Here is a 72,089-nt window from a genome sequence, read left to right as displayed (position 1 = left end):
TCAGTTTCGTATGGTAAGAGCCGAAGCTTGACGGTTGTTTCATTGATTGATAAAATCTTATCAGTTGGCAATCTATTTCTTGAATTCAAAGCCACTTGGTGTTTTGTTCCAAAAGACGCAATTTTGAAATTAAGATAAACGACGTTGAAATGTCCATCGACATCGTCGGTGCATTCAAATTTGTCCTGATCTAGCACGTATGCAAACGTCAGTGATGAACATAGATCGGAATAAAACTCATGTAAAATGTCCGAAATAGCTGCCTCAAGTTCCTGTTTTGATGACAGTGCCATGATGGTATCCAGGACCATTTTATAGATGAAATCAACTCTTATATATGCATCTGACATTACAGGTGATGGGGGCAAGCATGTGTTATGTAAAATATCTGTTATCATCGGGGATGAACAGTGAGTAATCATACATTTATTCTGAAATACAAAGAACAAAATATTCTAGTTTTAAAAACAAATATAAGATGTCAAAAAAGCCAATAACTCAAGTACATATATTTACTAAGCAAAAGATACTAAATATATATTGAAACATCTTTAATGTGCAATGAGAGTCGCATGAAACGTGTTTCTGTTTGCTCGTTTGCTTTGAAGTCACACCGACACTATGACGATAGTATGATGATTTCTTCAGAGCTTTACATTTCAATAGATGCCCCTTTGTATATATTGAAGGCCAGTAGAGACCATCGACTGCAAAAGCTAGTACCAAAGCTAAAAAATTGTCTCAACAAATGTAATGCTATAAGATATGGCCCCTAGCTTCAAATAAAGCTATTTTTACACTTAATGTAGTCTTACTGACACAAAAATCTAATAGCGTGCAATATAGTAGTGATATCGTTTATTTCCGGAACGTTATGTTTTTAATATCTTGGAATTAGATTATAATCTAAACTAATCTTTTATTCGAATTGTACTAAATCCGGTTAAAAACGGTTAAAATTATTGAATACCGATGATTGTGGAAAAAAACGTTCCGGAAAAGCAGCTGTTTTTGTCGTTTAAACTTTCAATTAACGTTTGTAACCGACTTCAGAAAGGCTTGCAAGGTGCTGGATGTTTAATAAACACAAATAGGACAATTATCTCGAAAAAGATTATAAGAAATATTCAACCTGTTTATTGGACAAAAAAGAACCACTTTAAATAGAATCGAATATGCTGTTTTTTGCATTTCTAAAAAGTAATTACATTGTTCTATATGCAAGAATGTTATTTAATTACAATTAAACATTCAAAACATACTCTTTTCAGATACGTGAGCAAAAGTAAGTCTGTACAATACACTTTAGAGTAATTGTTATTGTTTAATAAATATAAAGATATTGTTTTGTAAATATATTTGAGCCGTGTCATGCCAAACCAACATAGTGCGTTTGCGACCAGCATGGATCCAGACCAGCCTGTGCGGATCCGCAGGCTGGTCTGGATCCATGCTGGTCGCAAACTCATTATGTTTGTTTTGACATGACGCGGCTCATTTAATTTTCAGTCGTGCATTTCTGTCTGCATCACATCTCTAGGTCCATTATTAGTTCGTTGGTAATTTAACCGTTTATGTAGAAAAATATTTACTACATACTTACGATATTACGGCGAGAACGAGACATACCGTTGCACATAAACAACGGGGATTGTTCCGGTACAAATGCTTATACAAATGTATCATTGATAGATATCAAGGAATTTTTTTAAAATATTTCTCTTTTTCTCTCTCTCACCCACCCCGATCAAAGAATGTACAGGTTCGACAAATTTGCAAATTTTTTGACAATGCTCAAACATTTCAGCAGTCTTATTTAGGTATCTCACATTGTTGTGCGAGCGACATAGCATTCTCTATGCACTCTTCGTACTTAAATTGGTGAAAATCTGTCAATGATAGTTCTTGTTTGTTTGTAAGTAACGGAGTGATAAAAGTTTATGAGGATTGTCAATTATGTATTTTCACTCCTTTTGAAGCTTGATTTTAATATTCCTATATACGTATACGTCCGGCTTTTGATAGTAAATATTTACACATCAAGTCACGTGCTTACAAATAAGTCATGTCCTGATACTCACAATAAGGGGTATGAATATGTGTCGAAGTGGACAGAGATGTTCCTCAACGGTCTGATGTGACTTTTTTGCATTTAAAGATATGAGCATGGTAAAATCTGGAAGTAAAGAAGGGGGCTCTTGTGCAGTGATGCAGTCTTCAATTCCTATATTTGAAATACCATTACATAGCGCACAAAACACATTCTTGTACCTGGAAAACAAGAAAGTAAAATAAATTACTTTAACACACCCTTTAACCATTTACGAGTAAAAAAAACCTGGTAAAACAACTGGTTGCGGGTTGATCACCTGTGCGATACTTGTGACAGGGTTTGTAATTGGTAAATTCATCTAGCAATGTATTCTGCAAAATATATCATAAAAATTGTGTTATTTAAACAGAATACATCTTTTGAATATGGTTTAAAACCAACATTATTCTTAAAAATAATGGCAAGTTAAATGAGAACTTATTATTAAAACATACAATTAATAATATGTTATTAAATGTGGACGAAGAAATCACTTTATTTTATGATGTTCAGTGGATTACTGATTTATCCGTGAAAATTATATTTGATAATTTCACAGTGAAAATTATCAAAATATAATTTCATTTTTTTCAATGACGAAACTACTTTTTAAAGATTTTCCCCATGTGGTACCTCAATTTTATTTTTACTGACAATTCTGACAATGTCAGGCTGTTTAAAGAAATAGTAAAGCTGAAAAAGATAAATAACTTAAATGTCAAAAGTAATAAAGAGAGAAATCTTACTTCTATTTATTCAAATTCCAATCACCAAATTTCGTCTCTAAATGTTTTTGTTTCGTTTTTGCAGTCTGAAAAATACAATCCTTCCCCATGCAAAACTGCTCTTGATGACATTTGGGCATATTAAAGTATCCTACGAGCAATAACTGCCGTATGCTTTATGAAAAATTGAAAAGCATTGCCAGCCATCACTCGTAGAATAAGTAAAACAACCCAGCGTTCCTTAGCAAGCTTCCAAGTTTTCCATTTTCCTAGCTCCCTTTCTGAATGTTTTCATTTCTGTCGACACTTATTTTTTGTCTGTTATAATCCTCAAATAAGTTTTCTTTCTTTTAAAAAGGTGTATGACTAACAAATCCAAATTATATCCCTCTGAATCTTACACAATTATTTTCCTCCCATGAAATACACAACTTTAAAAAATGGCTGCCGCTTACATTTTACAAAGCCATGTCTAATATAAATTCGCAGTAAGTAACCGAAATATGGATGGATGGTTGGACTTTTTCTCCTACAAGAATTGTTTGTTTTTATTATTAAAACAAGCGATCATTCATATTCTTTTAATAAAATAAATAAATATCACCGTCATTTAACCTTGATTGGCGGACTTATTTTTCAGCTCAAGACTTCTTGTTTTTAATGAGAAATTCCGTCTAAAATTGGGTTCTCAATGGGGGTAATATATTTTTATATTAACGTTAAAATTATCGAAATTTCGTTTTAACTTGTTTTTAAGCATAAAATAAAAAGAAAATTTGTCTGTTTGTTGTGTAAGATGTAATTTTATTTCATCTCGTGAACTTTAAAAACATTATTCTCACTCGTGGCTACGCCACTCGTGAGAATACTGCTTTTAAAGCCCACTCGATGAAATAAAATTTCATCTTACACACAAACAAACAAATATCCTCTATATATTCAATGAAATATAAACAAATACCGATATGATATGGCTAAAAATACGTTGCTGCATTTACAGCTTGAAATTAATTGAGGAAGGGAAGGACAGCTGTCAATTTTAACTTGTTTTAACTGATAAAAGTTCAGCACATTTTTTTATAAAGCACACTACTTATTTGTGTCATAGTAGTTTGTTTTTTTCTCACTGAATATTATATCTATTATACGCACGTATACCTGTCTGTACATCTAGATATTAACGTGTCGCCTTATGTGTTATACACACAAAGCCTTAGTAAAGATAAATATGTGTACATCACACACTGAGAGGAAGATGTAAATTGGCTGCTAGTCACGGTATACTCTATATAATGTAGCTTCCAAACAAGTGTTGCTTGCCAACAATTTGAGTATGTGAATGCACATAAGTTCTGTGTTCATTGTATCTTTGCAATAAACAGTTATCTGTTTCTCATAAAAAAAACATTTTATTCTATTAACAAAAACAATTTAAATCTTCTACCCAACTCAGCTCTTTTTTTAAAGATTCAAATTTATAATTACAGAAAATTCTTTGTGTCTCATTTTTTCATCATTTATGCGAATTGAAACTTCTCTTGATTTTCACCATACTCTTAGATGGGCAAACATAATGTCACTTTTAACTAGCTGCCTATACATAATGGTATAATTAGCTCCTTATAGATAGGTCATTGTAATATATTCTATTGAATGTATGTTTTTGTGTTTAAGCTGCATGCCTCCAGATGAGCCAATAAATTCAAACTTGAGAAAAATGTAATTTTAATATATTTAAAAAAAGGGAAAAGATTCAAGAGTAAAGTTATAAAATCAAGTTTAAAGTGATAAAGGATTGATTTTACAGTATTCATGTATATACTTACTGCATGACTAACGCAGTAAGGGCAATTTTCGCACATTTTGACATCTTTTGTTTGGAAATTAACGTGGAATGCAAATGTCGTTTGATCACTTTACAATATTTTACTTTTAAACACTTTTTTAAATTGTCATTCAAATAAGGATGAATCTGGATAAATACTGTTTTAAGTTCAAATAAATGTCGCGATTACTAACTATAAGAATTGTGGTTTTAAACCAGAATCATTTATGTTACTGATTATATACATGATATTCTATGATATATTTTGCAGCAATCTATAGCCGGAGTGAAAATAACTTACGCTAGTGCAAATACAGTCCAACATACCAGTCAGCTGTTCTACCCGCAACCAGCTGTTTTACTTGCAACCGTTTACCAGGTGTGTTTATTTTCAGTTTAACTTTAACTGTAGAAAAAATGCATTCTATCATTATTGAATAAAAAATATATTAGCAATCTGTATAAATTCAATTAGATTTTTTCATTTGGTAATATTTTTATAGTGAGGTTGTCTTAATTAAGAAAAGCTTGTCGTATTTGTCAAAGTATTTACCTAATTTTCTTCCTGTCCGTCTGATCGTTATATACTCTTTCAATAAATGGGTCTAAGCACAGTTCTTCAATCGTCCTGTTGTAATTATTCCACGCTCCAGTTTCATTGCACGATCTTATAATTTGTAACTGACACTTTGGAATTGATGAAGGCTGTACAGGAGGTACACGTATTAGGTAACAGTCGTCTCTTTCCTTTATTACTCTATATAAACTATTTTGAGTAACATAAAGTTCTTTCAAATTATTGGTACAACTAAAAGAAAGAAGGACTGGGTATGAAAATTGTGAAAAGTACATATATCTACCGTAATAAACTGGCTATTTGAAATGAATTATAAAATTTGCTATCGATATTCTATTGTGTTTATTGAAATAATAAATTGGATACGATAACATAATATTTTTTAAAATAAAATATTCTAATTGATGATCACGGACCATTTTAATGAATTGAGCTATTGTATTCCCTAACAGTTTTTTTGAGAACATAACATATAAATTTATGATGGTTATGATAGCTCAAATCACCGTTTTTGATATGACCTCTTGTTTGTTTATTTATTTTCATAAAATCTTTTATTTACATAAATGACTGCTTTGAATTCATATATGTTCAAAATTTTATAACAAAAACAAATCATTGTATAGCTCAAATTCAATAAAAAAGATACACTTACTGTATTTGAAGATCCCAAAATACATAGTTATTTTTAACACCATGACATGACGCACAAAATCTATTAGCGAAATGGACATCTTGTGCTGTTACCGGAAGTGTATCTGCCAGGGTCTGTAACTCTTCGTTGAAAACATTTTCACATAACAAATGTTCAGAAGTACTGGCATTTTTCGGACAACTAGCAACTGTTAAATGTCCGAACAATCCAGGTGTTTTAATAGCAGATTTTATTGTCAGGTTTTTGTGATCCCGGTATTTATACGGGTCCATACATTTTAAATAGTCCAAATACTGCCTGGACAGTTGAAGACTTTGAAGGTGACCAGAGCAGTTGTTTGTTGGAACGTAAGGCTGAAAGCAATCAAACACCAAGCAACAAAATGACTCATTCCTTTGATCTGTTGGCTTTACAGAAAAATTCCCAGGAAGAATATCGGCACCAGAAGGAGATATCAGATTTGGACATAGGGAATATAATACAGTAATGTAAGTCTTCGTCCATTCTTCCTTCATTTCTTCTAAAATGTCAATAAAATAGATGTCGTCTTCACTACCTTTGGTATTTGGACAAATTAAAATAAATGAAGTCATTATGGCTATCAATTTTAACTCCATTTCACAATGTTTCAAATTCTAGCAAAAATTTGTTAGGGTTGCAACTAAATGATTGTCGAATAAATGTTTAAAAATCTCAAGAAAGAAATGTTTAACATGTAACTGAATTTATCAGTGTAAGACACTAGTGATATTACATAAGACTTATATAACATGACGTTGACATTTGATACAGTGGATGTAATTGTTGTTGCAAATATTACCATATTATCATTAACATATGATTAATTGTAGGATTTTCATGTGTTGCTCCTTTTGTTAGACCGAATCGTAAATTAAGCCCTAGTATTATGTCTTTGTAAAATGATAATCAAATAAAGTACTGTTTGAGTTTCTAATACAACATTTAAATGGTCTTTTAGAGATAACCACGAAATTTGCTTGAATAGAAGTAAAACACCGTAATCAGATTCTTTTTTTATTTGATTTTACTGAATAACGTCAATATTTCTTTTTTAATGAAATATCTCACAAAGAAAAATATTTTCAATGAAAAAGTGACATTTACAAAGAATTTCGATAATAAACTAGAGTTAAATAAGATTTATGTCCATTTTCTTCACAATTAATTTACATCTAACAATATAACTAAACACAATGAGGAGAATGTTATAGAGCGTCTTTTTACAAAAAGAAAATTTTATTTGTCAATAATTCAATCTTAACATAATTCACAAATATTTATTAACGTAATAAAAAATCTTCTCTAAATCATAGAATAGAATGATATTGTTAAATTTTCTATCAAAGCGAATAAATAGATTATTGTTGTTATTTATAGTTGTTGAGACGAACGCCGTCTATTTTAGCCATTGTCCTGTAATATCCAATGGAAATACGATAATGAAATAAAATATGTAGAACCAACGACATTTTGTAAGCTGCCACATGACACGATGTTCCTGGCAGTAAAGCCGACAGCTATGATAGGGTCAGTAACGTCTTAACCTTACAAAGCATCTTAAAAGAATTCCCGCTAAAGGTTTTGTAGAAACAACAGCTGACTTGTTAGATATTTTTTTATTTTCTTTAAGAATAATTCAAATGACTATGAAAAACAAAACAACCACTAAAATACATTATTAAAAAGAATACATCAGAGAGTCAGTTCTCTTTTTAAAGTAAGTTATTGCACGATTGCAGAGACCCTATTTTACTCTATTTCCATTTTGTGTAGTTTCTTGCTTAGAAAGGCAATATGAAAATATCTGCAAATTTCTAATATAAATTTCTTTTTCAATGTTGCAGTGAAATTAAAAACAGATTTTACCTTACTAACACACATTTCTTCAAATCGAAGCTCATTCAAGAATGTTTGTAATTTGAGCTTTGATTAAAGCTTTGCTTTGAAATAATGAAAAACAACTGACCAGTTTGATATAGGCCTAATGTAGAGTCTGCCCCACTCATTTTATCGGACAGATAGTATGTGAAGGATATTTATAGATATTAATGTGGTAACGGGGATTGTAGATAAGTTAATGTTCATACAAACATAAGACACAATATTAAGTTATTTAAATTTTACTTGAACATTCCTATATACTCCTAGATGTGCTGTCAGTAATCATGTTTAATGGGCGTAACGTTCTTTGTATCTGTTTGCAAACCTGTTAGAACCAATGAAAATTTTGAGGCGTGGTAGTACTCGTGGGATTATTTTTTTAATATGTAATGATATATACAGCCAATAATAAGATTTTCTGATTTGTTGTCCTTACTATGAACAAGCCTAGGATCAATCAACTTTATTCTTTTTGTGAATATCGAATAATAGCAAACCATAAATATAGATGTTAGCAATTATCAGTGATGTATTTTACCTTAGATATAACGCTTTGATGATAGTGTATCACATAGAGTAACTATATATTTTTGTAATCGGAGTTTTATCATTTAATCTAAATATTGATATAGTAAATGAAACCCACTTTTGTCATTAGGGTTAATATATAATATTAATCACAATTCTTATTGCATTATATTTATTGGTAATTTTATTTCTTAATTGATAAAGGCTAATTCAGAAAAAAAAGTTACAACTATTATTTATAAGAAAGAGCGTTTTTTTTTTTGAAAAAGTTGCTAACTTGATAGAAATGGGACCAATGATTTAGCAGCTGGACAACATAATTAAAATTACTGTAACAGCCTTCTTGAAATTTGGCACGAATATGTTGATAACACATATATCAAGTTAAATTCAATAACATAGTATTTAAAACAAATGTTTAACACTAAATCCGTTCGTCAGAACTGAATAAGTAGTCCAAATGCAGACATCAAACATGCCGGACAGTTCGCTGAATGTTAATTGTCGATCTTGTTGAAATGGCACTAGCGTGTCACATTGAAGGTTCGATCATAACCGCCATATTAACACATCTGCGGATGTTTCAAAATTCGAAAGTTCACCATTTTCGTGTAAAATATTGAATTCCGCTTAAGCCGATGCTAGGAGGCGTGGACGGTAACTTTTCCAATACCGTCCATGAACAGGCTCAATAAAACCGAGTCTGCATCATTTTCAATTTTGTTGTGTTGTATTAGTTTTTCTCTATATTATTTTGAAATTGACGCCAATTTGCCGCTATCATCTTGCCCTTTACTATTTGTGATTTTGTATTAATTTTCTTTGAATTGCTTGAGCAAGCTGTAAATACATGTAAATGTCCTGATGTCCGACTAACTGTACTTTGTTAATTTCATATGTTCGTGTATATCTGAAGGTGTATCACCAGTCTGATTGCATACATTTTTGACATCATGCCATTTAAATATAATAAAAATTGATGGCGGAATATCTAGTCAAATAGAAAATGAATTATGATTTCATTAGAGGAACGAAATTTTTGTTGATGTACTACATCGGATGCGTGTTGCAATGCATATGAAATTCAATATTACAAGGAACGAGCGTTAAGCGCAAGTATCTAAATAATTTACATTTGTATAGTACTTTGTACTTTATATTAATCAACATTTTTAATATGCAATATCAAGTGCAACTCAAAGAAATGTAATTTGTTTAGAAGTGTGTATAATATACTACTTTTTGACACATAAAACATCTTTTAAGTTATTTCCATACATAATGAAAACATTCACATTTTGTCTTTTTACTATCTGCTTAGAAGAGTATTAATAACAAAAAGAAATGCTATTATAATGCAATACAACATGTTATTCTATTTCACAAATGAATTTATTCCGGTTGGAACAAGGTTGGTCATCCCAAATTCCACTGCCGTATCCCATTACAACACACTTTCCATTTCCACTTGGCTGAAAATTTCCGAAGTCCTGTGCAATGGAACCAATAAATGCAGTTGAATGTACATACTTACATATAAGTATAAATCGCTAAGATTAACTATTAAAGTACATTAAAGGTCATTTTGCACAATCAAATGAGTATTTATGGAAAATGGGTGAGCAAATGAAAAAAACTGTACATACAAAGTTATTGGTAACGCCTACGTCAAACAGTATAAAAATCTCCTGAAGAAAAAGTTATTCCCGTTTAGTGGATTAGCTTATCACTTAATAAACTAAAATATTTATACAAATCTGTCTTTTACAAAAAAAATCCTTTAAAGTATGAAAGTATGCTACACATTATTAATAAATAATTCAGTTCATCATTTAAATTTATATCTTTAGGAGTGGAAATTTTACTTCAAAGCTGTCTGCTGTCTTGATACCATTTCCCCATCTCCATTTACCATTTTTAGAATCTAAGAACGCTCCGATCCAAAACTTTTTGTCTGTTACAGTTAAAAAAATGTAGAATGCAACCATTAAAACAATTAACGAGAATGAAATAGATAAGGAAACTAAATAAAAGAAAGAGGGGAAATAATCGATGCATAAAATATCAATTCCTTAAAAGGATAGTTCAAAATTTTATCACTATTAATGCTAATTCAAATTTCCAAATGTTCATTAAATTCGAATACTTAATTTGTTTTTTCATTTTTATCCTGCTATATGTGTTCTCCTCTTATCCAATTTTGCTATCTTATAAGTATTTAAATTACGTACTTATTACATAGAAAAATTTTTTTTGTCGTACTAAGTTAAACTATATAATAATGTACTTACTTGTTATTCCCGGAATAAGTGCGCTAATATTCTCAAGGAAACTATGTTCTAAAGCAGTCTCAACATAAACAAGATGGCCACCAGAACTGGAACATTTACTCTGCAAAAGTACATTTGAATTTTTTATAATTTATGTAGTATATCCAATTAGTAAGTGACTATGATATGAACATGACATTGAACAGGCCACGTTCCGTTGGTGATTGATGATTAATCACTTAAAGAAACAGGACAATTGTACACATATTTTCTTAGAAAACTATTAACAATTATGTTGGAAATTTTCACAGTGAAATTATATTTGATAATTTTCACTGTAGCCGGACTATATTTTCAAGAATGCAGATGAAAATTATGTTTAATAACTAATTAGAATTATCACCAGGAATAAATTCCGTCGTATGTAAACTTTTCTTCTTTTAACGAAAAGCAAGTAAATAACTGCATACATTGTGTTAGAATGTAACAATTTTCGATCAATTACAGAACTTAATTTCAACATTTGTACATTGACGTCATGATGTGATGACGTCATGAAGAAGAACGCATGATGTTACGCGGCTAAAAGGGCATGGAATGAATAGAAATTGTTTTTTGTTTTGCAAGTAATATTGGAATATATTTCACCAGCTATTTTACTTTCACCGGTGTCCACTCAGTGAAATATGTTTGATCTTAAAACAAACAAATATCCTCTATTTCCGGTAAATGAAGAGATATAGTAAGAAGTAGCATGTTTTGTATTTTTGATTAACACTTAAACTGCTAAATGCCTTAAATTAACTTGCCTATCTTACTATTTTCGGGAATTTCCGCTATATCAATTGAGGGAATATCAAGATGAAAATTAAAAAAGAAGTTGCTTGTTACATGTAGTATACAAGTAGTATACAGCCTGGTCGGACTGCACTGTAATACACGCTGGTTTAGCTCTTAATAGGTTGCAACGCTGATACGATGTTGGTTCGAGCAGAGTAGGGTTAACATATTTTCAAAAACTTGTATCTTTATTTTAACTGTGTTACTCGTTGATTATAAAAGTCTACCTCTGCTTCCTCTACTGTCAGGAGGTCTGTGTTAAAACTATAATAGTGACTGTTGTACTGAAAATATCCACACATGTTGCCGTTCTTTCCTGAAATTACCTTTATGAAGTTAGAATATGGCATTAGGCATGCATAAGGGATGGTATCAACATGAATATTAATGTCGCCTTTGAAGTCTATGGCAACATGGAATGACACAATTAAAAGTATTGTTTGAATGTGCATTTTTATGAAAACAGAAGAACAGGGGAATTTGGATAATACTTTGGAGTATAATTTCTTATCTTTGTCTAATATAAACACATCAAGAAATCTAGAAAGCAATACAAATTTCTTAATAATAACATAAAAAGTCTTGCTGATAACAAGTAAAATATTTCAAATAGGCCAACATGTATAATAAAATGGACTTCATTAGTTAAAAATAATGACAAAATACATCTATTCTATTTGATCTCTCTATTAATAAGGCATTTGTACAGAGATAAGCTAAAATTTTAGTTAGGACATTTTTATCATATTCATATTTTATTTTACAATTTGATTAGAATCTGCTTAAACATAACCATACATCACATTTTATCATACATGTAAACATATTTGGTAAATAAATTTGATGTTGTTCAAATTCTGATTCGAATTTTTTACAAATGCAAATTGCAATGGCTGGTTTAACAGGACTGAAATTTCATAAAGCTCGAACGTGTCGTCATGTGACATTTTTGAAGTGTAATTATTTTCTTCTACTGAATGTTTATTTAGCCTTTAATATGCCATATGGAATATACACCCAAATGTGCATTTAATATACGAATCTTGCAATATTCGGTAATTGTCGCACTTTTCCATTTGTCACATATTGAAATTTTATGTTAATGGCAGCTTTTTTAAGTTTTATTTAAGCGGAAACATCGTGCACGCGCGTTTTTATTCGGTTGCGTTTAGTTTTTATCGTGTATGTTTAACCTCCGGTATTGAATCGGTGAAACTTTACAATTTCCGTCACCGATGTACATTGTCGATCTCACCCGTTCAATATCGTGAACACTGGCCACTCGTTCTGTGTTGTATTTGTCCGATTATTTTTTTTTTGTTTCTATGTGAGAAAGATATGCATTGGTTCTTTTAAATATTCTAAATTTTGCGCACTGTTTGCTTTTCCTGTCTCGTGCCAGACGTTTAGTTAATTCATTTACTATAATTTAGTTTTACATTTACTTTATTTCAAATCATATTTAAATATTCTATAAGTAAATATCTTCATATAGACGCTGTATAGACGTCTTATTTATAGACGTCTTATTTAAAGGGAGACACAGGCAAATTTTCATTTCTTAGTTTTGAATTTTTCATTTACTATTCTGTAAATGCCCTCAAAGTGAATATGTTAGACAGTCAAAGGAACAAAACTTTTCTCAATATAAAGAATAAAATGATGGTTTCCTAACTTGACCCGCGTGAGTCAGGTTAGGGCATTAGGATGTCACAATAGTTGTCAAAGCGAACTCTGGAAACGTTAAAGAACATGTTAAATGAATGACTTAGACTTGTTTCAATCATATAATATCCACAATATGTGTTTTTGTAACTCAAGTCACCTGACTTGTTAAAAATTCTTCGGTGATTCTATTTGCGTATAAATTTTGTTCAACATATATAGATATATATTTTACGCTTTAAACCCAAAATATATCGAATTTAAACAGAAGTTCATGCTGAAACTTTAAGAAATGTCATTTTACCATGATTAATGTACATAAGATCATTTAAATATTTTTGTCATTATTTTGCCTGAATATCCCTTTAAGTTTTTTTTTTCATTTTCCTATTCCACGTCGTTTGTGTATATATTGATTATTTTATTGTGTTACAGGGTGAGAAAAATGTGCAGCCTGACCGGGACTTGAACCCGGGACCCTTGGAATACCGTACCGCAGCTTTTCCGACTGAGCTATTTGGCCGCTTATACATTTTTTTTAAATAACATATTTTGTTAAATAGTGAACAGTTTTGAACCGTGATATACTTTTTTGCTATACTGAAATTTATTTTAGAATTTTTCAGAGTAACAGAGCAATGTAAATAAAACTTTGAGCTATATTAGTCACGGTTCCCCCGTTGGACGCCAACTGTTACAGGGTAAACAGTACTGGAAGTAATATGTTTACCAGCATATTTTCCAGAACGTTTAATTTGTTTAAAACAATACTTTGATTTTTTTTAAATGTGAGTAAGAGTATGAGTAAACTCCATTTCTGCTGACACATTAACTAAACACCAAACAAATTACTTTAAACTAGTAAAATTAAGTAGATTAGATATGGTATGTACTATAATTACTTTTTTATAGCAAGTTAAGATTCATGCAATTTTTATACTAAAAATAGAAATAAAACAATTGTGTTTTTTACACTGCACCGCATAAAAAGTAAATATATGCAATTATTAAAATGCACTGAACTTTAGTTAGCTTAAATGTACTTTAATATGGCAATTTTTTAAATTAATTTTATTTTGTGAAACAATTTATAAGTTATGAAATATGTTACCAATTGCCCACCATACTTTCATTTAAAAGAATGATTAATGGTGCAATTTATTTTAGTACACCTTACACTTTTTTATTTAGTGAAATAGTACAGCTGGTGTCGTGAATATCCTTTTTATCCCTTTTAGTTTAATTATTCAGACAATGAACAAACACACCTTGATAATTAGCTTATTTTATTTTGCTTCCAATTTTTAACTTATTTCAAATAAAAAATAGCATTTTATTTTTTACTCACAAGATATATCCAACACAAACTTACATATTACGTAGACCTATACAATTCACTTTTTATCAATATATATTTTCTCCAAAGTTTCGTTTATTTATATAGCACAAATAGAACAAAAGAACAAGAGTATAATATACTTAAGGCCAATGAAAACGCACGCCCTCACTATATGTATTTTATTACATGAAAACAAAACACTAACGACTCAATTAGATATATATCATTACTTTAATACAAAACACACATTTAACAACTGCAAATAATTTAAAATGTTTGCAATCAAATGGACACCAGTAAATCGAAAAACCTAAGGTGAAAATCCCAAAATCACACTTTTTCATCAGAGAAATGGCAAAAACCAAAATGAAAATCCAATACAAATTCACTCATAAATGTCTATTCGTAATGTCACCGTCGGGATCTTGAGATACGACAATGTCCTCTATCAGCGTCTCTTACAGATGTACATCGTCGCCTCATAGATCTTACGCTGCGGATAGTCACCTGTGGAATCTTACGCCATTCGGCCTGTAGTGTAGTGCAAAAACGCTGGTGAAGCCGATAAATTGTAGGCCGATGGACACCAAAACGGTTGGCGCTTTGTTTGTAAGATAGACCATACTGAATATGTCCTAAATAAACCCAGCTGTAATGGTTTCTTTGTAGAACCATTGCATATAATTTGCTAGCAAGTCTTCAGTAGTGTTTGAAATTTATCACCTTTTATAGAGGAAAAGTGAGAATATGCAATTTCCATGTGAGCTTTTACGATTTCTAAAACTGACCATTGGAATAGTTTAATATTAATTAGTTTAACAAGTTTATAATTAACAGTTTAAAACATTAATAATTTCATTTCAAAAAGTAACCATGAATTTGTTCAATCTGTTTTTCTGTTGTCATCTTATCACAATTAGCCAAAAGTGTTACTTTTGATTCTCCGGGTACCGTCTTTATTATGCAATAATTTCATTAAAATGCAATCATTTTTCATAACGTGGGTATCTAAATGACCGGAATGCATTCGGTTTTATGAAGCTGTGAAAAAATATTTAAAAGAAATATATTTTCCTTGTTAAAATGCAATTATCCCGACCGTGCGTTTTCACTGTCCTTAAGTATACAAAATTACGTGGAAATGCGTCGCCGTCGGGGAGGCAGAACAATAGGGATTAAAATATTTGATTGAGGCTCTAGAAAATATCGTGAACTGTGGCACTGTCGGGAAACTTTAACAATAGAACTTTTGTATACGTGAATACAACTTCAGTAGAAGCAAAGAATAACTCATGCAATGAAGCCGACGGTGAAACTATACATTTGAACTAAATTATAGGCACAAAACATAAATAGAAATGTAAAAAATATCGCTAAATTAGCGACACTCCCCACGGAGAAAATACTAACCAGAATTTTAAACAACCAAAAAGTAAACCACATTTTAAATTCAAATCATAATGATATAAGCATTTCCTTAACACAATCAATATACGAATAAGCTTTAACTACGTTGACTGTTAATATATAGAAGTATTTATATAAGTTCAAAATTCAAAGTCATGAATTAAATAATTTCCTCACTATATACACATGATTTATCTAAATTTAAAAGGCACACATTCAACTATATTATTTACAGTCAACACAATTTCTCTTCACTATACACATATAAATCATATATTCCCATGTCTTTTAAAACCAGTTTAATTTCTCCAATTTGAACACAGTGTTTGTGAATAGCACTAATGCAAAATATCCAAAGTTCATATGACCGTCAGTACAACAAACCACAGGGTTTCCTCATGTATCACTTCGTCATTTCTATAAGTATATTCTGTTTCTCGAGTCAAGCTTTCTCCGACCACTACTCTACGTATATCATCTGTTGTATCCGGGGTCTCAAATGTAGACTCATATGTTTCACTGTCATTAGTGTTAACGTTGTCTGGACATCCTCGGGGATCCGTGGTGCTGCCGTCCTTGGCGTCTTCTCCATCATCGCTGGTCGTAACGTTGATCACTTCGACGTCATCCGTGTCCGAGTTATTTCAATGAAAATGATCATATATGGCATCATCATTGCATTGGTCATTTTAAACATAATCCAGCTCACTATCGTTTGCGCTATCATTGACGTATTTTTTACGTTAACATGGTGTTATTGACGATTGTAGTTTGCCTGCTTTTAACCTAGATTGCGTTCTTTCTCTTAGGCTCAAAAGATAGTCATTACGCCAAATTCGCCAAAATGAGTTTAGAAGCTTGTGTCCTTTTTCCATAATTTCAAAATCTCAGTCTCAGAGTTTTTAAATGGCACGTAATCATCATCATTTTTGTTGCAGGTCTGGACTTCCGGAAGACTTAGATTCCGGTTAAATGACAGGAAATGATTTGGCGTGATAGTTATATTTGAGTTTATATCATCCTCCAAGTATACGAGACGTCTAGAAATAAGAACTGCTTCATATTCTTTCAATAGGGTTTGAAGCTGCATTCTTGCTAATAAGTTCCTTCCGACATTTTTTCGGAGTGTTCGTTTTACTAACCCAACTAACCGCTCATAAAACCCTCCAATCCAAGGTGAGAGCTCAACTATGAAGTGCCATTTTATTTTTGCGTTCGATGCATAGCTCTGACGTCGTCTGCTTGCACAATCTTTTTCAACATATTCTCTAATGTTTTATTAGCTGCCTTGAAATGCAAAGAATTGTCAGCTATTATAATCTCGGGTGATCCACGTTGAGAGATAAATCTTCTAAATCCATTAGAAATTTTTCAGTGGTCATATCGTCTACCATCTCTAAATGCACGGCTCTTGTAACCAAACAAGTAAACAGACACACCCACACTTTCTTAGAACCGTTTCTGTTTTGATGAATATTGGACCCAAGTAATCGAGACCGGTTCTCGAGAACGGTATAGATTCTGAAACTCGGGTTTTCGGTAACGGTGGCATTTGCGGCATTTTGTATGGACCACCTTCTGTGCGTTGACACACTAAACATTTCTTTAGTACAGATTTAACAGATGCACGACCTCTGATTATCCAGTATGTCTGTCTTAATTTACTCAGGGTCTGTGACTAGCCACTGTGTAGTAATTCAGTATGTGCTTTCTGTATCACAAGCTCGGAGAGGTAATCTCCCTTTGGTAGTAATATAGGACGTTTGGCAGCAAATGTTGAATCTGAATTTTCGAGGCGTCCATGACCTCTCAGTATCCCTTCACCGTCAATATACAAACCTAACTGACGTTGTATAGTACTAGATTTTCCACTTTATATCGAACTGATAGTATCTGTGTAGTGTTTTGCTTGCAGATGACTCGGCCATAATGTCTTTGCATTTCTAAGTTCTTCGGACGTGATAACACCAAAGTTACGCTTTGTTCTACCACGTATATTACTTATAAATCTTGAAACATATGCTGTCACTCTTATAAGTTTTGAAACAGATGAGAACCGTTCGGCATTGATTCCGTACGGTCTTATTTCTGATTTTACACAAATACTGCTTACATCATAAATTTTAGCTTCCACATCTGTAACTGTATCGTGTGTATTTTCCATCCTCTCTATAGTTATGTCATATGAAGGCCATTCTGATTTTGGCAAAGCAAGCCATATTGGTCTGTGCCACCACATATCATTATTCTGAAGATTGTGTATATCCATACCACGTGTAGCTATGTCGGCAGGATTTTCAAATGTTCTCACAAATCTAAATTCCACATTCTTGTGTGTTTTGATTTCAGACACTCTGTTTCCAAGTCTAGCCAATGCAACACACACTGTGAATCGGTCCACAGAAAACACCTGTTGATGTTTAATTTCAACTGATTCAGCACAAAATGTAAGCATCTAACCCCAAAAAGCACTGCCATGATCTCTAATTTAGGGATAGTTAATTGTTTTACTGGAGCAAGTCTAGATTTTAACATAACTAATTCAGCTTTGCTGTCGTTCCGTAGCTCTTGATGGAAATATATAGTGCATGCATAAGCTTTTGCTGATGCATCACTGAAACAGGCAAGAACACTTTCACCATCGGAGAAGTTGGGGACCGTTACACAGCGATGTAACTTGATATTGCTGATTTTACTCAAATCACATTTGATTTTTAACCATTCATAATTTTTTCTTTAGAAATTTCATCGTCCCAATCTAATTTTTGACTCCATAATTTCTGAATCATAAGCTTTCCTCTCAGCACTGTTGGCGAACACAGCCCAAGCGGATCAAATATCGAGGCAACAGTTTTCAAAACGCTACGTTTGGTTTCTTTCTTTTCTTCACTGTGTTCCTCATTACTTTGTTTGATTGAAATTGTGTCAGAAGTTGTATTACAATTATGTCCAAGTACCTTCATTCCACTTGAATCAGCTCTATCTTTACTTTGAATTGTAGCATTTACATGACCATTATTTGTTATCCATTCTCTCAAATTCATGGATATTTCATTGAATATAGATTTTGCACTTTGATAAAGCTGTAAAGCTTCAGTCTGCGAATTTGTTCCAGTTATAAGATTGTCTACATAGATGTCGTTTTTCAATTTGTTTGCGATTGGACTGTGTGTGACTCAAGATGGTACTCCACAGTAGCTCCGAGCAAAAACGGAGATGAAATCACACCAAATGGAACACGACAAAATCTGTATTCAATAAGGTTGTCTTTCTCAGTAATTGGTTTGTCACTACGTTTTATCCATAGAATAGATAAATACAGAATCCCTAAAGAAAGCCCAACACGGCAAAATTGAGAATGTTGCAGGCTCGGTTTGATTGAGCCTGTTCATGAACGGTACTGGAACGGTACAGTAACGTCCAAAAACGTGTTACATCTCTTTAACTTGGCTGAAGGCCAATCTGAAGGAAGGCCTTCTCTATATCAGCCACAATACAAATCTTATGTAATCGGAACCACATCAGTATACCACATAGGTCATATAACATCACCAGGCCTCTGTAAAGGTTCTCATTTAAACTTTCATGGCTTTGCTTTGATTTTGCAGATGCATCATAAACAATACGCAGCATTGTTGTTGATTTTGTTGGTGTCAAAACTGCATGATGAGGGATGTAGTGGACAGGACCCAAATGCTTCGACCCCACATTAACTTGTTCAATTATCCCTTTTTTTCAGTTGATCTTGTATAACCTCATTAAACTTGAACATCAGCTCAGGTTTCTTCTGCAGTTTGGTGACAACAGAATTAAGTCGACCATATGCTAATTTTCTGTTTACAAGGAGATCTGGTACGTCATATTTCCATGGCCATTTAACTTGATAGCGGCCTTCAGAAAATGAAATTGTATCTCTGAATATTGTCATAGCCTTTTCATCATTTGACAGGTCTGGATTGTCCATGATTCCTATGAATTCCATTTTCCAGAAATCCTCCAAGTTTGGAGTGATAGGTAACTCTTTATCAATACTGGCAAATGAATTACATTTGGTCAGGTTATCTCCATGAGTCAGAATCAACATGTTCATGTCTTGATTTTCTTGTTCATCTTTCTTTACACGTCCCGTTAGTATCCAACCAAATCTTGAACTTAGTATATAAAGACCGGGTTGTATTTCGAGTTTCTGACACAGTGCAATGTCTGGGTAATAATCATTACCTAATAACATTTCAATTTCGCACGTTTCATGCTGTTTTGTTATTGTATCAGCCAGTGCAATGGTGTTGAGAATCTCACTGGCATTTTCATAGAGATGCGTAACAGGTTTTCTATGAATTGTGCCACTGATAACAGGTAGTATATTCACAGAAACATCAATTTTTTCACCACTCTTTATCTTGATCTGCATTTATGATTTCTTTGTCTTGACATTTTTTTTGACTTGTCAGAACCAAAAGTCATAACATTAATGTTTTTACTACCCTCTGATTTCATGTCGAGCCGCTTTGCTAATGAATCGGATACATAAGATCTTTGTGAACCTGAATCGAGCAGAATTCTTATTTCTTCCTCTTCTGTGGATTATATACCTTTGTTTTAACTGTTTGCATCAATATCATTTCCGAAAAAGAGGCTAATCCATTTTCTGTAGTAGGACTCTGTATGTCTTTAACAGTTCCACAAGCACCGACATCATTTGTTGTATCATCAGCCACTTCACCTGATAGATGTGAGCTTGTATTTGAGTTATTAAACTTTGCTGGACATATACTTCTATGGTGATTATTTCTTTCACCACAATGTGTGCACAGCTTACCTTTTTTACAATAACAGGATTTATGTCCAAGTTTTAGACAGATGTAACTGCTACCTTTTAACACTTTTTTTCTTTCTTCAATTGTTCTTTACTTTAGATATTCGTCACTCCAATGTTGTTTTTCACAATATCTACAAAGTATAGAATAGTCTTTTTTGGAGTTGTTGTTTGTGGGTCTCCTCTGCACATAATTTGAAACGAGGGTTTCGCCTTAAGTTACTTGGCTTCTTTCAATTTGGGACATTCTCTTGGGACCAAACGTACATGAGCTTGTTTCTTAAACTCAGTATTGGGGTTTCCTTGTGTACCACCGGTGGTCGGTTTAATTTTATTTTTGTCCATGCTATTCTTTTTCTCACTTCTTTCTCTTGCAACAATATATGCATTCAATTTTTGACGAAATGCATTTAATGTCCAAGAGTTGTCGTCAGTATTACATAGTTCAATCTGTAGTAAGACAGGTTCCGGTAGTTTTTCCCGAATCATAGAGATAAAAACCTCTTGAGTGATATCTTTGTGTAGTACCTCTAAACTACTAAGAAGTTTCTTTACCGTATCAATGAAATATCGTAAACTTTGGACAATGTTAGATGCACTTTGTATATTGATCAACTTTCTACAGTGTAAATCAACCACTTCTTGTGTATTGCCGAACCGATCACATAATAATTTGATAGCTACGTGGTTATTAGCACCTGATACTTCTAAACCGGATATAGCATATCTTGCTTCTCCGTATAATTTACCACGTAAATAGTTGAATTTCTGGACATCTGGTATGTTCTTACTAGTGTTCACAGATGTATTGAATATGTCCCAAAAGTCTCACCATTTCAATTTGTCACCGTTAAATGGAATCACATCCAGTTTAGGCAATTTCGCAGTCATGGTTTTCTCTAACTCTTTCTTCTCTTGTCTATCAAAATACTCATGTTGCCTTGACATTTGCTCATTCTGTTGCTTGATTTGATTTACAACAATATTCTGAAATTCGTGTTGCATATCAATCATCTCTTTATAACCGGGAGACGGTGCGTGCACGTTTGATTTGTTTCAGACATAAATTTTTCCCTCAGACTTTCAAAGCGAAATTGCAAATCTGAGGCTTCAGAAATTTAATCTGTATCTTCCTCTGCAATAGCTAGTAATTGTTCTGAGTTCTCCGGATCATTCTCGGATAAAACCTCAGCTAACTTCGCTGTTTGCATTTCAAGCTTTTCTATATAACTTTGTATTTTATTAATGACTGTTTCAATGGAAAACAATGGATCATCCTTATCCATATGCTATATTGAATGAAATGTTTACCTTTCTGAACATCTTCCGTGAGTCTGTTCTTGTATCTAGTTCGCACGCCTTTTACATACGGAATTGAAGCCATCTTTGTTTTTTCCCGGGTTCCGGCGCCAATCAATGTCGTGAACATCCTTTTTATCCCTTTTAGTTTAATTATTCAGACAATGAACAAACACACCTTTTTGATAGTAATTTGCTTAGTTTATTTTACTTCCAATTTTTAACTTATTTCAAATAAATAATAGCATTTTATTTTTTACTCACAAGATATATCCAACACAAACTTACATATTACGTAGACCTATACAATTCACTTTTTATCAATACACATTTTCTCCAAAGTTTCGTTTATTTATATAGCACAAATAGAACAATAGAACAAGAGTATAATACAAAATTACGTGGAAATGCGTCGCCGTCGGGGAGGCAGAACAATAGGGATTAAGATATTTGAGTGAGGCTCTAGAAAATATCGTGAACAGTGGCACCGTCGGGAAACTTTAACAATAGAACTTTTGTTTACGTGAATACAACTTCAGTAGAAGCAAAGAATAACTCATGCAATGAAGCCGACGGTGAAACTATACAACTGAACTAAATTATAGGCACAAAAAATAAATAGAAATGTAAAAAATATCGCTAAATTCGCGACAGCTGGAATAAATTGTTTGTATATATAGTTACTAAAGTAATTTACCAAAGGTATGTTACTTTAGATATTATTATTTGAACGTGATGTTTAAAATATACAGCAACAGTTATTTTTTTATAAATTTGAATGTGCTAAGTAAAGTGTACTTTTTTAAATATACACTAACAGCATAAAGTTACAGCAGTGCATATATTAAAAGTGTATATAATATATTGATTGATCTGTAAACAAATATATAGAAAGTTATATTTTTTAAGGCATATAGATTTTACATGAGTTACATTTAATTTAACAGAAGAGAAAAATTAACGATTTGTTTTGATGTTAAGAGAAGCAATATAGTTTTTTTACCATTAAAGGCACTTTTACTAAATGTACTTTCAGCATGATTAGTTGAAGACTACACTTTAAACTACCTTAACTTACCAGTACCACTGACAAACTATACATGTTCAAGGTTTCTAAAAATATCTGTTCCAAGCTGGCTTTTAAACACATTACCATAATATAAACATAAATATATATGCTATTTTATCCAAATAGAGATAGGTACATCAAGGGAGGGCAATGCATATTGGAAATAGGAGAGGTCTTTACGTAAGGAAAAGCTATAATATCAAGGGCTTATGATGGGAAATGTAAGTAAGAATTTTACCAATTACCAGAAAATTACTGTTACCGAATGCATGCTAAGATTTTTTTTGCCATGATGAACAACCATTTAACTGTGATTTTTAAAGGTGACCAATGACACAATTTAACAACAAGTTTAATGACAAATTTGAAATTTAAATAAAATATTGAGAATTACAAAAAAAAAAAATAATAATAACATAACATGTACAATATACAATGTATTTAAAATAATCTATTTCGATTAAAAATTTTATTTTATATTTAAATAGCACTTAAATTTACTGAAGTTAACTTAAACAATTTTAGATTTTAAAATGTATTACTTTCTTATGAATAATTTAATGTTTCAATAGAAAATGTTATTTATGTTGTTAATTGCGAAATATGGTACCAATTACAAAACGAAAGTAGAAATTGATTTAGTTGCTAGCTAATAATTTACAAGAAAACAATTGTGCACACAAATATTTGGTTTAATTTATTTAAGAATATTACAATAAATTACTGCCGATGGTTAACTGACGTTGAAATAAGATAAAACTTATACATTTTACCATTGTTTACATTTTGCATTACATGTTGAAAATAAAAATGGTGTACCCGATGTTGTTCCAAGATGTTAAAATGAGTGTGAGTTTAAAATAAAACTGTCAAAAGACTTAACTCTCGCGCGTGAAAAGAATTACAAAACCGATTCCCTAAAAAATACTAACAACGAACATCGAAATCCTGATATACCGAATGAGACGTATATTTTAATTCAAGAACAGTAATAATGCCAGTTTCTACGTGCATTATCGGCTACAGGAACCTTCAGACTAGCTATTACCCTCTCCCTGCGGATTTAAAATGAATCTTAATGTGACAAAGTAAGATAACAAGGTAAAATTTCAATAATTATATAAGAGTATTTACCTTTGACCGGTATATAATAAGTGTAGCTATCTGTAGAATGTAGTAACGTATACTGCATTAAACATCCTATACAACGTTTGGTGATATCCGAGTAGTAAAACGAGAAACATCCTGTACTCAATGCGCACATGTTCGCACAATTTAAAACGTTACATTTAGTTTTCACAAAAGATATTTCTGCACAAGTTTCATTCACATTTTGTGAATGTTTCATATACATACATGGCATTGTCACAAACGTATTTGTGGTCGTTATACAGTGAAATGTAAGGAATAAAATGTGGTTCCATAGAAATCTTATTTTATATATTTCCATAGTTATTATATGTTTGACTAACAATGATTCCCAAATAAAGTCACATCAACAACAATTCACTATCAATTTCCATTCAGTATTTGGTTTAAAACAATGTACAAGTAACTGGAACACAGTTCAATTCTTCATTTATATACACGATATCTTTCAAGTCACGAGGTTGATCATCAATAACTACAATAGTTTTCTGAGTGTTTACATTTATTTTGAATGATTAAGGCTGAAAAAACAACGCAGTGCCGGAAGTTCATTTAATAACTAACCGGAAGTTATTGAATTGATAACTCATCGGATGTGCATTCGATTATTCACCGGAAGTGCAATATCTCAATTAATGTGATATCTGTTGTATTAATTAGAAAATTTGCATATGCCACAATTTGATAGATTATTTATTTTCTGCCAGAATATTTAAAAAGTACAAGACAAGTGCATTTAAGTACTCTAATTCAATTCACAGTATGTGCATTTGAATGGAGTAATGTATTAAATCAGTGATAATTTTACTGAACACTATTTACAGGAAGAATTAGAAAAATGTCAAAAGTTGTTCCTTTTTCTCCATTTCCATTTTTTTTCTGTTGGTCAAGTATAACTATAATTCAAAATTTGACATTGCTTTCATTAGAAAACAATTCATCACACATGTTTGTCTTTGTTACAAATACTATTCTTCGCTTGTATCTATGTGTTATATTTGTAGATGGGTGAAAAATGTTTTTTTTAACATAAAATTGTCAAAATGCGTGCAAAATGATATCCTTGCCTTTATTGTAGATATGTATGTTTAGTGTAAGGGAGTTAATGTTATGGATACATGTATCATACAACAATGATGAGGCTGGAATGTACCGATGATGAATAGCCTTAAATGGACTAACGTTTCTCACGTTAATGGGAAATTATGCTCATTTTTATATCGTCAAGTCGAGTCAAATTGGTTGTTTATTTCAAAAGATTGACTCTTATAATGTCGAATGACCAGTTGTTGGTAATGAAAAAAGAGTTGGATGAAATATGAAAACTATGTAAGTAAATAACAAAAGAATGCCATGCTCTTTTAGTCGAACATTCAGAACGATGGTTTTTAGAAATTTTAGAGAGTCTCGTGTATTATTGATTAATTTTACACAGTAAGATTTAAAATTTAAAACATTTATGGCAAAATTTAATGTCAACTTGACTTTTCCCATTACAATAACCATTTACACATAGATGGGCATAATTTCACTTTAATGGAGTGTTACATACGTTCACGATCTGGATTGACAATCATATTTTTAAATTCATTCACAGTTTATGCTTATTGTGTTTAGTCAAAAGCAGACCTTAAATGAAATAAAACTGTGAAATTTAAAAAGGTTCTCTGTTACTTAAGATATGTGCTTCAAAATGTAAAAATTGTTATACCGAACGTTCCTTATTTTAACATGTTTCTTGTATAATTATAACACTTTAGTATTATTATTGTATTGCTATTCCCAAAATTTATTCTAAAGGAGCTTCTTTCGTCTAACTATTTTAAAAATATATTTTGAATACGTACCAAAGAATGTTAGTCTAATACAATATCATTAAATTTTTTATATAGCAGATATCAAATTTAATTCAATTTCAATTTAAAGCATCATGCCTCATTACACCCTGATCTTAGCTACTCTAAAGTTAGCATTGGACCATGCCAGGAGATATGTATGTCCTATTTCAGAGGATAAATTTCAGTTAAATACATAGAGGATAATCAAGTTTTTTTCTATAAGTACAGGATTTTGTTTTCATCACGTGGTATGAAAGTAAATATTCCAAGAGTTACGGTAGCCACGAGTGAAATATTGCAATTTTCATACCACAAGAGGAAAATAAATCCTGTATTTATAGAATAAATTTGAAATTTCTGTTCATTTTATACAATTTTCTCATTTTAACATCTGATTGCAAAGGCTTCTCCTTAGTGTACTTGCAATAACAGTAGTCCGGCAAGACACCAGTGAAAATATGCGGAAAATATGTTTCTCTGCAGTGAAAGATAAATATGTTTCATTGCAGTGAACAATATTTTTACAGTGAAATTATGGAAAATGGATGGTTCTAAATATTTCATTTATGAGTATATATCGAAAATTGAAAGCAAATTCATATCGATATTTTACAATTTGCCTTAGCGGTTATATCTTGACAAAAGCTTATCATAAACACAACATATGTACGTACAAAGATAGAAGAATTGACTGACATTTGTCCTGAGCATTATATTATGAATATTCAAGAATTATCAATGTAAACACATATTGACAATCTTTTGAATAATACATATACCATAATATTAATCATGATATTTCATTCATACATGCGCTATACGTTATACATACCAAAATTTTCTTATGCAAAAATGCCATAATAATAATAATAATAATAATAATAATAATAATAATAATAATAATAATAATAATAATAATGATACTAATAATAATAATAATAATAATAATAATAATAATAATAATAATAATTATAATAATAATAATAATAATGATAATAATAATAATAATAATAATGATAATAATAATAATGATGTTGATGATAGAAATGATAAAACCAAAATTAAAGATCCCCGCAAGATCTTAGACTGGAGAGATGGATGGAAAGGCAGTTCATAACCTACCTCACTATATCATTATTGTCTAGGTGGTTGTTTTGTTAAGGTAGATAGATATAGATACTTTTTTATTCCTCCAATATTGAAGAGCAAAATATATTTACAAAACGAACAAAAACAGGGCATGGCATATGTACAATAAATTACAAATCATAACATCTAAGCAAATATCATTTGTTATAATCGAATAAATATATGGAGATATGCTGATATTTACATTTATCTCATAGGATGACATAAAATGTATGTAACAGACCTCATTTATATAAAAACCACATCGAATTTGTATTTACTCTGCAAAAACTAGAAATTGACTATCAAATTATAAAGTATACAAGATACAAAAGATATATTGCGTAGAGTTAATTACAGTCATACTGTCTTTCAATACAAACTATAAAGAGCATTTCTGGTGTCATGTCAGGGGTCCGTAGACGATACCAAAAACTACCTCTTGTTCGAATGAACATTCTAATAAGGTAGCATACCCGATAAGGGAGACAGTTTTCTAAATCTATTTGGCTTATAAGAGGGTCCATCCGCCTTGTTAAGGAGCAACATGTTGCTTTTGCTATCGTCTACAGGCCCCAGACACGACACCGGAAATATATAAATACAAAAGCAAACACAATATAATAGCAATATGCGAGAACAGATTATTTCACATATACGAAATATCGTATTTCTTAGAAGGAAGACAAGCCTGGCATGTCAATATGTTCATATTTATTCTAGTTATCCCCCATTACAAGTCAGGTGTTTTTCTTTTTTATAATCTGTTTTGAATTCATTTCCATCAAAAAGTTTAGTTAAAAAACTTATAAACTTTGAATACATGTTTTACATTGTTTGTGAATATCATGTTTAAGTTCATGTCATATTCAAAGTTTTATAATGCTTATATTAAAGCAGTAATTTATGATTTTCTCTTTCACCATCCGAAGCACGTGGTTTTTAGGAACAAATGACTGCAATGTCTGGAATTATTCTTTTGATAATTTCCTTAACAAAATTAATAGACAGTAACATGTATTTAAAAGCAAGAACATCAATAAAGATGAAAATTTATTTTGATTTTTGCAAATTTTCATTGCAGATACTATTATCATGACAAACCTTTTATATCCTTTTCAAATAAATACTGGTAATTATACTTACAGAAAAATATTAATAAAATAAAAGGGTTTTATGTAGGCGGCCAGTATTCCTAAGACAAATATACGATCGAACCTGTTCGAGTAATTGTTTCGGTTTGAATCGTCCTGGACTATGCATGGCAGATTTGATCGTGATATGCTTGATTAATGTATATCCTTTGGCGGTTGATTTGTGCCATTCGTGTTTTCGCCACAAGACCCTGCCAAGCAAAAAGTCGATAATAAACAAGCTAAAATGGCGGGGGCGCGGCGCGAAAACACGCTAATTAGCGGGGCGAAGGGCAAGTTTAATAAATAAAACTTTGCCAGGCGGGGCGCGGGACGAGTTTTTTTTATTTAAACAGCAGAGCGCCAACACGCTTATTAGCGCCTCCGCCAATTAGCGTGTTTTCGCAATTTAAGGATATTGCGCTATTATGAGTATAATGTTTAAAATTTCAATACTGTTACAATCACAATGTTAATTATCACTGATTGTGTGGTTCATTTTTCAATAAATAGTATTTATGTCATTTAAACCATAAAAATATGTTTTTCCGTGTTCGACAAAATCTCGAGTTTGCAAAATAATACAAGGATGACTGATTTCATGCGAAAGTCTTTTTTATGGATATTAACAAACATTCTTCATTCTAACATTTTCATATTATTCTCAACACAACAAAATCATGGCGATTGTAGAGACCAAGATAATGATCTATACTTATTTTTTTTAGCTTAAAATTATGTTGTATGTTATCTGTTAATCTATGTGAATAAGAACTCCGGAGAATGATGTCCAGTAGTGTGCGTCATTGTGATACAAAGTGTCCCCACTTTCCGTGCGATATATGACCTTCACCCAAACTTTGGTTCCAGACTTGATATGGACAGTTGTGGTTAACTTATAGCAACAAATATGACCTGAATCATCTCTGTACCTTGCCTCATCCATATAAACATTATCAGCCACTAATCCAAAATCAATATATGAACTAGTATAAATACATAACTGAACAGTAAACAGATAAATGCCTCCAAGTGGAACAGTAAATACTCCAGTATCAGTGTTGTAACTGTCACCAAGGTTAAGGAGAATGTCAGTGAATATAATGGTGTCGCCAGCACCTGGTTTTCTGTTCTTTATGTTTCTTGCATTAAAAGCAATTTTTGGCGATACAACTTTTGCTGAAATGAAAGTCATAACATTACTAAAATTGTAATTCAATATGACACTTTCCTTAGATGCAATACAAAAATATTCTCACGTTGAAGATATTTAACCCTATTCATCTCAAAATAATATACGACTATTCTTAATGTTTCATCAATTTTGTGTACTGTTCTTTGATTTCATACGGTTTCGAATTGACGACATATGTTCAATCATATAGTACCAGATGTAAAGATATAATTGTTAAATACGCTTTGATAAATTCGCAGATAGTTTTTTTTACCATAAAATAAAATGATGGTATTTCTATATCGTAACATGTTTTTTAATGATCTTATAACGTTATAATATTACTATAAGTTAGATCAGTGATGCCGTAAAAATCGATTGATTTCAGGAAATATCACAATTTTCTTGAACATGCACTCTTCTGTCGACAGTGTGCACAATCTAAATTTTTGTTTCGTAAGATGATGTTTTCCACCGTGACGTTATAATTTACAAAAAATCAATATGACCGCTTGCAAAATGCTTATCATTGTCGTTAACCTTTCAAATGTCATTTGTAACATAACAACGAACGTGATGAACAGCGAACAAAGAAGAACGGCAATGATATTCTTAATTTGTATTAAATAACCGCCTTTATACTTATCAAATGTCTCTGATTTTAAGTTTTCCGGTCTCAAAAGACAGTGTTAAATAAGTCTATGTCAACATATACTTGTACATTTAATTTAGACCTTGAACAATTGTTTTGTTCATCAACTCATCTTATTTGAACGTCTTTTTCCAGAATTCTCGTTTCTCTGTTCTTTTCAATGAGTGAAAGTAACAAAGCAGGTTTGTATCATTTTAATATCCTTAACAACATTTATCAAACCTTTTTCACACAAGTAAAACAGATTACCTTTCAGGTCTTGCACTTCTTGCATGTTTTTGTCAAGATCACTTTTTGCTTTCTCCTGGAGCAGTTGAAGACTTGTATTGCTGTTATCTTGCATTGCTTCTATTTCACCTTTCCATTTGACTGTATCTTCGTTAAGTTTGGCTAATGTCCCAGTAACTCTAGTTTCTATGTCATCTATTTGTTTTTTCATGTTTTCAACAAGAATTTCTGTCCTGATCATTTTTTCCAGTAGTTTTTCCTCATAATGAAATTTGGAGCAATGTGGCTCCGAGGAGCAGGTTAATATCAACTTTAAAATTATCAAACACGTTATCATATCGGCAACGCTCAACAACTTTGTCAAAATGTTTATCATCGCTATTATAATTTATCTAAACAGTCTCAGTTTTGATCAGGTTAGATAATTTCGAACAAATCAGCAGATATGAGAATATAAAAATGCTTTGTCAAATCAGAGTCATATGAAACATTTTAATTGAATGACTAAACGGTTTAAAGAACATGATACAAATGAATTTTAGCTGATGTCAGATTTTTGTATTCATTTGTTTGTTCTTTCAAACCCAGTTTGGCAAAATCATTTACTGTAACAAAAGGTACCAATTTAATAACTTAAACATTTTGCAACTGGATATTGTTTTGTCTAAGTTTAAGTATCTGTCTCAAATTTTAATAGGATTGTTTGCTATAACTTATACCTTACATTTAGATATAAGTTAAACAAATTTGATATTTCAATAACATATTTGTGATGATATGTAATGTTGAAATCGTTACAAAGTTACAATATCAACAATATTCAGTTACATTCTTAAGCATTATTAAAGACTTATATTTATTTTACGAATTTGTTTGTTTGAAAAGAACGTTATTGACATAACGGGGTATGATATAGAAAACGGTGTTAGATGTTATTACAAAACTTCGCCAAAGTGCTTCTCATTAATCCGTGCTTTATCAGGGCATGACGAGTAATGTTGAAATCGTTACAAAGTTACAATATCAACAATATTCAGTTACATTATAAAGCATTATTGAAGTTTTCTCATTTTAATAATAAATTTGTTCGTTTGGAAAGAACGTTATTGACTGAATGTGGAATGATATAAACAACGGTGTTAGATGTTATCATAAAACTTCACAAAGGTGCCTCTCTTCAATCCCTATTTTATCAGGACATGACGGAACCGGTTTGGTTTCAGATGGCTTACATCAAAGGAAGGATATTCATCAAATTCAGTATTTCAGTGCTTTAGTGTTTGTGCGGGTCCACTGAAGATATTGTCTGGGAACCATAAGGCTTTCCGATTACAAAAATCTCTATCCATTACATATTCCGACTATATTCAGATTTCCTTTTTTATTTGTTGATTGCACAGTAATACATGTATAAAAGAATAAAAAATAAGTGAAGGAAATTGGCTTTTACTTCCCGTGCATTTCTTTCAAGATAGTCTGTACAAATCTTTCTAGAGACCATGGACAATTTTGCAATGCATTCACATACATTTGAAAGTTTTAAACATAAAAACATATTATCAATACCAAGTCTTAATATTGAAATATTTATTTATCATTGCACTTGACTTTTCTGTTTTTTTTTAAAGATGAATATCTTCCATTCCTGCTATCGATAAGACTGCATTCATTTTAACTATAAGGGTTGAGATAGTATGTGTTATCACGAGATGTAAATGTAAATGAGATGTAGATGGAAATAATGAAATAAGAAAAAAATACAAATTGCGAATGACTAATCTAAAAATATAGCTAGTAGACCTTATTACTATTATTATCAAGATATTACAAAGAACAAACTAAATGAAATTGTGTCAGCTTATAAACCTAAATTAAAATTATGGTAGTATGCTACCCGTGCAATAAGGCTATTGTGTTAATTGTCCGCGTAAAATTAAGATCTAGATGATATTGAAGTAAATGAGGTATGCAATAGATATCAAAAAAGATGAAAATGTGAACAGATTTGCTAATATTTGTCGGAGGGTCAATAGAAATGAAACTTTAATTCGTGTTCATCTTAAATATCTTACATACTCAGTATCACATTTATCAATTAGGCGGTAGTTCTTGTTATTTTATGCTCCTCTTATTTAAGGAATATGATCGTTAATACAAGTTCCTTAAATTTACAAATGTACTACATGTATCAAACGTGTTCTTTTTACGAAGATATTTTTTTCAAATAATTTGAAATGAAAAGTAGTTTGCAACTTTAAGAGTTAAAATAAATAACAATAAAATTCCATTCTTTTTTAAATTGGTGATGATAACTAAACAAATAAATAATAATAAATAAACAAATTCATAAACATACGAAGCATACGAATATTTCCCAGGGACTTCATTCGTTTCCACGAAATGATAATTCGTAATGACGAAATATAAATTCGATTTTACGAAATATTAATTTGTTTTTACGAAATATTAATTCGTAGTTACGAAATATTATTTCGTAATTACGAAAAATTATATCGTTTTTACGAAACATTAATTCGTAATTACGAAATATCAATTCGTAATTACAAAATATTAATTCGTTTTCATGAAAAATTATTTTGTAATTACGAAATATTAATTCGTAAAAAGGAAATGTTGTTTCGTAATTACGAAATATATAATTCGTAAGTTCGAAATAATATTTTGTAAAAACGAATAAAATGTTCTAGGGTTTCAAAGAGTTTTGGTAATATTTATAAAGCAGGCATTAAACCTATGTTCCTGACTAAATACAAGGCATGTAAATGCAATATAAAAAGTGTTTTTTTTTTCTCTCCAAGTTTTATAACTTAACACTAATGTATATAAATTAAAATAATCGCCTGTCAATAGCGTTACCGCCACATCCCTTTCAGTAAACGCGCTAGGAAAGTTTTGTTAAAATGTGGGTCCTGTGCTTCAAATCCAAACACGGACATTTTTACTGTTTCGTTTTGTCGATATTATTGAGTTTTGAAATAAAATATTATGTTTTTATGATATACATAAATTGTTAGGAAATATACTAATTCAGCTGATTATATTAGTGAAAATCTGGAGCCTCCCCCTTTTAGTTTTACTTATGTATATGATAAAAGAAAGTAATTATACATGTATAGCATGTTTCATTTAAAAAAAAACATGTCAGAAAAGATTAATCGCCTCAAAAATGATGGGAACATGAATTTGACAATAAGGAAAAAGAGAATATTTTGGACTGAGAATGACTTCTCACTAAAAACCCCTGTATACCTAAATATAATAACTCTTATAGTCGCAAGGTTGACCCAGGCTTGTACATGACTCCTTTGTGAGATTAATAATTTTTTGTCAAACTCACAATTACCTTAAATAAGATTTCGTAAAAAATAATTATTATTTCGTAATTACGACTTACAAATTAATGTTTCGTAAAAACGAATTAATATATCGTTATAACTAATTAATATTTCGTAATTATGAATAAATATTTCGTAAAAACGAATTATTATTTTGTAAACACGAATTCATATTTCGTAACTACGAATTAATAATTCGTAATAACGAATTAATATTCCGTAAAAAACGAATAATTATTTCGTAAAAACGAATTAATATTCGTATTTACGAATAGATATTTTGTAATTAGGAATAAATATTTCGTAAACACGAATTATTATTTCGTACAAACGAATTAATATTTCGTAAATACGAAGTAATATTTCGTAAAAACGAATTAAATGCCGGGAAAAAAGTGAATTAATATTTCGAAATTACGAATTATTATTTCGTTTAAACGAATTAAATGCCGGGAAATAAGTGTCGAAAATGTCACCTTAGGGGCTCCGTATAAACACTTTAAAGAAAGATACATTATTAACGTTTAATTTTACGCCTTTTCCAAACAGTATTTCAGTCATATAGGCGGGTAGTTACCTAACCATTGTTCCTGGAGAGTTACACCAGTACTAGACTACCTTCCTCCGTGCTTAACTACCAAAGCATCTCCCGGGGATCGAACCCACGCCAGAGAGGTAACTGGATTAGAAGTCATCGACTCTAACCCCTCGACCACGGAGGCGGTGTAAACATATTGTCAAACATATGTTCATAGAGTGTGTAGTTTATATTAATTATTAAAGTTGGTTAAAAGGAGCATAATAATTATTATCAATACAATCTTATATCTTATATTTCATGAATCCGCTTCCTGGAATTAAACATAACTGACATTATATCCTGAAACATATTCGTCACGCTAGTGATATCGTTCAGCACGACATTATTGTTGTCTTTGTGTTACTTTTAGTTTTTACTGTTCGGCATTTTTCTAGTTTGATTCTTCCAATAGTTCCTTCTTGAATAATGTTGAATCATCCTAAGGATATGTTACATGCTTTTTAAGTTTGTCTTTTGACGTCATATTTGTGATATGCAGGCTTCATAACCTATGATCCCCTTTCAAAATTCCATTTTATTTTTGTTCCGCTCATTGTTTTCTCTATTAGAGCACACGCATTCTTTTACTTGGGGACCATACGTCGCTTTTCATAGAATGGCACTTACGTGTCACATTAAGGGTCCCAATGATAACCGCCTTATGAACACATATGCGGATGTTTCTAGATTCAAAATTTCACCATTACCAGAATAAAATGTTAAAATCTGCTTAAGCCGGTGCTGGGGGGGGGGCCTGGACAGTATCTTGCATTTTTAGTACCGTTCATGAACAGACTCAATCTAACCGAGTCTGCAACATTTTCAATTTTGTCTTGTTGGGCTTGCTTTAGGGATTCTTCATTTCTCACATTTTTACACTTTTAATGCTCGATCACGGCGAAATAAAAACTACAGAACTACTTAGATCTAATCTAGTTCTAAAATAACCAGTCCATGCACATTTTATATTTGCTTTATAAAATAATGCTCGCTCGTTTATTTTTACTGTTTAATACTTAATTTCATCAGGCAACAAGGAAGTTATCCAAAATGTTACAATCTTTTATAATTTCAGAAACAGTGACTGTATTAGTAGATGAATATTTTGCCATCTTTATATCTAAAAATTTATATAATCAAATTCTGCTGTTATATCATGTTGTTATGCAGCTTGTTGTTAAGTTGTAATAGAGTATATAGTCTTCTGTAAAATGTAAGTTTAGAGCCTGTCCATAAAAACGAGTCTTTATAATGTATGATGCCACGATATATAACTACGACTAAACAAGACCAAGTCTACTTATTCGATGACTGAAAACTAAAACCCAACACAACAACAACAACATAAACGACCAGTTAATCTTGGCATTCTTGCGGATATCAGGTAGGTCTTTTGTCCTACTGTTTGCATGTCTCTTTGACCATCAATCATACGGAAAATAAGTGTACTTGTACACTTCTTTGTTTCAACTGTTCAGATGCACGAGTCATTCATCAATAAAAAATTCAACAAGTGTTTTATTATTATCATTATTTTAAGACAGTGGCTAATTTTATGAATGCAACTCGTGTGTATTATTATCAGTATTTTAAGACAATGGCCAAATTTATGAAAGTAACACGTGTGTATTATTATCATTATTTTAAGACAGTGGCTGAATTTATGAAAGGAACTTGTGTGTATTATTATCATTATCAGTTTTTTAAGACTGTGGCTAAATTTATGAAAGCAACACACGTTTATAGTTATCAGTATTTTAAAACAGTGGCTAAATTCATGAAAGCAACACGCGTTTATTATTTCAGTATTTTAAGCAAGGGGCTTAAATCACGAAAACAACACATTTTTATCATAAACAGTATTTTAAGACGGTGGCTAAATTTATGAAAGCAACACGTGTTTATCATGTTCAGTATTTTTTTAGACAGTGGCTAAATTCATGAAATCAATACGTGTTTTTCATTATCAGTATTTTTAGACAGTAGCTATATTTTTGAAAGCAACACGCGTTTATTATTGTCAGTATTTTCATACCTATGTAATTTAGTTTTAAAAACGGCAAAACGTGTTTGTTTAATATCATCAGGAATGTTTAGCCAGTGGCTTTAACATATTTCAATTTATTCAGAATTTGTGATAATCATTTTTATTTGTTTGGGTCGACAAAACAAATAATGTTAGCAAAATTTCAGACTCTAATGCTGTTAATTGCAAATGCCGAAAGTAGTCCGCTTTTTGAAGCGGTTACTCCCTTTACATGTAACACTAAGGCGAAAAATTCAGGGGAGACCACTGCGTAAAAATGGTCACATGACAGGCGCATTAATTTTCAAGCAAAATAATTCCCAAATGGTCGAAGATTTCTACTATTGTTTTATTCTTTTTGGATACACATGCTTATAGTAAGCGCCATGATTATTTACACAAGTGTTAAACAACAGTTAGCGTCGTTACAAAATTTTATTTAGAATAATATGGTTTTCTTCAGGCCGTTAACATATCAATTCACCCTGGCCGAGGGGTTTTGGGCGCTCACTTAGGAAGCAAGAGGTCTGGAGTTCAAATCCCAGTTAAGGCAACTCTTTTTTTCAAATTGTTTAAATCAAATAAACATTGGATTAAATATTAGTGTTGTAATTAGTCTTATAGCCAATCTACTACAAGTTAAATGCTGGAAAGCATTTGGGGCACTATTTAAAAACAAATTGTATTATAATCTCACCACCTTCACCTTTTTGACAATCTGAGACCCAAACAAATTCAGCGCCTTCTGTGCTTTGATTTTCAGATAGTGGCCAAAGGCTTATTTTGTTTGAAAAAGGCATGACATGTATACTAATGGTTAAAGCCTAATTTCGGATTGAATAAGGAAACAGGTGTTTATTACTTTCAATATGTTGAGACAATATCTTCTAATGTATAAAGTATTCAGTTTCAAAACTCTTTGATCGTACTGTTATATATTACGAATTTGTTTGTATTGACATAACGGGGTATGATATAAAAAACGGTGTTAGATGTTATTACAAAACATCGCCAAGGTGCTTCTCATTAATCCGTGCTTTATCAGGGCATGACGATTTATGGTTTATGGTTTCAGATGACTTACATCAAGCAAAGAATATTCTTCAATTTCAGTTTTCAGTGTTTTAGTATGTGTGTGGACCAAAGAAAGATTGTGTGGAAACTCACAAAATTCACTATTCATGACATATTTCGACTATATTTAGATTTCCTTATCTTTTTATTTCTAAAGGACACAGTAATATAAAAGAGTAAACAATAAGTTAAGCAAATTTGCTTTCACCCCCTTTCATTTTTTTCAGGATAACATGTACAAATCCTTTTATTGACAGAGACCATGGACAAGTTTGTAAAATACGTCTACTTACATTTGAAAGCGTTAAAGATAACACCACATTTTCCATTCAAAGTCTTAATATTTTTAATTTTTTAACAATTAGTGTTTCATAGTAATTATGGGGTTTCTGTTATTTTTTAATTTATGATAAAATATCTTCCAATCCTGATATCGATAGTAATCAAGCGGCATGACGTGAAGTGGTTGCACATTTGGTTCAAGCGAGCGAATTGGTTGCAAACTTGACAAAATGGCGAACACGGCGTGATTTTTTGAAACAAGTGAACGAATTTTTGCCAGGCAAGTGGGACAAAATTTGTAATTTTGAAGTTTATTAGTATGTCTATTCCATAATGCAATATATATGCCACACTCGGTTAAAGGTTTCAGCATCATAGATTCTGTTTTGACGAAGTTATTGAAGATATAAACTGATCATGTAGTTATTTTGAAATTTAACATGTGACTGTTCTGGTCGATTTTTCTCCTAATTCATTCAAATTTGTAAGTTTTGAACTGCATTTAACAATAACAAAATATGTTTCTGTCAATGGTTTAGTTCGCAAATCCGAAGATGACGTTCAATACACAAATATATCTTGTTCAAGCACATTTTGGTTGCAGACTTATAGTTCAAGCATTTTTGGTTGCAAACTTATTCTTATTCTATTGAAATCCATAGTAAAACTTTTCAAAAGGAGTGTAGAAGATTATATTTATTAACCTATTTTCAATGGCAATTATTGACATTTATGTTCTGTTACTTGTTTTGTTATAAATGTTATTTATACTTTCTGCTTTTACAACAATTATGCACTTTATGTTTCAAATTACATGGTTCTCAGTTCAATAATATAATCATCAGTTAAAGCCTGCAAACAAAATAATAGCATATAAAAATATTTATTGATACTTCAATTCTAAAATATGTCATCATATGAAAAATGCAAATAAAAACTACATACAAAACAAACGTATGTGAGAGTACTGTTGTATGTAAGTGAATTATTTTCATCATAAACATAAGGACATGTGCACACATGCGATGTTACATGGCAAAATTTCCAAAGTTTTTCAAAACCACAAATAATGTTAATTTGTTTGTTTCGTATGTAAAGATCAGCAGTTGCTTTAGACATAAAGTATGTAAATGTACTTAAAATATTTTGACAAAACAAAAATAAATATGACATGCTTGTTAACAATATTTCGGATTAGATGTACAGCATATGTCAATTGGTATTCTAAGATGATCTTAATTATAAGATCATAATATAAATGATAAAATGCGTTCCTGAATAAAAAAATGAAATTCCAGTTGTCCTTTTTCCGGGGGTCGACCTAAAGGCACTTTTTCAGTAACAAACTTACATCCAAAGAGAGAGAGAGAGAGAGAGACAGAGAGAGAGAGAGAGAGAGAGAGAGGGAGGGAGGGAGAGAGAGAGAGAGAGAGAGAGAGAGAGAGAGAGAGAGAGAGAGAGAGAGAGAGAGAGAGGGGGGGGGGAGAATGATTCCCCTATTTTTTAAACCTCTGACGAAACACGTTGTACCTGTCCGTTCTGCGGATAATATTCCACGAGTTTATTTTCTAAGGATAATATTGGAAATCGTTGTACGGAGTCATTTGATAAAACACATAGAAGAAGATTTCTCTTACTTTTTAATGGGTCAATATAGCTGTCATTTATGCAGATTACATAAGTCTTTTTAATAAATAGCAGTCGGTCAATATCTTTTAAATATGAAATAGAAAGTTAAAAATTAACGCAAACTTATTTGTCTTCGTTACATGTTTTCATAATATTGTTCAAGAATATATAGTAGTGAAAAATACATTCAATATAAATTCTCTTACGTATAAAAATAATATAATATTGGCTATATAAAACTGATGACATTTATCTGTTAAATTTTTCATCGTATTCTTAAGATCATAAAAATGTTTATCAAATAATCATACACGTTTGATTCTTTAAGTTGAATAGAAAACTGTTTTATTCATTGTACAATAATTATTGTACATTTATGAATAAATTTTTATCAGTATAAGTTTTCTTTTACTGACGTGTAACATATGTTTCTTATTCCAATGGTGTCGTAACTACTGTCGTCAATATGCATATTAAAGATAAATAAAAAGAGAGCTGGTGAAATATTTATTTTCATATCACATGATGAAATAAATCACGTAATTACATAAAAAAACTTGGGATCTATTTTCATTATATTTTTAAATATCCTTAATATATATTCTGAAATATTGAGAAATATTGATGACATAAAAATTAGTTTATTTTCCTTGTTTTATTGAAAGGACTGCAGTGAAACATATTTCCGTTTTTTTCACTGGTGTCTTTTCGGGCTACATTTTTTCTAAACTCAGTCAAATTACAAAATTAAAGGGAAAGTCTTTCAAATTTTAGAGTGAAACAAAAGAAAAAAATAAATGATAAACAAAAAAGTGAAGTTTATTTTCTATAAATACAGGATTGATTTTCATATTGTGGCATGAAAATGCTGATATTTCGCTCGTTGCGAAATATCTATTTTTATACTACAAGAACTTAAACATGGCCTATTTATTCCGCTTTTAGCTCCTTTTTTTGATTCATCTCCTTTTTGTGCGAATCTTTAAAAAAGTATTTTTATTCGTTATTTATTTTTAGTACGATACATGTGTAATCTATTGTTCAAGATATGTAGGTTAATTGCTAAAAATAAAACAACACAAATAAATAAATAAGCAAAACACGATGGCATGAAGTTTGTCAGGCAATAAATAGCATTATCCTTCACATCAAATTGTCTTGGTATAGTCTGATATCTTGTTGATTTCTTCTATAAGTCTGTTTCTTCACATAAATGATCCTTTATCTGAAAAAAAGTATTGAAACAACATTAACTTGTTTTATTATAACTTGGTATTACCTTCATCATTATCATTTGTTTTAGTGATCACAAGAAAAGAAGCGTGAAATTTAATAAATAAGAAAATAACTCTCATAAGATGATTTCATAACTTCTATCTTTCATTCATGTAATATATGAAGATAGTATATGACATATTTTCTTCACATTTTCCCTGTCTTAAAGTATTTTTTATTTATCTTTTCTGCACTATAATGAATCGATTATAAGAACAAATTTCACAACACGCTGTTATAGCGTAATATATTATTAAAGCACAGCAGTAAGGAAATAGCCCCGCCTATTTTGATTTTTTCTAGCCGATAAACCAGTATTACTTTACAGCTGAGATAAAAAGAGTGGACTCATGCCACAGGCGGTCACTGCGAAATCATTCATTTTTAATCGGCAACCTGAAGTTCATGATCTCGTTTACATGTCTCTGCAAATTGTATCATTTCACCATGGCATATAAAAATACGAGTCCCGGCGTATTGATTTATTATTTTCTTCAAATGTTTCATCATAGATACAAACAAAAACGCATTTAGATAAATTTTATTTTAAATAATTATGTTAATAATATCGTTATTATTATTTCATTTGTTATAATGTTTTCATTCGTATGTTTTTATTTTTGTATTTAGGGGTATAATATCGATTTTTTACAATTTGCACATATAAAGAAAATGTTTCTAAATCATGTTCAATTTTTAAACAAATAATACCGATTTTTGCTCATTTTTTTAATTTCTTCCTCCAAAAGAAAGTACAATGCTTTTTCTTTATTGGTCTCAATATAATCGATAATCGACAGAGAAGTGATATACAAATGTACATGTATATGGAACAGTATATTATTTATTAACCGCGACGCTTTAAGATGTTCACATTATATTCTTAATCTTATTACAAAAATTTATACAAAATATAAACACCGCACTACAAAGTAAAGATAAATATTATTTCACCTTAACTGAAAAATTGAAATAAATACCTTGGATTCGCATCTGATAATCACATAATCTTTCGCTAATTTAAAGTGCAATCCTTTTGATTAATATTAAATGATAAAACCCTACCACATTCAAACAAATTTTATATACTGTACTTCTGTACACCATTTTTTAATGGCGGGGAGATAGCGTTAAAGCCCGTTAAATTCGTTCCAGATAGTAAATGCTTTATTAGCTCACGAGACAATTACCGCGCTGAATGTAGCAATTCCATCTGTCCACTAACATAAGAATAGTTAATGATAGTGTAAGGAAAGGAATAATGGGTATTTAACAAGAACTTATTGCAAAGATTATATATTTATGTGTATATGTCTTGATTAAATTTTACGGAACTCTGTTTTTTTCTGTTTTTTAAAAAAAAAAATTTATTTAGTAAACATACAAAACAAGTCCCTATTAGATAAATAGCATTTTTTCTAGATTTCTAAAAAATTATAGTTTCTTATAAATAATCTGTTAAGTAAGACCAGTGTTTGTTAAGATTAACTGATACTTGAACAATATTTTGATAATAATCGAAACTTAATCTTTATTCAGGTTGTTTATAGTGCAATTATATATTCATAAGTAAATCATGCTAGACTGTAAGGTCATTTATAAGCGGGTGATAAGAACTGCCAAGATTGTAATCAACTGGAAACATTTGAGCACCCGTTTTTATTGCAACATGCAGTTCCCCGCAATGATATGGAGGCATCAATCTTCAAATTAAACGTTACGGCTATAGACAGAAAGATGCAAATTGACCCTCCGCGAGAAATAGCTAAAGAAAATACATGTATGTACCGCCGTTTTTACATTCATAGCTTTAATCAAATATACAAATATACTAGTAACCTTAACCATGAAACAGAGCAACCCGTTTAACTGTCCGCATGTATAACTATTTGACGAATAAGATCAAACAATATACAGTACATAGTAGAGTGAAACAAACAACGTGTTGCGCATTACAAAAAATACGAGTGGTACAAACTAATTACGTTCTATCGTATTAAAAAGGAACACATTTTTATTGCTAAGAGGCTGTTCAATATGCTTAGACTTAACAAACAAGCAGAATTCATTTACCGTCGCTAACCCTAATAAGAACCATAAACTACTTAACCAAGAAATACGCTTCAATATATACTGTTCAAAACTTTCAAAGCTTATTTTCAAATTCATGTTCTAGATACCCCGGAAGCGCATTAATAACAGGTATGTAATACGATGACATGTAATGTTCATCGGGCTGCAGTTTGGCCCAAACCGAATAGAAAACTAAAATGTGATTCAGTACATAACTATTAGCATACTACAATAAACTATATCTATTTAACTTCGTTATAATAAAAGAAATTTATCAATCATCTTTACCCAAGTTAGATACATTAACGATTGCCGCATGTAATTTGACATAAACGTATCGTCGGCCACGCTGCAGAATATCAAGGGTACCCAAAAGTTTTATTGCGAGGCTTATGGTTTTTGTATTTTCTGATCGCAAGATCAGTAAATGCATAGCTAACATCCACGGTCTAACACAACAATTTCCTAACAACGCAAAGTAGTTCTCACTCAAAACTGCTTAAAAACCAGCAATTTAAAAGACAGAATAATTTTTAATGTAGGCATTTAACGAATCACAGTGCATTGAAAGTTCAGATAAGACAATAGAAATATGAGGTTACAATCACAAATTTCGCGGATGAATATCATTTTACTCAATGAAAATGCTATTTTTAGCCATTTCGATTACTGAATATTCCAGGTTTACAAATAAATCTGACTGCCGAGCAGTGGAATATATACATGTCGGACTGTTTTGGTGATACGATTTTCGCTTAATTATTTTTATCAGTGTTAAACAGGTTTATCGTGAACAAAATATCTCGAAATTGATAAGGATTACAAACACGAAATGGAAATTCTCAATTTAGAATTACAATGTATTTGTTTTTATTCAGGCTACATATTACGTATTACTTCACCGTGGTGCAGGGGTATCGCGCTCGTATCGTGCTTGTTTGGGTGTGAGAGGCCTAAGGTTCAAATTATAGTCGAGGCAACTTTTTTAAGTGTCTTTTTAAAGGAAGTAGCCACGATATGCAAGGATAAAGTGTGTCATAAAAAATGATTTTTGATGCACCTCTAGTCATGCAAAATTCCATATGTATCAGTCTCAAACTGTTATAGAAAAAAATCTTAACGCAGTCGCTGCGTAAGATGAATTATAGTATATAAAAATAAACCTATATAGGAAAATACATACAGATAATCAGTATGATTTAGATTGCAAAGATCAGAAAATACCACAGAGCTTGCAGCCCTTTGATTATGAATATGAATCCTGTCAGCAAGAACTCACATATATAGGTTTGTATGTATAAAGATGACATTAGGCTTCCCGAGATAAATCTAATACACTAATATCTACATATTTGTATTTAGTATAAAAATGATAGAATGTTCTTGAGGATAATGTTAATTATATTTGAAGCATTGTTGCTAGATTTTCTATTAAAAATATTACCACTTGAATTTAATTTCGACTCCATTATTCGTCACCATATGTGAAATCAATCTGTGCTTGCTTCATCGGAATGCGAATATACGTAAAAGCGAAAAGGCGTGCATACAAAAGGTAAAAATACAACAATGGGCAAAAGCGAAATAACCATAATGCAAAAAAGCGAAAACACACGAATGCGAAAACGCAAAATGCAACATCGCTAAAACCCCTAAATACGCAAGATTCAAGTGCAAAGAGCCGACATATTTTACGTATCGTATTGTCGCCCTTCTTCTGTTGTATTTTCGTTTTTCCGCCATGAAAATCCAAAAAGGCAAAAACACGGAGAGATGACAAAGTCAACTTTGTCGTCCGTTTGTGTTTTCCTATTTTTGCATAAGGTAGGCCAAACAAGCGAGAACACGACATACATAATCGCGCGGCGTGCAAGACTCAATAAAAATGGTTGGGCACGAGCCTTGCATATATGTTTACATTACGTCACATGAGTTATACAAACATGGAGTAACAGGGAATAAAACAATATCTAGTGAAATATTTTCATAAAAATTTTGATTAAATTATGTTGCTTCCAAGAATTTGAAAGAGTAACGGAATGTTTTACAAAAACAGATCTGAATGAATTTTCCCGGATAAAATGTGTTTTAAGAATTGACTGAACCGTTTAGAAATAATTGTGTGCATTTTCCATACGCTTTAATGATATGTATAGAGGATATTCAAGTACTTTTTATATAAGAACAGGACTTCTTTTCATAGAGAGGTATGAAAAGAAATATTTCATGAGTGGCAGTAGCCAAGAGTTAAATATGACTTTTTTCATATTTTCATACCACAAGAAGAAGATTAAACCTGTATTTATAAAAATAAACTTGAATGTTCTATTTATTATATACATGTGTCTTTTTTTAACCCTTTACCACATAAATACGCGAAACAACCCCTCCCCCTTTTTTTAGGCCTCAAATAGTGAAAAAATGTCCTATTTTGGCCCCAAATATAAGTTTTCGTTTGAGAAATGTTGCTAAAAAAATTGAGCACTTTTTCGGCGCCGTCCCCCATCCAAAAGATACATCAGGGGGTTGCCAGAAGGGGGATGTGCCCCCTTCTGTTAGGGGGGGGGGGGTTGAAGGGGGCGCAGTCCCCCTCATCGCCAAATAAATTTTGGACTTGTGAGAGGCTAAAAATGACCCCAGGTCGATTATAATGTAACGTTTAACCACGCTGAAAAGCTTTTGACTCTATTTCAATCCCTTGAGCAGTTACAGCACTTTGAAATAAATTTTGATGGAAAAAATCGAGGCAAAATAGCGATTTTTGGCAATTTTGAGATGTCCCCTCGTTGCCATGGTAACAGGAAATTTAAGACTGAGCATGTCGTTACAAAGGCAATGGTCCAGTCAACATTTGTGCCAAGTTTGATTAGTATTGAAGCATTTTTCATAGTTTCATAGCAGTTTGAACTTGTAACAGGAGGCTTTTCAGTGAAAACGGCCATTTTTCACAATATGCTCATGGGGGAAAGGGTTAAGACATATATATTTGAAACACATTAATAAAGAAACATATTCCATACAAAAAGATATTTTGGATTTTTTATTTTCAAACATCAAGAAATTATAACTACAGGAAGACATTATTCTTATTTTAAATATATGATTAAAAGGAAAATTGAACTAGTTAAACATCATTTGAAATGTTTTTAAGTTATTGAAATCGTAGAATGAAATAGTACCATTGTAGCCAGCGGCTCCCAAAATATAATTCTATTTTATCCGTTCACTTGATTTATTATTTGACCATTACTCATCAAATATCCTCAATATAATAAATTAGTTCATGACAGTAAAAAACAACATTTATAGAATTTATCGTATATTATTTTCACTTTGTATGCAATCACATATTTTTGTGATAATTGCAATTACCAAAAAATAAATGTCATTCATCTTTATCACTAGTTGATCGTTCCGTTCCGTGTATTTTGCTGTAAAGATCGAGCTTGAATACAAACGTTAATAAAAGTTATTTCTTTCTTAAAGCTGCTCCAGTTTTCGTCTTTGTGAATGCTACGGTCTTCTTATAGTTGGAACTGTAATGTTTGGATTCAGTCTGTTGCTTGTAGTAAAATACGGAACGAATCGAAGAACAGAATCTTCTGCAAATATGAGCATAATAACTTTATTGTAAGGATGTAAATACACATTCTCATTCAAATAATCTGAATTTATCAATTTAAAGAGAAAGGAATTATGCTTATTGAGTGTCTTTTGATTATTTCGATTTACTTATTATGTTTGCTTTATTTCATTTATTAAAACTTGTTTTTTGTATTTAAGGATTCTTTTATTCTGACTTCATATCATTATTGTTTCATTAACAAAGACGAAGGAAGAGTGAAAAGAAAAGCTCTTAAGCAATTTTATAGCTACTAAACTCTTCTTATCTTTGTAGCGAGTATTAAATTTTTTATTGAACAAGTTGTGTCTTAAACTATGTGGAAAATGTTCCTGTTCCTAATTATCTTCTGATATTTCAGAATTAAAATTACACCTTGTCATGACTGAGTTTTCTGTGTTAGGGGAGGGGGTGATGCGTTGACGTTTGCCGTCAATGAACCATCTTATTATAATAATCAAACCAAGTCTCCACTATTTTCAATTTTGCTGTTCTTGGCGTTTTTTAAGGATTCTGTTTTTCTTTTCTTTGTTTTCTCTGTTTTCAGTTATTTTAGTTATAACAGCAATGATCGTGTTTGCAAACAATACTACAGATTCTGGTCTGACATATGGGTCAGCATTTTATCTACATTTACCTTCCTCGGTTAGCTCTTTTGTTGCTGCATATACTGTCTTCAGAGCAAAGAAGAGCCATGTGTCACACGGATATAGTCCAATAAGTTTTGAATCTGCAAGAACAAACGTTTGATCAATTATACCCTTATGAACATTTGAGATATGAGGTTACTTGTATTGTATTACAGACATCATATAAATGTCAATGTATCAAAGTGTATCATACTTATCTTGTACACAATGCGCGTGTAGTCATAGCACTATTTGAATGCCGACGTTGCATGGATTTTATTCAGCAGAAAACAATATTATATCCTATGTATGTTTGTATTATTTTATAGCGTTAACTGAATCAGAATAAGCAACAATAAAGCAATAACTTAAAGAGATATAACATAAAGTCCAAATGCTATTTTGTTGTGAATATTGTTAATATTTCAGAACAGTTTTATAAGTTCCTCATGTATGGGTACGTTTTATTAACTTATTGTAAAATATTTTATATTCTTATATACCACAGTCACTGGTTTTGAACCTTGAAAAGAATATTCATGCAGCAAGCTTACGAAACTTCGATTCCGATTGCCGTTTGTTCGTGAGATTACACACGGAGTCAAACGCTTCACATTGATCTCTTGCAATTGGCAGATTGTAATCACTGCTTTCATAGATCTCACATGATGGTGACATATATGCCGTAACTTCTAAAATCTAATGTCATTTTTATTTTTTATTTTTAACGTTTCGTAACGTTTCGTACCTACGCTCGTTATAGTTTATATGATAAATATTATCAAAAACATACAAAATGATGAAAAATAAATTTTAAAGTTAAATATATACAGTAACAAATATTTTTAAAATCTATATGGTGGCAGAGATTGCTACACCAATTAGCGGAAGTAACTGCTATGGTCCGTGGCAACCGATAGTTTTCTACACAAGTAAAGCTAAAAAGTCGCAAACTGATCATAACAGGACCGCTGTGACTTAAATCCAAACAACACAAGAGTTTCAAAACAATAAGCAAAAGTAAATTCAATGGCAATTAAAATCATTACTGTACTGCAATGGAACAAGCTAGAATATAATAGCTTTTGAACTTTATAAAAATTTTAAATTGTTTAGTATGAAAGTTAAAAATTAAACTGCCATCATTAGACTTGTTCATAGAAAACGAAAGTTTCAAAATTTCCAGCACAAGGCTTTTCGACCTCATTTCAATTAACAGCCAGAAGTAATATATAATAATAGAAAGATGGAAACTTGAATAATTCAAATGATAAAACCTTGAGATATGTTATAATAGTGTAGCTTATAACGTTATTATAAAAAAAAGATTTATGTTCTATTATAAAAAATCAATTCAAATTTCAAAGAATTGGAAAAAAGTGGTCTTATTTTTAGTTTGTGTGATAAAAATAAAGTCATTTATTTTGATGAACAGTAGTTATCTAGGGTATTATATTGTATTCATAGACTAGCAAATGTACCATAAGCATGATTGTTAATGATGTTTCTGATTATATTTTGTTCATTATAACTAGCTTGTTTGATTCAAATCAACCTAATTCCGTTTGATAACTTGCAGTTGTAAAAAAAGAGAACTTCCGGAAGGTTATTCAAGACGGCAAAGTTGAAAGCATATTTTGTAGAAAGAGCCTGCTTAAAGTCGTTTTGGAAGCAAGATGGTATATATATATCAATGAATGTATCAAGAATAAAGAAGGGTCTATAAAATGTGGTTTGATCTGTTCCTTTTTAAGCCAGGTATGAACCAAAATAGTGCATCTAAATAATAACAAGGAAAAATGGAGAAGCAACTGAAATTGGATTTTAAATTTGAATTATAACCCTGCTATATTGCAAATTCAATTGAAAACAAATTGTTTGCATCAATAAGCATTTGTTTTCTAAAACAATCGTTATTACGTCGCAATAGTAATTGCATAAATATTTTATCAGGATTGTATTGTATCTTCCCTTCCCCGAAATTTACGAACTATCATTTGTTATAATATTAAACAATTCACTTATTTAGAACAAGTCATGAATAAATTGTACACAATAACAATAGAAAATGGCAACGATTAAGTAACGTTGAATGCAAACCTGTTTGTAATGTATAATAGACCTTTCATGCGATATAAAATTTATTTGCATACATTTTATGTACACTTGGGAACTTGTTGGTAAAATGAAATTGGTTTGAATAACCACATTAACGCATTGATTATATAAGTCGGTTTTCTGTTCCTTATCAAAGATTTAAGACTGCCAGAACAATTCATTAACGCTACATTAAGTGATAATAGAAACTTTATCCGTGGCAGTCGATTCAAATTTATGTACGGTCAACAAAATAAAAGGTTTATAGAATATCTGATACATTTTTCTTTGTTTTTAATTCAAACAAATCGTTTGAATCATGAATCATTTATGTTATATGGTACAATTTTAATTTTTATATTGATTGCATTTTATTTTCATGAAGATTTCAGTGCATTAAGTCATTCTCAATTAACAATGTACCTGATCAGACATTTATACAGTATTAACTTTATCAAACATGTTATGAGAAATAAGTATATATTTAATAACAGACCTTTCATACGATGGAAAATATCTTCAAACCATTTTTATTTAGCAAACAAAACCCATTATGAACATGCCCACGATACACTTAATTTAGAAGGGGAATCCCTCCTTTATCAAAATTTCAGGACATCCTGATCAATGGAATGTTTACGTCGTATCTATTTGTTTTAAGAAATCGTTTGTTGTGAAAGAGTGATGGGATTGAAATATATAGCCACAATGTATAGTGAAATAAGGGAAAAGGCGAATTCCGAACTTCACACACCTTCAATCATTTTATACATATATTATTCTTAACATAATGAACAATCACTATGCTTTCTGGAATTATGCTTTTTATTATGTGTCTGATTTACAAAGAGAATAATTATATAAAAGGAGTTACACACACATCTTGCACACGGAGAAAGAAATTAACAAAACAAAAAATTAAAAACAAAGAAATTCAATGATCACAAAATTTAAATTGAAATACGTAAATACACATTATAATAATCAATATAAGATAACTGATATTGATCGACTTAACAATATTTTAATTTCAAAGTTAAATTCAATCTGGTCGACATTCATGGTTAGAACTACCAAAATATAATATATTCACAAGAAAGGATACATATTAACGGGAGCTTCCACCGAATCAAAAATTGGGCGTTATTTTTAATAACAGAAACTGAAGTCATACAAAATATCATTAAAAAGGGTCGATAGGACTTGTGTGAAGAGGAAAGAGGCTGGATGCAGAGGGGGGGGGGGGGGGGGTTCATAATTGGCAAAATTAGAGGAAGGAGATATTTACCGTCGGCGACAAAACAAGATATATATAAATAAGGGAAGAGAACCTTTCACAGACGCAGCCCTAAATAACGTTTAGAAACATTTGGTCACCAAACAGAAATGGAACACAGACAATAGCGCAAAAGGCGGAGAGGGGAAGTGATATTGCTAAGTAATTAACACAAATATAATCAAATAAGGACCAATTTATAAATTTATAAGACCATTTACGGACCCTAGTATGCACATTACTAATTTTTGTCAATTTATAATTTAAAGTTGCTTTTAAGCCTTTTGAAAAACAACTTTTTATATAAGTTAATAAAATCCAGATTATGTTTTCAATAATCTGCTTAATTAATTATGTTCTAAGTACATTTCCTGTAAACAACTATTCGGTAAGTACCTCTGGTGATATTATGAATCTTTTCGAAACAGCAATGAAATCAAATGCGTAGACATATACAATACATCTTACTTTTAAACAAAACATTTAGAGTGGCGACATTGCCGAGTGGTAACGCACGCGTCGGACTAGTAATCAGAGGATGTTTGGCCATTCGGGTTCAAACCTGATCAGAGACAAGCCTTTGTTTCAGTGAGCAAGAAACTAAACACTTATTAGAACTGGTTGCTTCAAGGAAACAATCGACAGTGTTTCAATAAGCTAAGAGCTTCCAACACAATCAAACTAAAATACAATTTGTATAAACTAAACAAAACAATGACTTTAATATATGTTGTAATATTGGATACATTCACATGAATGAATTACTAGCAAACATTGACAGAAGATTTTCGTTTACTTATCGTCTTAAATCAAAACTTTGCTAAATCGTTTAAAGCAAATTAAATCTCGCAATATGACATGACATGTTATAAAATACTTGACGTTGTTTATAATACAAGTGCATTAAAAACATATTAAAAAACGTTTTTTACCTTTACATATTTTCATTTGGTGAAATAACAATTGTTTGACAATGAAAGAAAGGAGAAAAGAAAAAGATGAAAAAAGGGTAAACACTGTACCACAGTTTTGATTCGGTGCATACAGGTTCGGAGACAATTACATTTTCACATATAAATATCTTTTAAATTATAGATATATAAATGTACAATCATACCGCCTTGTTTATGTAAATCATTATGATGTATTTCATTTCACGAGGAGACAACATGATTAACATTATTTTCATCAGACCATTTTGAGAACATTAAAAAAGCACATACATCATATGCTCAGCCTAATAGCATTATTTTGTTTCAAACATTTTTGAAGTTGTTCTTTAACTGATTAACAGTCTATGTTATCACTTCAGTTTTCCTTTAATCCTTTATTGAAATGAAGTTATAGTCAATTGTTCGATATACTTCCTTAAATGTCGCTGATTCTGTTTTACAGCTTACCACAGAGACTTTTAATACCCCAATAAGCAGTTTCTATTTCATTTCATATGCGGCCAAAGTTGTTCCAGGTACTGATTTATAACAAACTATCTAAACAAACTACTCACAACATTTAAGCTGGTTTTCAAGTTAGCGTAAAAATAAAAACAGCAGTGATACTTTCCATTGAAGAGGGCTGGTCATTTCAAATAATCATTCTGATAAACAGTGCTTTTTAATTTTTAGGGATTAAATATAAAATTACATATTATACTGGTCATTTTAAGGCAGTAATTTACTTAGAATTTTCGTACGTATCCTGGTTGAACTTACATAATTTCTTTCCACTGAAACAATTTAACAAATGTAAAAAATCGAGAATGATTACATGTTCACAATTGAGCTACATTTTTGATAATACATGTATTACTGTATTAAAGCTGCTTGCCTCAAGTTGAGCCAAGAACATCAATATTGAGAAAAATGTTCTAAAATTTTAAGAAAGGTAAAACATTCAAGATCCAAGTGATATTTTACATACTATATGCGGTTTAAGCCTGCTTTTAAAGTATTTTATCACCATATTCCTTTTGAGATACCAACGGAGTAAGGGCTGTTTTTGCATATATATTGACCACTTTTTGGTATTTTTCCTGGTTTGTTAGTGCCGATTGCAAGATATAAATTGCTTATTTTGTTCATCTTACAATATTTTACTTTTAAATACATTTCCAAAAGGTTCATGAAAATTAACATAAATTAGGAGGCGTGATACTTTAAATATACTCATATATAATGCAGTCGGTTCGGGGTTACATTTTATTTCTCACAGAACTGTTCTTAATTTCTTTTCACCTTCATATCGACAGTGCGAATAGAATAAAAGTGACCCCAACACGTTTTCCAGTTTATACCATCAGCATACGTAGAGTGATTCCCCGATAAGTATAGTCCATTCAAATTGCTTTGATGACAATATTTATACCACCATGCTCCTTTGTATATTTGAGCACAGTTGTTGTACCAAACGTCGTTATCCCTATCTTTAGTCGAGAACATATTTCCATCATGTGCACTGAGACTATCACCGCAGTTTCCGGAGAAACCATTTACATGCAATCTAAAATTTGAATCTTCGTCGTCAACCCTGAACATGTGATACTGCGCATAAGCATGGGTAAGTGACACAAGTGTAGTTGACACGTCTTCAAATGCTTCCATTTCAATTCTCAAAGAACTGTCTATAGTAGTAAGCCAATGTATATTCTCAAGGCCAATCCAGTACTCTCCTGATATGTTACCGAATCCACAAACATAATCCGTCCATGTTCTGTAGAAGTTTTCTGACCCATCCAGTCGTCGTTGTATAACTGTCCATCCACCATTTTTCATATCGCACCACACATCAGAAGTAATACTTCCAGTTGGTTTAATCACATAAGTACCGTCCTCGCTATAGCCTTGTTGATAAAGCTCCAGACAGTCAAATGGCTCTGGTTGCTTGTGTACTCTTTTTGTCTGTAAACAGATTACAGTAAGACAACTTTGTAATAAATTTCAGAAATATTTTTTTTAGAATCTGTAACAGAAAATGTAAATACAAATAAATGTTAATGAATCTTAAACTTCAAAATATTTGATATTTATTACATCCATTTACAATTATTTAGGACAACAAAAAAAACAACAACAATGATTCTCACTTGAGTATACGTTGTTGTAACCATCTCTGTTCTTTTCCCATGGATAATATTAAAGTCAGTCTGCCCCTCCTCACCAGTGTTATTGTCATGACCGGAACAGCAGAAACATTTTGCATTATTTTCAAAATAGTAAAACGATTGCGATTCTAATTTCTGACAATGAAAACTGCATGAAATCAATGACTTTGCTTGTATTAAAGAAAGTGAAGTGTCATTTTTTGGAAACTGAAAAACTTTCTCTATCTCAAAAAAAAGATGTCGCAAATTTATTTCCTAAACTTTGAGATGTTCCAAAAGAGTTGATAATTACAAAAATAAGCAACATGGCATCAACAGTAAATAATCCGTACATCAAAAAGAAATAAATGCAATTATATTCTAAGTTTCGAAGTAGTCAATGTGAAAGCGTTTGAAAATATATACGACTGCTCCAGTACTCCGGTTGTTAGCAGTCATTTATTGAAAAAAGAAAACATTTAATCAATTATTAAATGAATTACAATCACCTTGCCGCTCTGGTTCCTATTTGAATAGAATATTCACTTAGACGAATGGTAATACATAACCTAGCTATGGCAACAATACTGTGAATGCTTCATAATTATTCTTTAAATATGAATGCAAATTAATTCATGCTTTCAATGTTTTGTTGTTATATGACAGTTAATGTTAGATAAGTTAATGTTAGGTTTTGAAATATCAATAAACATTTCCTCTGGGGATGAAAGTTCTAGTTAAAATTGACAGTTAAATTTAATATTTCAACCGCAGTTTAAGTTTTTGTTTGTTTGTTTGTTTCATTTTACGCCTTTTTCAACAGTATTTCAGTCATATAGGCGGGTAGTTTCCTAACCATCGTTCCTGGAGAGTTACACCAGTACTAGACAACCTTCCTCCGCGCTAAACTACCAAAGCATCTCCTGGGGATCGAACCCACGCCAGAGAGGTAACTGGATTAGAAGTAATCGACTCTAACTTTAAGTTTAAATAAATTTGTATGCTTATACACTGTGATGTTATGTTATAGTAGTATAACTTTACCATAGTCGTAAGAAAACTACAAAAACATTTGCACAAGAAAATAAATTTGAATATTGATCACACAACGGGCAAAGTGAGTCCATGCCTTGTGATTTAACGATTTTATTAATTGAGTTAACAAGTGTGTCTTTAATATCATATACAGAATTTGTGCATGCAAAATGTTAAATAATAATCTTATATGAATTTATGTGCTAGAAATAAAGTATTATGCGTATGTATGGGGTAAACAAGTAAAATTGAAGTCACTAGCAAAGTAACATTATAACATTAAAACAAACACTTCGTAATATTTTGCTTTCAACAAGAGAAATCAGTGGTCGCATGTGTCGCCTGAAGATACTAGTTGCCAATCAAGCAGTTGTATTAAGTGGTAGCTAGAAGTTACTTTCCTATATATATTGCAGCTACTTTTTTCCTCTCTACAGCTACGCTGTAGTACGAGAAACAATAACCATTACAGACAGAAGCTCTTTTCTTATTCAAGGGCCATAACTCACCAAAAAATGTCAACAAATGGAAGTGTGAGATAAAGAGGTCATTAAACACGTTGAAAGCGATGATGTTGGACATATAGCTGCCAAACTTATTTCAGACTTGGCTAGCGCCTCAGCCAATACAATGTTGATAGCTGTTTACTCGTCTAATATAATTGAGAAATAACCTGATATCATTTTATAACAAGTGATTATATACATTCACTTGGCACTTTCTTCTAGATAGATATGATTTTATATACAAACGTCGCTACATGCTTAATATTTTGTAATGCACCTATAAGCCTTCGTCTATAATTAAACTAAGTTCAAAGCAAAACTTCACTTTAAAATACCTAATATGTCGATGGAAATTATACTGAAATCACTTGAGAGAAAGCGAAGAATGCATTCAGAAATAACTGGAATTACTACGATTCAGTTTGATTGAAGAGTTCAATCATTTACAATAAATGATACATCTCTTTAAAGTTCCTCTTCTCCACTGTTTATGATCTAAGAATTGATAACAATTACAGTGAATGACCACAAAACAAGATCAAAACTTAAAAAAAAAGAGAATAACTGAAAAAATATGCGAACAAATTTATTAAGGCAAATCGAGGGGAAACATTATTGATGATCAGTTTATATCGTCACCTTAGTGCAGTAAAGGATTTACTCCTTAAATGATTTAACAGGAGTTAACCCGTAACTGACCTAAATGGACGATATATCTGCAATATTCGGGCTCAGAACAAAACTTTTTTCAAGAAAAATAAGGCGCAGGATAACATAACCATATCAACACTGATGACATAAATAAACGGCCAATCTGCGAGATACAAAAATGCAGTTAACAAATTTAGCCATTAATATATCATCAAGCAAACTGGATGATGTTTTAAAATGAAAATCCGATTTGATGCTTTCTATGTAAAATCTTCTGCAATTCAGGCACAGTGAATATGTTTGTGCATTACTTTCCTCATTAATTGGAAATAATTGCTCGATTAAAAAGTATAATTTTCAATACCCTTGTCTATTTTACCCGCACATTATCATCTACTTATGTCAATGACCAAAATTCCGTTGCCCCTCGGTGTATGTTAATTGCGGAAAAAATAAAGGAACTAACATATATTTAGATTTTATTATGTTAACTTAGTTTTTCGCTTACTTAATTTTTTATTTGTTTATGCAGTATATGCTTAACCTTTATTCATGATAAACGGCATAAACTGACTGTCACACCACACATAAAAATATCCGTCATATAACAAGAACTAGACAGATAAAATTGATTAACCAACTAACGTTTCCTTCCTCAACTTCCCTGTAAATGGGAAACCAAAACTAATTTACGCTTTTGGTCTACAAAAGGTCACACATTTTCCAAAAGTATTTCAACTCTTAATAAAACAACGAAAAGGTATCATTTGGATTTTCTTGAAAAATATTTCTGAAAACAAAATATGTTGAATAAACTTATTTTATTCTAGCAGTATGTATACCATAAAATATTAAGATTCAAAATTGTACGTATTATCTGAAATGTTTTGCTTTCAACAATTTATCTACTTATATGGGTAACTGTTATTAAAAGATTATCATGACAAAAACGTCTTTTATGAATAAAAGTAAAAACCTTTTTTATTTATAGAATTGGGTTTATTTCATCAATTTTGTAAAATGTTAAAGTTTCGGGTGTATTTTCATAACGTTTCGTTAAAACAAATAATTGAATCCCTAACATGTGGTCCGAACGACACCATTACCTTATTCTGTGGTAGAACCTCCCAAATACAAGCCATTTGACTTGCTTGCGTAACACGTTTTATACCGCCAAGCACCGTTAGCAGTACAATTTTCGCGACATTCTCCGCCATTGTCATTGTGGAACGTGGAGAATCTCCAATCGTGATGAAAGGCTAAATAATCCGCACAATTACAATTATATCCTGAAACTGACAACATGAATGTGTCAGTCTCGTCATCGATCTTAAATGTGGAATGTTCGGCAAAAGCTGAAGCGGGTGAAACATTATCTTTTCCAAACGTTTCCATTTCTATAAGGAGGTTGTTCAAAAGATTCGAGCACTGCAGTTATTGTCGTCAAGAGAGTTATTGATAAAAATGCATGCATTATACATGTATATCACTTGAAGGAGAAATCTGCCTCAAATATGAAAACAAAAGAAAAAAGCCGTATAACTGGCGTTTTGTTACCTTGGTAACGTAGTTCCGACGCACATTTTGTGAAGTGGCATTTGCTTTTTATTTCATAATTTGTTTTTCTGTCAATAGATGAATGATTGATGCAAAGTGTTTTGTAGTTTTTATTGTTCCCATGCAACGTACATATTACATATTCCACCAGTGCACAAATATATTGGATAAACCTCGTCACATGCACCGGCATTAGGAACGGACGGTTGTCATCCTCTAACGAAACTCACCCCTCTACAAAGCGTCGGTGTTTCACCAGTACTTGAGCAAAATTTAATAATCGTCCGTATTTCCAGACAATTAGCAACTAACATTTTCACGTAATGACAGTATTGACAACTACACAGAAATATTTGTTTACGACCATTATAATATGACAAATAACGTCAAATTTGCTAATGACGCCGGGAATACAAACATACACTTTTCATTGAGTTTTGACGTTTATATGTAGTAAACTGTGATGCATCAAAGTAATGGCCTTACCCATTTTTTGTCGTGCTCCGGTACTACGTTACCAAGGTTAGTATATGACAATTCGTCTTCGCGACACGCCGGTTTTACTTTTTCTTTTGTTTTCTTATTTGAGATAGATTTCCCTTTTAGGTGATGTATTGTTCATGTTATTTTATGCTTATATCTTTCCTTTATATTTGTTTAAAATTAAATTTCTCTGAAACAAAGCAAATAACAGCTCAATAGTACTATCATTTTAAGATATAAAGACATTGTTGAACTTATCAGTCTTATCTAGAAGGTTAACCATAAATATTTAAATGCGATGTACGAAATAATAAGAAATTTATAAAAAAAACGGAAAAAAAAAAAAAAAAAAAAAAAAAAAGATATGTTTTAATATTTCATTACGCGCAACTATGAATGTGAAGTAAAATCATTACTTTTTTAGTCCATAAATAATGTCTGTGATTTTACCAGATTTTGCATTTTCTTCAGTGCTTGCATGTTCCTCCAAGTTACAAAAACAACTTTTATTGTTCTCAATGTATAAGAATGTAACGCATTTCCGTTGCAATGCATTCGACACGTTCTTCAACGTTTCCATAGTTCACTGTAACAACTTTTGTAAGGTCTTAACGCTCTAATCTGAATCACGTTGGTCAAGTTAGGAAAGTTAGGAAAACACTATCTAATTTTTAATAAGGAGGAAACTTTCTTGTTCCTGTGGCTACCTAGTGTATTTATTTTGAAGACATTTACAGAATAATAAATGGGAAATTTAAGACGAAGATATTGAAATATTTGCCTGTGTCTCCCTTTAAGTGAAGCTTTACTTATATCTTTATTGATCAACAATCGATTGTTCCGTTTGTAAATAGATACAATCATAAATAATATATCTTCGATGTTTCCCTCTTATTATGCGTAATTATTTGAATCTATGGTTTATTTGTTGATTGTTATAATAAAAAAGGAGCGTCAATTTCCCAAATATTCAGCTTTTTGGAATATGGATTACTGAATAAATACAAAATGACATGAAAGTTATTCGTTATATTGTGAGATCGAATTCAAAGATATGCCAATAAAATTTCAGGTAATCATCCAATCAGAATGATAATATGAGTATTTTACATCATTTCTTATGATTATTCATTAATAATACCAACATTCTTATGTTTGCATGAGCGTGAAAATTCAAGTAATTGTCTGTTTTATGGACTTGTTTTGACACTTCACATAGGACATTTCGCTAGTACTAGTATGTGAAAAAAGCAAACCGAGTTGACGAAGACGTCACTGATTTTCGCATTATATATACTATATTAAACCTATCACATTTAAAATAGATGGTGGTTGATTATTATCAGAATGACCTTGAAACCTTGAATTATAAATATGGTCATGTGTACCTCATTTGACGGTCTTGCCAATTTCTTCTATACATGTGTGAGAGTCTACAAAATGGGGTTAAATTCTTGTAATTATTCAAGTTCAGTTCACATCAACTTCCTTTATAATTAAGTTGTATCATAACTGCCATCATTGATACCTAAATGTGGTCATTGAGATTGCTTTTAACTTCTCAGTTCAATGACGACATCTTTAAAAACACCGATGATATTGATAAGGATGTTATTCACATTAATTATTTGAGGTGTATTTTGGTAGTAAGGTGATGTGTTTACACCAACATTTTCATGATCACACATCATATTTGATAGGACTGACATGTTATCATTCTCACTTTCATGAATTTTCCCTGGCTACATGAGTTCAAGTAATGGCATAACTATCGACTGATTGCATTATATTCATCTTGGCATCTAAAATCCCGCTAAGGCTTTGATTCGTTTCACTAGATTTGATGTTTGACTGTCTAATCCCACCGATAGTCAACACTTAGTGTAGTGAACAAATCAAGCTGTGGTATAAAGACCCTTTTATCTTCCTTAAGTGTGGTAACGTGCACACGACTTTGTAACCAATAATTGGGCAGGATTGTGAAGAACAATAATGGATTCACAAACAATAAAATGATCAAATTTATGACAATGTTAACATTAGTTAAAATTGTTAGGGTTTAATGGAATGATGATACTTTTTCAGGCAGCTGTCAAAGCATATAGATCTATTTAGCTGCAATAAATTAAAATAACATCTGTCAATAATGGGCTTATCTGTATAACTTCATAAGGCAACTTAACTGTAATGCAATGTACTTAGCAATAATCCCTTTTTCTTGAAGGTACACCATTTTATCACTGTGACAATGAATAAAGACCGTTCAAAATTTTCATATTTTAATAAGTGTTTAATTTTTAAAAATCTAAATATGAAATAAAAGTTTTGTAAATAAAAGCAACATATGTATATGCAAAACATTTTAGTTTTAATTATCGTATAGATCTTCATCTGATAAACTAAGCATTATTATTATCCACGACTGCCGATTTATTTCTCATTAAAATGTGAAAGTTTGGTCGAGCCAGTGACTGTTATAATGTGAAATAAAAATCCAAATTCTTTATTATTTATTCTTAAAAATGATTGATTTAATGCGAGATAATGATCTTAAGTCTTTTTTTGTCTTAAAATCAAAAAGAATTGCCGTCAGCAGAAAAAACGTCAATAATGTAACATGTAAGTAACCGAAAGTTCAATGAAACCTGACTAAAGATGATCGTTTTCGGGCCTATTTATACCAAAACTGAGAAGTTCAACGAATACAAAAACGTTTGAAAAATGTTAAGCTGTACAATTTTGTCAATGGACAATGCTTGTCGTTCGAAATCTAACCTATTAACGTTCGGAAAAGACCATTCCCATACACAAAGAACACGGTCAACCAACTGAACATCAACAATTCTTTGCTCAAAATATATGACAGTTTACCCACAAAAATGATAAATAATTACATATAACGTTTATTAAAATGTCTTATAACATAGAATGGTTCTAAGGCTGATGCTTTTGATGAAACTTTGCTCGAAATTATTTTGTTAGCTCCAGTAGCAATTGCTATTGACAACAAAAGTAATACAACCTATAATGCATCATCAAGCAATAACAACTGTCAAAGTTTATCAAGTAAAAAAATACTATAAATGCAACCTCCTAGCTAAATGCATGCTGTTTACAAGAAAATATGCAAAAAATATATAAATAAAGTCAATTAATAAGATATTTCTAGCAACAAGGTTTTCAATAAGATAAATTAACAAACAAAGGGACAAGATGTTAACAATGACGATATTTACATGCGATTTGAGTCGACAAGTGAGAGTATATCAATATTAGCTGGAGAATATGATGTGATATGCACCGACAAGATTAGTATTTACCTTTATTTATTTTGCTTTTAATTGTTAGAAATAAACAAAACATCATTTTCTCCAGCTGCAAAAAGTACAAATTAATTTTATTTTCACAAATATTACGCGACTATGAAAAACAATTTCTAAAGCTTAACCTACTACGGAGTGCATAGTTAAAAAAACAATACGCATTTATACAGATGCATACTACCTAGTTACTAAACCAAAGAATAACAATATTTGACTATACTTTTAACATAAAGTGTCATAAAAGTATGAAACATATTCCATAATTCTCGATAAACTGCTGTATAATAGAACATTCATAACCGAAATTTAAGCGACCTTTAAAGGTTAAATATGTTAATTTTAGACTGATCGTTTCATATTATTGTCAAATTAAAAGAAGTACAAGTTAAATGTTGATACTGCACATCAAAGATGCCGCCAAATGATGTGAACAGTCATAAGCATTGAAAACCGTTCTCTATTACAGTTAAATATCCGAAGCACAAATCAATTTTTTTCTCCATGGTCTTGGTTGTGCTCGTTGTTTAATAATAAAGTTGCATAGTCTTGTGAAAAAGTAGAACTCACAAAGACAAAGTAATACCAAGTCTGAAATTCTAAATGTTTTTCTGTTGCGACAAAGATTGAAACGTTTGGTCGAAGCAAAATAAGTAAAATAACAAGTAAAGTTTAAGTGATTGGTATACTTAAAATGAATTCTAAACAATATGTGCCGAGAATATATCCATTTTGTTTTATATTGGTACGAATTGCACAATGTGCACAATGTTCGAATGATTTTGATGACGAACTGTTCTGCAGTGATCTCCCCTTACTGGCCATAGCGTAACGAGTTTACGGTTGCGGAAGAACCGCTTCTCTGATAATGGGCGTAGTTCAGGCTTTGTGACTTGTAATTTAATGATTCGACAAGTGATATTGATCAAAGTTGTCCTGTATTTTTCCAAATAGATTTTTTTTAATTTTTAATTTTCTGTAAACATGTCTCTTATTTATTTTTCCCAATAATATGCATAGTTTTGCATTCACAAAAATAAAATACATTTAAACTCAAATTGTCTTTTTATATTAAAAAATGAAGAATGATTATATATAATTCATGAACTAATTCAACTAAGTTTTCGTAGAGGTTTTAATTTTTAACAGTTCTATGGGCGATTTTATGTAATATATTTTTAAATTGCAAATCAAGCTGTCAATTATTAACTTTTATGTCAAAAAATAATTAGAAATATTATAACGCCTTTCCTATTTTTCTGTTAACAGTAGGAAGAAAATACATATCAACTTTGGATGTTTATACATTTGAATGATTTTAACATAATGAAAAAGACTCATTATTATAACATGCTATAATCATTCATAACTTATATTTTTGATAAACAATTATATATTCTACTCTCCTTAAAGAGAGAACAACAGACAGTTATCTACAACCCGATTACGTCTTTACAACAACAACAACAACAACAGCAAAAAAGAGAAAAAGTATAAAATGATACAGGTATAATCTTACATTCACCTTTCAATTTTCCAAAAAATAAAGAATTAGAATCAAAACAATTCACTTGTAAATACATAACCCTCATATACCTTCACAAGGAAAGAAAAAAATAATGACTCATACAAAAATCATCAAAAAACGGCAAAATAAAAATGCAAAGTGGCGTATTTTTCCAAATAGAAAATGGATTCCATATTGTCAGCATGTGTACATACATGCAACTATTTGTTCACATATTTCTCATTATTATATCAAAACACGGGGATGAATTAATCACATTTGTTTTTAATTATTCCAAAAATATATGAGTTTACAAAGTATGTACGCAATATAAGACTTAGTTCTGACACATTTGCTTTAGAAATGTTATCTACTTATCTTGTTTACTGTTAATTAGAAAGTTGTCATCAGAAATAATGTCTTAAAAATAGAAAGGTATTTATGCAATAATCCATAGGCTAACATTTTTGTTTAAACCTTACGTTTTCCGGTTTTCCGGTGTATCTTCATAACGCTACGTTTAAGCGAATATTTTTGCCCCCAACACGCTGACCAGGTGATACCTTTACCATATTCTGTGTTAGAACCGCCCAAATATAACCCATTTAAATTACAAGCATGACAGGCTCTGTACCACCAGGCTCCATTGTAATCAACGGCACAATTTCCACTACCTGTTTCGTCATTATCATTGTCGAATGTGGAAAATTTCCAGCCGTTATGATTGCTAAAGGAATCCGCACAGTTTCCATTATATCCCGATACTGACAACCTGTATTCGTCACTTTCGCCATTGACTTTAAAGGTGGAATATTCAGCAAAAGCTGATGCGGGTGAAACATTATCATGTTCAAACGTTTCCATTTCTATATAAAGTTCACAACTAATTGTTGTTAATATATTAATGTATTTAAGACCAAGCCAGAACTCGCCTGTTGTGATCCCAAATCCATCCACGTATTCATCCCAACCTCTATAGAAGTCCACAGATCCATCTTGGCGCCGCTGTATAACTGTCCATCCACCATTTGACATATCACACCACACGTCAATATTCACACCTTCAGACGGCTGAATAACATACACACCGTCTTCGGCATAGCCCATCTCATAAAGGGATAAACAGTCTAAAACGCTTGGTTGGCGATGTATTTTCTTGTACAATCCGTCGGTTGTCTACGAAAGAATAAAAATCACAAGATTATAATCAGAATTGTTTTGGAACCTTTTCACGTTCCTTAGAATTTATCAATACCTTTGTTCAATATTTCCTTTTATAATTTGATATGGACTGTTCTTTTAAGACTTTAAAGAAAAATAAAGGCATTGGTAAACTTTCAAGCCTTATATTAAAGATGAAACCTTAAGATATTAATGTAATGTTTCAAGGGAAAATTTTAATACGAACCTGTAAATATGACGTCAAAACTCTGGTTTTCTTAAGTCCATATACTATGCCTGTGTTTTGATCAGAGTTTGCAATATCTTCCGTACTTGCAGATTCTTCTTCGCCACAAAGGCACGTTTCATTGTGTTTAATATAGAAAAAAGCAACGCATTTCTGTTCTTTACAATGAAATTTACAAGTTGAAAAGGATACCTTTTGAGGTATAGTGACAAGTTTATTCCTTTGTGGTATTTCCGTTACATATGACAAATTATACATAACAGTTTCACCATATTTTGTCCAGTCTTTACTAAAACTGAGTCCAATCAGAGTATTAAGAACGATGTTACTCACAATCCAAAATGCCATTATGAAATTTCTTCCTGTGTCAGAACCAATTTAGTATTGATTTTAAAAGTTTTGAATTTTAGTATGCTTAAAGAACAACTTGTCTTAAAACATAGAGATGTCTGTAGTATTATAAGCCAAACTGATCATTAGAATTCAGATCAGTTTATTTAATAAAAAAAATGCGTGAGCGTAAACAATGACGTAACACTGTTCCAGTTGCGTTACATTAGCACCATGTGTAGGAGTTCGCCCGATTTTTGTATTTAACATAAATGAAACTAATTTGTTACTTCATTATTTTTTCATTGTCTATTGACTTGGAGTATTTGAATGATACTGTGATTAATTGATTGTTTATCTTTCTTGCTAACAATCAGGCATTCCGTACGCCATGAATATAAATGCACTCATAAATAATATCGTCGGAAATTTTATATTATTGTGATTTATGCAATCAATCAATTTGACAGCAATATCATTTTAGTCCGTTAAAAAGCCAGTAGCAATTATATAAACTTAAAATATTTATTCTTGACAAGACTTGAACATTATCATCACAGATAAAGTATAAATACAGACTGAGCACTATTCATTATAACGTATTTTCTGAACAATTATTGTATGTTGAATCTTAAATGTTGAATGTTAAATAATATTATTTTTTTCTTTTTTTAAAAAATATTTTATTTCATAACGTGCAATAATCAAAAAGAGACATTTAAGGTATTCAAGTATGAATGATCAGTTGCCCATGGATGAATCCGCCCTATGATCATTCATAGGACAGATAATTTTTATGATCATTCATGAAATAAAGCTGCCATGTGATCATCCACAGGGAAAATCCTCCTAATGATCACTCATAGGATAAATTCCTATGGATGATAATTCATAGAATAAACTCCTTATGGTTATCCGTAGAAAGAACCCTCTTAATCTATATCCATGGTATAAACCCTCTTTAAGGTTATTCATAGGATAAAGATTTATCTTTCTTATGATCATCAAAAGGATAAACTCTCATTATCCATAGGATGAATCCCCCTTGTGCTCATCTATATACGTAATCCTCATTATAATCAAACGTAGGGTAAGTCCTTATAATGATCATATGATCTTTCATCGTATACACCCTTTTATGTTCATTCATGCTCCTGTCCGAACCTAAACTGTTACAAAGTCAAAAATCATCAAATTTATTTTGGAGTAATCACAATTTAATTGGAATAAATAGAGATCTAGGTGTATAATACACTATGTAAATGCTGTTTGAAACAATTAAATAAAGGGACTTTTCTGTCGTAATACAGGTTAAACATTATAAATAGTAACATGTACCGCTGTATGCTGTTATTTCTATTGTGTGAAAAAAATTATTATTTTCCTTCAAAAGTGTATTGTATTTAAAATAAATTATAATGATTGATCTCCAAAAAGAAAAGAAAAAGAACGCCAAAAACGACAATATTGAAAATGTTGTGTAAGGATCTGACCATCTAGTTCTGAAATGTATTTCCAACAGACTTTATACTCGTAATGAAATCCAAGTAACATTGTGAAATCCTATAGCTTCATATATTGTTGATTTCAGCAAGAAAAAGATTCACTTACCTGACTGGCCAAGGAAGAATGTAAAGACATGAGGCAATTTAAGCTGGTAGAAATGTTAAACTTACGTTTAGGTTTGGCAAAAACTGACTTACTCTTTATATTTCCAGTGTAGCAGACGTGACGTCAATGACAGACATCTTTGAAATCTGTCACTTCATATTTTATATTGAAGATTTCTTATTGTAAATATCAATTTAAGACAAATTCACTTCAAGAACGTTATTTATGTAATAATGTAATTGAATGATTAAGGCCACACAACTTTAAGTATTCACTTTTTAACGACTTTCGTATGCAGATTAAATATCAGATTTCAATATGACCTGCATTGAAATCCTAGGAAATCATATTCTGAAGTTCGGCCGTCCGTCCATTGAAGGATTTCAGGATTTCCGGACTTTAACTGGTGGATTTCAAACATCAAACCTTATAAAAGTCTGAATCAAAGTTGTCACTTCGGTCTTGACTTCAAGTAGTGTAAAAAAGTTTTAAAACCGTCCAAGTTCAAATTCAATAAATATCTTAAAATATCGTCATCGGTATCCAATCTTAGTATGTATTTAAATCCAATATCATTAACTTACACTAGACACTGTCGTTGCCGAAAATCTTGTTATAAATTTCCAAACTGTATAAGAATTGTATAATGTGCCGTCAGAACAATGTTCCATCAGAATAAAAGTTTAAAAACATAGCTTTTTCTCTAATTACAAATATTATATCGTAATATGCAATTTAAGATATGCATTGGAAATATGTAATGCTGATACTGTTAGGTAAGGACGGGATGTAGTAGACGTAAGTACTTTTGCTTTTTTCGAATACAATGTTTGCCTCACTTCCCTACTCTGTGTTGTATGTGTTGGCTCAATTTAAACATATTTGATTCCGAATGTGGGTATCAAAGAGCTGACACAGCATAGATCTATGTTCCTTTAAAATACATATCGGAGTACAAATCAGTAAAACATATTTTGCCAAGCGAATAATGAGCAAGAAACAAAGAATCTGGATATCTTAGCAAAATTATAGATCAGAGGGCCATGATGGCCATGAGTCGCTCATCAGGAACAATCGCTTTTCAGTGTTGGAATGTCAATATATTCTAATATTAAATTTGAGCATAGAATATGTTTAAACAATAATTTGAGAAAAAAAATGCCATGACCTGGGGGCATTAAAGCATTAGCTTAAATGGGGCTAACTAACTTAATATGAGCAACCTTGATAAAAGACTATCCAAGGAATGCTACATAGTTTGCTGATCATCTATCAATTATTTCATTAGGAAATGATGTTCGAAAGTGTTTTTGTTCTATTTTGTGCTTTAATGACCCCTTAAAAGAGGCTAATCAAATTTTGGTTTCCATAAGAAGCAAAAAAATATTTACATTGTTACATTACACAAGTTCTATGGCAAATGCTTTGAACTAAGACATACCAAGTCCAAATATGTATAACTAGGGATATTTGGGTCATTTGCCACTGATTTGCAATAGAAAATTGCTTCTTAAATGTATCAAGTACCGGCACAGGATTCAAGAAAACGTGATTTACCAAAAACAAAACAAAAAGAAAAACACAAAAAACCAACAACAACATCGTTGAATGGTGTAAAGGTATACAATTAGAATGTGCCCTCAGTTATTGATAATACGCTATAATTCTATAACTGTCTTTTAAAACTCATACGTTTCTACGTATTTTCATGACAACTTCTTTTAACGAATATCGTTGTCCCCAACATCTGTACCAAGTGTTACCTTTCCCAAACTCTGAGCCAGCACCTCCCAAGTACAAACAATTTTAATGGGATTCATGACAGTTTGTATACCACCGACCTCCATGGAACATAACGGCACAATTATCACCACTTCTCAAGTCATTATCATTATTGAATGTAGTGAATCTCACACCGTTAAGAGCATTTAATCAATCGAAACAGTTTCCGTAAAATCCTTCAACTGTCAACCTATATTGATCAGTTTCGTCATAACCTCAAATGTGGAATATTCGGCAAAAGCTGATGCGGGTGATACATTATCATGTGCAAACGTTTCCATATCTATATAAAGTGCATTCCAAATTGCAGTTTACATGTTTATGTACTTATAACCAAGCCAGCACACGCCGGTTATGTTCCCGAAACCATTTCAATATTCATTCCAATTTCTATAAAAGTTTTCAGATCCATCCTGACGGCGTTGAATTACAGTCCATCCACCATTTGACATGTCACACCACACCTCAATATCAACACCTTCCTACGGTTGAATAACATACACACCGTCTTCAGCATAGCCAAGGTCATAAAGGGATAAACAGTCACAAACGCCTGGTAGACGATGTATTTTCTTGTTTAACTTCTCGGATGTCTGCAAAGGTAAATTATGGTACGAATATTTATCGTCAGTCATTTTAATTAAGAAAATATATAAACGACGATGGGTCAATATGTAGTGCAATATGGTACAAAAACAATTAACAAACGAGCAGATAGTTTACAATTGTCTATTTCAACACTTCAAAAATCCCCTATTCCAGAAATTCAAAGTTTATCCATTTAATCCAATTTTAAATGCGTCAACAAAGTCCACCTCAAGTATACTTTTAAATAATTGAAAGGTTGCCACTTTAAGTCCATTTTAACTCTTGAAGTGATGACCTGCAAAATGCATTTTCAGTCTATGAAAGAGGAAAACATCACAGAGTGACAGGTTTGGAGAATACGAAGGACAGTCACGGAAAAGGAAAATAATTAAGTACAAGAGCGTTGTAATTGCAGGAAGTACATACGTTTCCTAGCAGTCAAAGTATGCAATTTATTTAAACATTTTTACATTTCTGTTTAAACGACATCTCTTGACAGATCAACCTCTAAAACAGGACTTTAAACACAATTTCACGGATATTGTACATAACTTTCAAGATACTTGTCAATCGCTTTTCAATGCATGATCAACGAATTGGCCACGCTATAGATTGTACGTATATGTAAGTATATTACGAGAGTGTGCTCGTAAAACATATCGCGTGTCCACGTTATGGCTTTAGATGCACATGCAATAATTTTCGATTGACCACATGCTACATATTGTGTGCTCAGATGGTAAATAAAAGATTTCCTATTTGTCCACTTTTACTTACTCTTGAAAATCAAGCGTTTTTACTTTTTTAAATGTAATTTAAATAAAACATAAATTTGATTATTTACCACAGTTGTTTTTATTTTATTATCATCGCCATTGATCGTTTTCAAAATGGTATTTAAGAAATTGATCTGGTATTTAAAAGTTATCATTATATCAAATGTGGTAATTTAAAATGCGTTTTTGTAACATAATATTGATTGATGTTTTACTTATTGTTTTGAATTTCCATGGCATGAAAAATCAATAACATTGCTGTTTATGTTATACATTTTATATAGATTAATACCTAAGTAATGTAACGCTATATAAAGATTACCTGCACATATGATGTCAAAACAGTAGTTTTCCTCACTCCATAACCTGTACCTGTGTTTTCAACAGAGCTTGCATATTCTACATTATTTGTGTGTTCTTCAGAGCCACAAAGACATGTTTTATTGCTCTCGTAGTAGATAAATGCTGCGTATTTCCATTCCTTACAATGGAATTTACGCGATGGAAAGGATATACCTTGCGGCATACTAACAAGGCTATTCCTTTTTTGTATCTCATTTATATATGACAACTTTTTAGCATCACTGTTTTGCTGGAATTTGTCCATTTTTCACCTGATCCAATATGTGTTTGCAAAATTACCAAAATAAGCTTTATGTCATATTGTACTATTTTCTTTTCTTAAAAATATATTTCCTTTTTCTTTTAAATACCTTTTTTGGCTTAAAAAATGACAATACAAATCCAGAGATGAATTGCAGAATGGTGTAACTAAATGAAATATATTTTTTTATAACATAAGATGTTTATTACTTGTATGATGGATTGAAAATGAATTTTTGTTTTTCCATCCAAGGTGGAGATATACACGATTAAAATAAATGAGCAACACTTAGCGTGTCATTAGATATGAATTTAGATGACTTCATAAATATGTTATTTTTTACTTCAATTTATATTTTTTAGTAAAAACTCATTTAATCAGACTACATTGTTTGTTTTAAATTCTTTTTTTACTAGTAATTGTATAAGTAACTTTCAAAGTACTAATGGAAGTAATAGAGGTATGGTAGGTGTACATATGTATGTGTTTACATTAAATCTTATTCAATTTTAATATATTTATAACAATAAATTCACTAGAGCTTATGATAATTTTATTATTTTATTTTAATAATATCAATGATATGTTTATAAATTTTTGTATAATTCACGACATGGCTCTTATTTATATTAAACCAGTATATAAGTTGGTATTCAATTATTTGATTACCACACAAGTACTGTAAGTGATAAACATGTCTATTGATTATTGCGTGTGACTGTAATGTTAGGACTAAAATCATTATTGATTTAATCCCCGTTTAGGGAAGTGACGTATTATATTACATTATTGGTGATGTGCAATATAAAAAAATGTAAAAATATACTGTGATTTTTTTCTAGAAAAAAAACAAAAAAACAATCAAAGGTTGCAAGTATAATCATTATGGCAAAAGTTTGGTAAAATTCTGTTGTGCTTTTGATTTTAATTTTTAAATACTCGGTAAGTCGATATTATGATGGTAAAAAATGTAATATAACATGTTCAGCGAGCAGATGGTGCTTGTGAGTTGAATATAACATAGTTGCTAAAGTAAATTACTTGTTTGTTAACGGATGTTTCATATTTTTGAATAATGGATAGAAATGAGACTGCCGTGACCAATTTAAACCTAAACTGTACATATAAACTCCTATTTGCTCTTACGGGTATACTGAGAAATGCATGTATACATGTACAATCCCGGACAAAGTTAATAGTATCTACGATAGGTTTAAGTAGACAGATGAAGGAAACATTCGTTTGTTGAAGTACGATATGCGATTGTCGATATTACACATTCGATGAATGTCAGACAATAAAAAAACTTCAATTGACTGTTTTTTTTTTATTTCGTAATTTAGTTAAATGAAATAGTCTTTTAAAGTATTTAACCCCTCCTCTTTTTCCATACATAAGCAATGTCTTTTAGGTTTTACGGAATGTTATTTCGTATTTACAAATATTATTTCGATTTGATAAAATACATTTTGTTTCTACACATTGACATTTCGCTTTTATTTAGCACTACTATTCGAATTAACAAAAATGTTTCCTAAGTATGAAATCGTCCTTTTTTCTCAGATTGTGAGTGATGCTGACAGTTTGTTTCACTATTTGCACCAATTTTCATGTGTAACAATAAAACTGTGCATCGACCATGTATTGCGATTGGCAAAATTCAAGTTATTTATGTAGTACTACGTTATGTTTTCTCCAAATTTCAGTTTCTAGTTGCTATCACATCCAAATATTACGATAGATATTCGTGTTATTATAAGAAAAAATGAAAACTCATTTATAAAGTTCGTCTTTTTACTGGTATAAAAGGCCTGTATTTTCTGCATGACAACGCTATTGAACACAAAAGATCTACTGTAATTTAATCTTTGAGGGGACACTTATACTGTATCCTGAAGACATGACACTCTGATACCATTTTTTCATTTTGTGACTGAACAAAAACACATTTTGCAAATCATGTTCTTTTGTTTAATTTATTAACCATATTTGATAACATATCAAACCAGCCTTGAAGTATTCCAATTTATTATCTGAGCACTTTTTTAAATTTGCTTGTTATAATTTTTTCATAATTTTTTGTTTGATAGGCATATTGTATTGTTTCCCAGAGAGGCCTATCTAGTCGATCAAAACAGAATCACATCATGGTGCTCTAATAAATTATGCATATGCTCAAACAATAAATAGATGGTGTTTTAAGGATATGACGTAATTATTATTGTATTTATTTCTATATAGTTCTATTTCTTCCACTGGGAATACTTTGTTAATAAAATTTATAGTTGAATTGCTAATTGTTCTAAATGAGTGTTTGTTTCGCAATCCTTCCATTCGGAAACATAGTGACTTTGTTATTATTATATGAGTTGTATAACAAGAATGAATACAATAGAGCAAAACGAGAAATTTTCGCAGAAATCGTTGATCTCTAATCCATAACATTCAATTGCTGCGATCCGAGCTAGCCTGAAATAAAACAAACCCTGCATTTCGTTCGATATAAACAGGTAAGTCAAACATGACAACTACTTTGACCAGAGAGAAGCCTAAATATTTACTAAAATTACTTTTTAAATGATACTCAATCTAACTTAACACTACTGTTACAATCAGAAAAAA

The 72,089-nt window shown here is 31.1% G+C and overlaps 4 protein-coding genes across 4 annotated transcripts; all 4 read right to left on the bottom strand.

Annotated features, from left to right (window-relative positions):
- Positions 1–10,575: 10,575 nt before the first annotated feature.
- On the bottom strand, positions 10,576–24,574 carry LOC132728139 (uncharacterized). The gene is made up of 3 exons (XM_060713765.1): positions 24,144–24,574; positions 11,642–11,730; positions 10,576–10,695 (listed from the first exon to the last, which is right to left on the bottom strand). Exons 1-3 carry the CDS (start codon positions 24,457–24,459, stop codon positions 10,576–10,578), a joined length of 525 nt encoding a protein of 174 aa, XP_060569748.1. The 5' UTR covers positions 24,460–24,574.
- Positions 24,575–27,167: 2,593 nt separating this feature from the next.
- Positions 27,168–30,807, bottom strand: LOC132728140 (heavy metal-binding protein HIP-like). The gene is made up of 2 exons (XM_060713766.1): positions 30,333–30,807; positions 27,168–29,436 (listed from the first exon to the last, which is right to left on the bottom strand). Exons 1-2 carry the CDS (start codon positions 30,685–30,687, stop codon positions 29,012–29,014), a joined length of 780 nt encoding a protein of 259 aa, XP_060569749.1. The 5' UTR covers positions 30,688–30,807; the 3' UTR covers positions 27,168–29,011.
- A 19,398-nt stretch (positions 30,808–50,205) lies between these two features.
- Positions 50,206–53,720, bottom strand: LOC132728141 (microfibril-associated glycoprotein 4-like). Its single transcript, XM_060713767.1, has 2 exons — positions 53,313–53,720; positions 50,206–53,127 (listed from the first exon to the last, which is right to left on the bottom strand). Exons 1-2 carry the CDS (start codon positions 53,334–53,336, stop codon positions 52,450–52,452), a joined length of 702 nt encoding a protein of 233 aa, XP_060569750.1. The 5' UTR covers positions 53,337–53,720; the 3' UTR covers positions 50,206–52,449.
- A 9,119-nt stretch (positions 53,721–62,839) lies between these two features.
- On the bottom strand, positions 62,840–64,124 carry LOC132728142 (fibrinogen C domain-containing protein 1-like). The gene is made up of 2 exons (XM_060713768.1): positions 63,969–64,124; positions 62,840–63,544 (listed from the first exon to the last, which is right to left on the bottom strand). The coding sequence occupies exons 1-2, from the start codon at positions 64,122–64,124 to the stop codon at positions 62,840–62,842; spliced, it is 861 nt and encodes a 286-aa protein (XP_060569751.1).
- Positions 64,125–72,089: the final 7,965 nt, after the last annotated feature.

The sequence above is a fragment of the Ruditapes philippinarum genome, unplaced genomic scaffold, assembly GCF_026571515.1.
Source record: "Ruditapes philippinarum isolate M1 unplaced genomic scaffold, ASM2657151v2 ctg3819_1_1_1_1, whole genome shotgun sequence".
Classification (NCBI taxonomy): domain Eukaryota; kingdom Metazoa; phylum Mollusca; class Bivalvia; order Venerida; family Veneridae; genus Ruditapes; species Ruditapes philippinarum.
Note: the sequence above shows the minus strand (reverse complement) of the source record. Positions and strands in the feature narration are given on the sequence as shown.

Coding starts and splice junctions, on each gene's coding strand:
- LOC132728139 (XM_060713765.1), bottom strand. CDS start 24,459: ATGGAAATATATAAAATAAGATTTCTATGGAACCACATTTTATTCCTT. Junction 11,731..24,143: donor TTATTATATACCGGTCAAAG/GTAAATACTCTT, acceptor AGGTAATTTCAG/GAAAGAACGGCAACATGTGT. Junction 10,696..11,641: donor TGACAGTAGAGGAAGCAGAG/GTAGACTTTTAT, acceptor GTACTTTTGCAG/AGTAAATGTTCCAGTTCTGG.
- LOC132728140 (XM_060713766.1), bottom strand. CDS start 30,687: ATGATAAACATTTTGACAAAGTTGTTGAGCGTTGCCGATATGATAACG. Junction 29,437..30,332: donor AGAAGTGCAAGACCTGAAAG/GTAATCTGTTTT, acceptor CTTTCATTTCAG/CAAAAGTTGTATCGCCAAAA.
- LOC132728141 (XM_060713767.1), bottom strand. CDS start 53,336: ATGGTTACAACAACGTATACTCAA. Junction 53,128..53,312: donor TTACAACAACGTATACTCAA/GTGAGAATCATT, acceptor ATCTGTTTACAG/ACAAAAAGAGTACACAAGCA.
- LOC132728142 (XM_060713768.1), bottom strand. CDS start 64,124: ATGGCATTTTGGATTGTGAGTAACATCGTTCTTAATACTCTGATTGGA. Junction 63,545..63,968: donor TTGTCACTATACCTCAAAAG/GTATCCTTTTCA, acceptor ATTCTTTCGTAG/ACAACCGACGGATTGTACAA.